The sequence below is a fragment of the Aegilops tauschii genome, chromosome 1 (assembly GCF_002575655.3).
Source record: "Aegilops tauschii subsp. strangulata cultivar AL8/78 chromosome 1, Aet v6.0, whole genome shotgun sequence".
NCBI classification, from domain to species: domain Eukaryota; kingdom Viridiplantae; phylum Streptophyta; class Magnoliopsida; order Poales; family Poaceae; genus Aegilops; species Aegilops tauschii.
The window spans coordinates 295,995,440-296,065,528 of record NC_053035.3 but is presented as its reverse complement, the minus strand read 5'-3'; the positions used below and the strand labels follow the sequence as shown (position 1 = coordinate 296,065,528).

Genomic DNA, 70,089 nt, shown 5'->3' with positions numbered 1-70,089 from the left:
AGCACGCGATTGAAGAGTTAGGAGGGGATTGAACACATCGGGGGTGGAGGATTGGATAAAACACAACCATCGATCAATTCTGCACCGACGACTTCTAGGGTTCATAGGTCATTTTCAGATTACATCGGGGTTGGGATACAAACTTTCTTGTCTAGCCGCGGCAATCCTGGAGTCATGTCGAGTGGCGAGGGGGCGTAGCCATCTTATTTTCTTCCTCATCGTCTTCGTCAAGAACGATGGGTCTTGCACGGTCGCCTGCCGCCGACGCCCTGACCACCATCTGCACCTCATCGTTCTCGTCCTCTGACGACCCGAACGTCCTACTCTAGTACGCCGCGGCACGCTGGTCTTGAGGCGCCTTTTACTGCCTGTACTTGGCCCATCTTGCCCTCTGTCCAGCATCGCCGGAGTCCACCTGCTTCATGGCCTAGCGCAGGATGTCGACTGACATTGCGCCCTTGGCTGGGTCCGGAATCAGTGTCTTTAGCTCGTCTGGCGTAGCCTTCTTCATCACAGCATGGGCCTTCTTGCGCATGTCATCGACGCTGCTGAAGTTCAAGCACACTTCCATGGTGTGCTTGAACTTCTTACGATCACCGAGCGAGCACCCAAGGAAGAAGGCCCTCCATCCAATGCCCCAGGGTAAGGGTTTGTCGGTGTTCTAGGAACGGGGGTACCTAGACTTGCCTGCCTGCGGCCCACGGCGTGGCTCCATCGACAGCCTGGTACGACCCAGCTTCGACATCAACAACTCAAGACCCTCGCGAGGGGCCAAGCCTCGCGAGGCGGACGACACCAAGACCTCCACAAGGGGCGGCCTCCTCAGGCTGGCTCCCGAGGAGCGGAGATCTCTATGCAAGGCTCACCTCATGAGGTCCAGATGATGTGAGCCATGACGACCAAGGCCAGGCGGGCGCCAGCGGGCGCAGTGTACTAGTTGTTGGAGATCGTTGCAGAAATTAAAAAATTTCTACGCATCACCAAGAACAATCTATGGAGTCTTCTAGCAACGAGAGGGAAAAGAGTGCATCTACATACCCTTGTAGATCGCGAGCGGAAGCGTTCAAGTGAACGGGGTTGATGGAGTCGTACTCGTCGTGATCCAAATCACCGATGACCGAGCGCCGAACGGACGGCACCTCCGCGTTCAACACACGTACGGTTGGGAAGACGTCTCCTCCTTCTTGATCCAGCAAGGGGGAGGGAGAGGTTGATGGAGATCCAGCAGCACGACGGCGTGATGGTGGAAGCAGCGGGGATCTCGGCAGGGCTTCGCCAAGCTCAGCGAGAGGGAGAGGGAGGCGCCAGGGGCTTGGGTGCGGCTGCCCTCCCTCCCCCCTCTTTATATAGGGGTCCAGGGGGCGCCGGCCCCCAGAGATCCCATCTCAAAGGGGGGGCGGCGGCCAAGGGGGGGGACTTGCCCCCCAAGTCAAGTGGAGCGCCCCCCCCCCACCCCTAGGGTTTCCAACCCTAGGCGCAGGGGAGCCCCAAGGGGGGCGCACCAGGGGCTGGTTCCCTTACCCACTTCAGCCCATGGGGCCCTCCGGGATAGGTGGCCCCACCCGGTGGACCCCCGGGACCCTTCCGGTGGTCCCGGTATAATACCGGTGACCCCCGAAACTTTCCCGGTGGCCGAAACTGGACTTCCTACATATAATTCTTCACCTCCGGACCATTCCGGAACTCATCGTGACGTCCGCGATCTCATCCGGGACTCCGAACAATTTTCGGGTTACCGCATACTAGTATCTCTATAACCCTAGCGTCACCGAACCTTAAGTGTGTAGACCCTACGGGTTCGGGAGACATGCAGACATGACCGAGACGACTCTCCGGTCAATAACCAACAGCGGGATCTGGATACCCATGTTGGCTCCCACATGTTCCACGATGATCTCATCGGATGAACCACGATGTCGAGGATTCAATCAATCCCGTATACAATTCCCTTTGTCAATCGGTACGTTACTTGCCCGAGATTCGATCGTCGGTATCCCAATACCTTGTTCAATCTCGTTACTGGCAAGTCACTTTACTCGTACCGTAATGCATGATCCCGTGACCAAACACTTGGTCACATTGAGCTCATTATGATGATGCATTACCGAGTGGGCCCAGAGATACCTCTCCGTCATACGAAGTGACAAATCCCAGTCTCGATTCGTGCCAACCCAACAGACACTTTCGGAGATACCCGTAGTGCACCTTTATAGCCACCCAGTTACGTTGTGACGTTTGGCACACCCAAAGCACTCCTATGGTATCCGGGAGTTGCACAATCTCATGGTCTAAGGAAATGATACTTGACATTTGGAAAAGCTCTAGCAAACGAACTACACGATCTTGTGCTATGCTTAGGATTGGGTCTTGTCCATCACATCATTCTCCTAATGATGTGATCCCGTTATCAATGACATCCAATGTCCATAGTCAGGAAACCATGACTATCTGTTGATCAATGAGCTAGTCAACTAGAGGCTCACTAGGGACATGTTGTGGTCTATGTATTCACACATGTATTACAATTTTCGGATAACACAATTATAGCATGAACAATAGACAATTATCATGAACAAGGAAATATAATAATAACCATTTTATTATTGCCTCTAGGGCATATTTCCAACACTAGTTTCCTCTTTGGTACTAAGGAGGCAAGCGCAGACGCGGAGTCTCGAGGAATCAGCCAAAGGTTTCCATTCTGGTGCAACAAGACCAAGACCGCCAGGACGGCAGGATGGAGGTCATCACCGAGCCCACCACGGCGTCACGACCAGAGGCTTTTGCAGGCGAAGACTATTTTTGTCAGGATAGCATGTACTAGCCGCCCCCTTTGAATTTGGCCGTTGTGGGATCCCTTCCCGCCTACATTTGGGAAGAGGACCAAGGCCACTATAAATAGGACCTAGCCACCACCGACGGAGGGATCATTAAGACCATCCTTTCCCTCACCAGCTCATCCGAGCCCAAGAACTCCTCTCCTCCGGAGGTTGTTCTCCCACTGTACTAGTTCATCCTCAGCCCCTCGAGGCCAATCCATCACAAAGCAGGAGTAGGGTTTTACACCGCAAGGTGGCCCGAACCTGGGAAACTGCCGTGTCTCTTTTCCATTCGATTCGTCGAGCTAGGCCGTGAGGTTAGCGAGCAAGCAGACTGGGGAGGACAAGTTCTTTGCACGCACCCCAAAGTTCAAACCTCTCAAGGGTCTGCGAACCTGAAATCCGACATTTGACGCGCCAGGTAGGGGTGCGTCGGAGCCTCTCTTTCGCCGGTCGACTCGCCAGCGCTCCACTGCTTCCATGGCTGACGCTCGCCGAGCCCGTGCTGAGCGTCGGGCCGCCCTTCCGGTTCGCGTCGCCCAGACGGCGCCTGCTGGTGGGCCTCCCCGTCGGACTCCATCGCCTACCGCCAACGCTGCCACCGGCCCGGCGGGGCATGAGCAACAAGCTTCGTCGCTGCACCCCTCTGTGCGGTGTGATGGGTGCACCGCCACCCCGTCGCTGACTCCGGCTGGTTCGTCGTCCCACGCTCGTCACGGCCCGGCGAACGCGCAGGCTGCGTTGCTTATGGTGCGCGAGCTCCTGTGCTATCGCCCCGTCGACGACCTCTATGAAGACTGGCTGGACCGCATCGCCGAGCTCGTCAGCGCTGCCGGGGGCTCTCCTGCATCGTCTCTTTCGCTACCTCACCCACCGCCTGCGGCGGGTGATGTAGCCCATGGAGCACCTCCTCCACCGCCCCCTCGTCAAGACATCGCCCTCGGACCAAGGCGCGAGGCCCCGCGGCGCGACCCGTCGCGCAGGGTGCCGGCGCGCGAAGAAGAAAGCTGCCAGGTGGTCCAACGGGCGCAAGGAGAGGCGCGTGCGCTTCCAGCACCGCCGCGTCAAGACCGCGCGCCGCCTATGGCGGTGACGCGCGAGCTCCAAGATCAAGCTCCACCTCCACGACGGGCTCCTGTGACCACAGCAGGCTGCCGCGCCTTCACTCCCGAGCTACGCAGCATCGTCTGGCTGGAGAAGTTCAAGCCCGACCTGCCTCCACGCTACGACAGCACCCCCGACCCTGCTGAGTTCCTGCAGCTCTACGAGCTGAGCATCGAGGCGGCCAACAGCGACGAGAAGGTTATGGTGAACTGGTTTCCCATGGCCCTCAAGGATGGTGCGCGCTCGTGGCTCCTGAACCTGCCCGCGGGATCGATCTCCTCCTGGGACGAAATGCAAGAGCGTTTCGTCGCCAACTTCCAGGGCACTCGCGACTGCCCGCCGGCTGCGGGTGACCTGCGGCGCATCAAGCCGCAGCCAGAAGAGACCCTGCATAAGTACATCCAGCGCTTCAACAGCGTTCGTCTCAAGATCCCCAAGGTGTCGGACGAGGCCATCATCTCCGCATTCACTGATGGCGTCTGTGACGTCAAGATGAAGGAAGAGCTCGCCATACACGAGGACCTGTGCACGGCCATGGAGATGTTCAACATGGCGACCAAGTGCGCAAGAGCTGAGGAAGGACGCCTCTCCCTCCTCGAGCTCCCGGAGGCCGACCCAGAGGACAAGAAGGCCAAGGACGTGAAGCGCAAGGGGGAAGCCGTGCTTGCGGCTGAACCAGAGATGAAGCGCGACTGCGATCACCCGGAGTCATCCAAGAGCAGCCGCCCGTTCTATGTCTTCCACAATGTGCACAACCACAACACCAACGACTGTCAGGAGCTCAGGGCCATCCGTGACGGGCGCCTCGATCGTCGCCCCGAGCACAATGATCGAGGCTACGACCGCGGAGGAGGCCGAAGTGGAGGACGCTGGGACGACCGCGGCCCCCGCCAGGAGTGGTGCGACCAGCCTCGTGAGGATCGCTGGCAGGGCCAGCCTCGCGAGGGCCCCTGGAGGGATCAGCCTCGCGAGGACCGCCCTCAGGGCAACGCTGGGCTCCCTCCGCTGCCACCACCACCAAGAAGGAACGACAACCACCACCAGGACGAGGGGGCTGGGGGCTTCCAGGAGCCTCGAGCCGTCGGTTGCATCCTAGGCGGCGCCCAGGCCCCAGCCTCGCATTGCATCTTCAAGCAGTTTGCTCATGACGTGAACGTGGCCCTCCCCAAGATCGAGGCTACGCGTCCGCTTAGGTGGTCCAAGTGCACCATCACCTTCAGCTCGTCCGACCAACTCAAGTGCGCTGAAACTGCCGATGCTCTCCCAATGCTCTGCTCGCCTACCATCAGCAACGTCCTCATCACCAAGACTCTCATCGATGGTGGCGCGGGGCTCAATGTTCTTTCCATCGAGACGTTTGACCGCCTCCAAGTGCCCTATGACCAACTGCAGCCCACCAAGCCTTTCCCAGGGGTGACCGACGGCTCCACCACCCCGATAGGGCAGATCCGCCTCCCTGTCACCTTCGGCAAGCGCGACAACTACCGCACAGAGCTCATCGACTTCGACGTCGCCCACATCTGTCTCCCATACAACGCCATCCTTGGGTATCCGGCCCTAGCCAAATTCATGGCAATGACTCATCATGGTTACAATGTCCTCAAAATGCCCGGGAGCCGCGACATCATCACGGTGGCCTGCGAAGAGAAGGATGCGGTGTGCTCTCTCGAGCGCGCCTACCAGGCTGCGGCAGTCAAGAACCCAGACGACGAGGGCACCATCTACCCTCCTGAGGCCGTCCCCAAGAAGAAGAAGAAGCAGCTGCTTCGCCAAGAACCTCAGGAGAGCGGTGTGTCCAGCGGCACCACCTCAGGACCTGCGCCCACTGCCGGGGCGCCTCCCTCCCTCACATAGGAAGGCACGCCCGGCGCCCCCTTAGGCTGGGCTCGGGGGCTCTCCTCTGGAGGGCCTTTGACCTAGCCAGCGTCACGAGGGAGGCGATCGGGCACCACGTGGAGGCGTGCTTCAGCGCGTGCTTTCACCAGGAGGGCACAAGGCGCGGGGTGCCAGGTGCTCAAGAATTCATCGCTAAGGCAACCGAGGAGCTTCAAGAGGCGAGAGCCATGCGCGGCGACCTCCGCCCACCACCCGGTTCGGCTCCTTGTCCTGGCGAGGACAGCGAGCTACGCGCCTGCGTCAACATCCTTGGGCTCAACAGGGCCGCATCTCAGGAGCGCTTTTGGCCATCGCGAGCTGGCCGGTGCGAGGGTCCCCCTCACAGCTATGTTCGCATGCCTTTTGGCTTGCCGAACGCGGCTGTTACGTTCCAGTGCCACATGCGGAGCGTCCTGGCGGCTCAGGAGGCCAGGCACCAGGTGGTCCTGATGGAAATGGCGACAGTTCTTCACGAGCCTCCCGGGCCTCTGGAGCCTCCCGAGGTTCAGGACCTAGGTGGCTCATGAGGAGCGACTTCTTCAGCACGTGTCTCCAGCTACTTCAACATCCCTTCAGCAATGGTGCCAGGTGATGTTGGGATCTACGGTAGGGTGCGTCGACTATAAATTAAAATTTTCCTACGCACAGAACAACCAAGAACATGCTATGGGAGATGGACCACAGTTCGTTACCACTAGACGCGCAGTGCCGTGCAGCGGAAGAAGAGTTGGGGCAGCGCGTCCGCGTGGATCGTCTCCTCCTCGTGCGATCTCCCTCGAACAGCCGGTCGTCGGTTCCCACATACAGGTTCGCTGGAGTGGCGCAAGTGCACCGCCTCTAACGGTATCCGCGCATGCAGGAGGAACGTCGTGCGGCGGACTGCTAGGTCCGATCACACAACCAGCGGCGAGCGGATGTGTATATTCACAACACATGCTAACCCTCGTGACAGCGCCGAAGCGATCAACCGCATGAGTGTGCCGCACCTCCACTTTATATAGGCGTCCGTCACGGGCTCAACACTTGGGCCTCGCACGGACCCTAAAGCCCACAAGTCTACTCGGCCACAATCCGAATACAGCTCGGATCACATCCGACCAGTGCCTTCGGATCCGACCTCGTAGGTTCCTTCCCTTAAGCGCGCAACCCCTTAGGTTCAAGCCGGCTTGGTTGCAGTTCGGATCACCTCCGAACTGCACGGTTGGTAGCGGCCTCTAGCAAGGCATGCCGAACACCAAGCAGACTATGAAGCTAGTTAGGCGAACTTGTACAACATGTCACACTTCTGTTCCCTTTGTCACACGATATATGTTGTCTGGCTCAAGGCGAGATTGTCATCCTTGTGCTAGCCCAACCTCTTTCTCGTTCCAGTGATGCCGACCATAAACCGGATTATCTCTTAATCCTAATCGCATGGCCATGCTTATCTTGGTCGGATCACACGAGGGGCCCAGAGTATATCTCTCCTGATCGGAGGGGCAAATCCCATCTTGCTCGACCACGTCTCGCAGCATGGGTCTGGATAAACCCGAAACCTACCTTTGTAACTACCCAGTTACGGAGTAGCGTTTGGTCGGCCCAAAGCAAGTCTGTCACCATCCCGAGTACATGCGTCAGCTCAGGTCTTAGGACATAGAATGTATGTTGTACTAGAGACTCGCAGATGACATATCGCTGCGTCTCATAGTTGGGTCTGTCCGACTCGGATCCGGCTACGTCGAATCCGACCAGGCCTTTCCGAGTCCATATTATCCGGTTAGCACCCAATGCTCCATGGCTAGTGAGACCGAGCCATCGACCGTGTCATATGCTAGTCTAGTCGATCGGCTGCGCGTCCACACAGCCCTTTCGACTAGGGACCTTTTAGGACAGTCATCATACAATGGATAGTCCCACAAACAAGTCGCGTACTTGCTGATACACATCATTGATAATGTCCAAGGACTATATTTATTCATAAACACATAGGAAATATCATCGTACATGATTGCCTCTAGGGCATATCTCCAACAGGTGACATCTTCTGGTTTGTTCAGTTGGGGGCGCCCCTCGGGCTACATTATCCCCAGACCGCATGTGCCTGTCCCTGCGGCATGTATCCTTTTGCATCTACGATTTGCTCAGTTGGGGGCGCCCCTTGGGCTGCATCATCCCCAAGCCGCATGGGTCTGTCCCTGTGGCATGTATCGTTTTGCATCTATTAGAACTAGCTCTACTCTACCCATGAGATGATTTAGGTTATCAACCACCTGCCTGTTGTTTGTTGCCCTTCGCGGCCTCCCGCGTTGCTGACCGGCCTCTTGCTCATCCCGCACCGGGGGCTACACATGCTGGCATGGCGCTTGTGCTCGGGTCCGTCCCTGCAATGCTGACAAATCTAAGAGATCGAGCCCTGGCTCGCGGCCTGCCCCGCGCACGTCACCTCACCAGATCCTCAGTGCCTTCATCTTCTTGTGGAAAGATCAGCGACAGGACAGCAAGCGCGCTTACGAGTTATGCTCTCCTCTCGGACTAACCCGCAGGCATCCCTGGAGTTAGGCTGCAGGCGGCACCGCCGGCCGTCCTTTTTTCACGCAACTCACTCGCACGTTAAAGGAGGGCTGCTGAGCACCGTGCCTTAGGAGCTCCTACAGACTCTCCAGCCCTCACCCCCTGGCCTTGACCACGGCATCGCGACCTGGCATACCAGCGGCGGCTGAGCCTCGCTCAAGGGTCAGGACTCGAGGACGTAGAGCACTCAGATGAGCGGGGAAAGGGGAAGCCGGCGTGAGCCCTACCTGGAAGCGTCACCGCTAAAGCACAATTAAGCGCCGCGCAAGGGAATCACCACAGGCTCATTAAGATAAGTCGCCTATACATATCAGCGTGAACCTGCTGCCCGGAATTTCGGCTCTTGCAATCTCGCTCGGCAATGCTGCTTTCCTTTTCGGCCTCCAGGGAGCTGCTTGCACGCCAAGGGGGACCTCTCGAGCATCGCGCCTCAGGAGCTCTTACCGGACCTCGGGCCACTCACCTCCTGGCCTTGACCATGGCATCGCGACCTGGCATACCAGTGACGGCCGAAGCCTTCCTGGAGACTAGGACCTTCCGGCGTAGGGCGCTAAACTACCGCAAGAACGAAAAGGGGAACAATGCCGAAGCGAGACACACAACTGCAACCTTATACTAGGAGTAGCAAACATCAGAGCAAAAGCATTACAATTTTTTACATACCCCTACGGGGTTTGTCTCGATTCCTCGCAGGGAAACAAAAGAAGGAAGCTTCAAGGAACCCCGGCTGCTGGGCATCACCGACGACGCCGAGCGGATGCCGCTGCCGTGCTCCGGGCACAGCGAGAGCTCGGTAGCACATAGTTGTCGTCACTCGACTCCGGAGAATCGCTAGGATCGGGAGAGTCACTGGACTCCCAGGAGTCGTCGCTGCTGCTGGAGGATCTGTCAGCGAGTCCGGAGGCGGCCTCAGCACCCGCAGCCGTGTCGCACAGGCTGCTTCCCCGGGGCAGCACTCCTCGTCGAAGACCTTGAAGAACAGCGTGCAGGCGCTGTCATACTCGAAATGGATGGCGAGGGCTCCCTCCGGGCGGCAGGCGCGGGCGACCTTGCCCCATCCTCGGGTCATGAAGATTTTGCCCGCGGGGACGACCTCGACCTCCGCCCCCGTGGCTAGACTGCAGCACTCGGCGTGCTGCAGCCACAGCTCAAGCGGCCCCCTCGGCGGCATCTCCTCGGCGAAGAACTGCGGGAACCGAATCCACGTGCGTGGTGGCATTGCCGCCCACACCACGAACACGCGCGAGGTGCCCTCGGCGTGGGTTCGCCGGCCGGTTGGCCACGCAGCCTCAGTTTGGCCACCATGGCCATGGCCCATGCTGCGTTGGGCGCTGTCGCCCTCTCCGGAGCCTTGCGCACGGGCATACAAAGGGAGTGGGAAGCCAGGCGGCGGCTGCTCGTACCAGGGCCGCGTCACCTCCCGCCTTTCACCAGCGTCGCAAGGGCGACCAAACCTTTTCTTTGGCGGAAGTGGCTCGGGCCCCTCCCGAGGGGCTTTTCCCTTCTCCGCCGCAGAGAATATCCGGATCGACGTCATGGGAACTACGACAAGACGGTAAGGCAAGGAGGAAGAAGAAGGTGCGGGTGTCGAGAAGATGGAGATGAGCGAAGGGGGTTCTGCCCCTCCCCTCATTTATAGCCAGAGGGAGGCCAACCGCCGGCCTCCATGATCGCACGCAATGATGGTTTTCTATGCATGCAGCAGGGTCTCGTCAAGTCGAACAGTTGCCGAGGCAGCGTGGGGAAGCGGAGACACCCACGTCCCATCAATCGCCATGCGTCGACCGAGGCTGCAGGCAGTTAGGGCCCGCAGCGCTCCGCACTTGCCCTTTGGCTTCGCCCCGAAGCCAAGTTCGAGCGCGCCTTGGGCCCGGGGGCTACTGTCGGTGTTCTGGGAACGGGGATACCCAGACTTGCCTGCCTGCGGCCCACGACGTGGCTCCATCGACGGCCTAGTACGGCCCAGCTTCGACATCAACAACTCAAGACCCTCGCGAGGGGCCAAGCCTCGCGAGGCAGACGACACCAAGACCTCCACAAGGGGTGGCCTCCTCAAGCTGGCTCCCGAGGAACGAAGATCTCTATGCAAGGCTCACCTCGTGAGGTCCAGATGACGTGAGCCATGATGACCAAGGCCAAGCGGGCGCCAGCGGGCGCAGTGTACCAGTTTCCTCCTTGGTACTAAGGAGGTAAGCGCAGACACGGAGTCCCGAGGAATCAGCCAAATGTTTTCATTCCGGTGCAACAAGACCAAGACCGCTAGGACGGCAGGACGGAGGTCATCGCCAAGCCCACCACGGCGTCACGACCAGAGGCTTTTGCAGGCGAAGACTACTTTTGTCAGGATACCATGTACTAGCTGTCCCCCTTCGAATTTGGCCGTTGTGGGATCCCTTCCCGCCTACATTTTGGAAGAGGACCAAGGACACTATAAATAGGACCTAGTCACCACCGACGGAGGGGACGGATCATACAGACCATCCTTTCCCTCACCAGCTCATCCGAGCCCAAGAACTCCTCTCCTCCGGAGGTTGTTCTCCCACTGTACTAGTTCATCCTCAGCCCCTCGAGGCCAATCCACCACAAAGCAGGAGTAGGGTTTTACACTGCACACTACTAGGGAAAAGCCTATACACAGAATCTTATCAGCAGCGTGTTTTAAAATAAGGCACTGCTGCTATATAGCAGCAGCGTTGTCGGATCTCGGGTTCTGGCAAAACCCTCAAGGTTCGAACACTGGGGTGCGCGCGGAGATTTCCTCCCTACCGATCTACGCCCTAGCTCGCTAAGATCTCGTGGACGAACTCGAAGAACTCACAACATAAAGACACAAGATTTATACTGGTTCGGGCCACCGTTGTGGTGTAATACCCTACTCCAGTGTGGTGGTGGATGGATTGCCTCTTGGGCTGATGATGAACAGTACAAGGGGAAGAATAGCCTCCTGAGGTTGAGGTGTTCTTGTGCTTGGGTATGACTAGGGTTAGCTCAGGGTCCGATTGGTTACCCCTACTGTGGTGGCTAGTTCTACTTATATAGAGGCCCTGGTCCTCTCCCCAAATATTGAGCGGGAAGGGAGCCAACAACGGCCAATTTGAAAGGGGACAACTAGTACAGCTTATCCTGACAAAAGCGGTCTTCGCCTGCAAAAGGCTTTGGTGGTGACGCCGTCTTGGGCTCCACGGTGACCTCCGTCCTGCCGTCCTGCTGGTCTTGGTCTCGTTGCACCGATATGGAAACCTTTGCCTGATGCCTCGGTACTCCGCGCCTGCGCTTGCCTCCTTAGCACCGAAGAGGAAACAAGGACGCTGCACGCGCTGGCACCCGCCTGGTCTTGATCGTCATGGCTCACGTCATGAGAGCCTCGCGAGGTTCGCCCTGCCTTGATATCTCCGCTCCTCGTGAGTCTGCCTGATGAAGCCGGTCCTGAGGAGGTCTTGGGTCGTCTGCCTCGTGAGGCTTGGCCCCTCGCGAGGGTCTTGAGTGTCTCGCTGATGAAGATGGGCCGTACAGGCCTGCCATCATAGCCACGCCGTGGGCCGCAGGCAGGCAAGTCTAGGGACCCCCTTTCCCAGAACGCCGACAGTAGCCCCCAGGCCCAAGGCGCGCTCGGGCTTGGCTTCGAGGCGAACCAAAGGTCAAGCGCGGAGCGCCGCAGGCCCCAAAAGCCTGCGGCCTCGGTCGACGTGTGGCGGTTGATTGGACGTGGGCGTCTCCGCTTCCCCACGCTGCCTCGGCAACTGCTCGACTTGACAAGTCCCTGCGACATGCAAGGAAAATCATCATTACCTGTGATCGTGGGAGGCGCCGGTTGGCCTTCTTCTGCTATAAATGGGGAGGGGGCAGAGCCCCTGTCGCCCATTCCTTCGCGGTTCGCTTGCTTCTCCCTCCTTGCTCCTATGCTAGCAACAATGGCGCCCATCCGAAGGTTTTCCGCTGAAGAGAAAGGAAAAGTTCCCCGCGATGATCCAGGGCCGCTCCCGCCGAAGAAGAGGCCGGTTCACCGTGGTGACGAAGCAGCGATGCAGGTGGTAACGAGGCCCTGGTGTGAGCGGCCTCCTCCAGGGTACCTGCTACCCTTGTACGCCCGAGCCGAGGGCTCAGGAGGAAGGAGCGACGAGTGGCGTCGCCCGCGCCGCGTCCGCGGTCGCCGTGCGATGGCGGCTCGCGCTGTTGCTCCCGGAGTCCACGCCGCGGATTCTTCGCGCGAGCTTGTGCTATGGGCGCCGATGCCCCCAAGCTCTTGGATCCACTTCCCGCGGTTCTTCTCTGACGTGATGCCGCCGAGGGGGGCCCTCGAGCTCTGGCTGCAGCATTCTAACTACAACGCTCCGGCGACCGGAGCAGAGATCGAAGCGGTCCTCACCGGCAAGATCTTCATGACCCGCGGCTGGGGTGAGGTCGCGCGGGTTTGCCGTGCGAGAGGCACCCTCGCGATCCACTCCGAGTATGACGGCGCCTCCACGCTTTTCTTCAAGGTCTTTGACGCGGAGGGCCGCCGCCTAGAGTGTTGCCCTGGAGGGGAGCGCCGGGATGACGCGCGCTCCGCTCGTGGCTACTCCAGCAGCAGCCCTTGGGAGTCCAGCGGTTCTCCCGAGCTCTACGAGACTCCGGAGACGAGCGACGACAGCTACGTCCCCCCGAGCTCTCGTCGCGCCCGGAGCCGGGCTGCGGCGTCCAGCCGCCGCCACCGCTGATCTGGATGGGGTTGGCGCCGGCCTCCCGTGGCCCACTGTTGATGATGGCGTCCACCACGGGAGGGTGTAGATAGGATTCCTCTAAGTTTTCGTCTTTTGTTCCCTGCGAAGAATCATGGAGTACCCCGTGGGGCGTGTAAAGGGTCTGTAATGTCTTTTGTGTACGTCTTCCTTGTTATGAAAATTTACGAACGCATGTCCTGTTAAGGCTCGGTCTCCCCTTTCCATCCTCGCGATAGCTTGTTGCTCTACGCTGACAGGTCCCGGTCCCCAGGCAGGCTACAGCCGTCGCTGGTATGCTAGGTCGCGTGCCGTGGTCAAGGCCAGGAGGTGTGCTGCCCGAGGTCCAGTAAGAGCCCCTAAGGCGCGATGCTCAGGAGGTCCCCTTTAGCGCTCAAGCAGCCATAGTAAGGCAAGAAAGGGAGGCGACATGGCCGCAACGGGGCTGCGGCGTGCGTGACCCTTAGGCTCCATCAATCAGTCAATCTGAGCGCGAGATTTATCTTGGCGGTTTGGGGTCGATTCCTTGCGATGCGCCAGGCTGGCGCGCAAGCTTCCGCAGCATTGCTAGGTCGGGCCCATACGAGTCTCCCTCCTCCCGTGCTCTCCTTAGTGCTCTACGTCCTCAGGTCCCGGCCCTCGAGCGAGCTCAGCCGCTGCTGGTATGCCAGGTCGCGATGACGTGGTCAAGGTCAGGGGGTGAGGGCTGGAGAGCCAGTAAGAGCTCCTGAGTCGCGATGCTCAGGAGCCCCCCTTTTAACGCACAAGCGAATTGCACGGGAGAAGAGGAAGCTCGCGGTGCCGCCTGCTATCCTCCTCACGAGATCCCTGCGAACCAGCATAAGGAGAAACACGGTTTGCCGTTATGGTTGCCAGCCTGCCACTGGTTGCTCTGCGAAGAAATGGAGGCACTGAGGGCCTGGTGAGGTGACATGCGCGGAGCGTGCCGCGAGCCAGAGCTCGACCACTCAGGTTTATCGACGTGGCAGGGACGGACCCATGCACCAGCGTCGTGCCTGTGTGAGTAGCCCCCGGGGGAGGTGATAGTCGAGCAGGCGACAGTCATGGATAGGTTAAGCATGAAAGGCAGATCAGCTTGGGTAAATGCGAAAAGATACATGCCACTCGGGTCAGGCCCGAGCGGCTTGGGGATGATGCAGCCCGAGGGGCGCCCCCAGCAAGGTAAGCTAAAGACATAAGCAGAAGGGATACATGCCACAGGGACGGACCCACGCGGCCTGGGAATGATGCAGCCCGAGGGGCGCTCCCAGCTGAATGAACTTGGAAAATGTCACCTGGTTTTGTTGACGAAGAGATGTCGAAGTAGCCGAAGGTACGCGGGGACGAGGTCGCCCCTCACGAGCCACCAGGGTCCTGAGCCTCGGGAGGCTCTGGGGGCTCAGGTGGTTCCTTGAGGACCGTCTACGTCTCTGCCAGGACGGCGCGGTGCCTGGCCTCCTGAGTCACCAAGGTGCGCCGCAAGTTGCGCTGGTAGATGAACGACATGCTCGGCAAGCCAAAAGGCATGCGAACATAGCTGTGCGGCGGACCCTCGCACCAGCCCATGTGCGAAGGCCAAAAAAGCTCCCGAGAAGCGGCCCTGTTGAGCCCTGGGACGTCGATCCAGACGCATAGCCCAGCATCCTCGCCTGGATGGGGAGCTGCGCCTCGCGAGCAGCGGTCGCCGTGCATGGCCCTTGCGTCTTGTAGTTCCTGAGTGGTCTTGGTGATGAACTCCTGAGCTGTGGGCGCTCCTGGCGCTGTGTTCTCCTGAGGGAAACGTGCCATGAAGCACGCCTCCAAGTGGTGCCCGAGCGCCTCCCTCATGATGCGGGCAAGGTCTGAGGCCCTCAAAGAGAGAGCTCCCGAGCCCTGCCCGAGGAGGGCGCCGGGCGCGCCTTCCTATGCGATGGAGGGAGGCGCCCCTGGAGCGGGCGCTGATCCTGACGAGGCTCCAGCTGCGTTGCCGCCCTCCTGAGGCCCGACACGACGCAGCTGCTTCTTCTTCTTGGGGATGGCCTCTGGAGGGCACTCGCCTTTGCTGTCGGGGTCATCAATTGCTGCAGCTTGAAAGGCGCGCTCGAGGGAGCACACCACGTCTCTTTCTTCGCATGGGACTGTGATGATTCCGCTGCTTCCCGACATCTTGAGGACGTTGTAGACGTGGTGGGTCACTGCCATGAACTTGGCCAGGGATGGATACCCTAGGATAGTGTTGTATGGCAGACGGATGTGCGCGACGTCGAAGTCGATGAGCTCGGTGCGGTAGTTCTTGCGTTCTCCGAAGGTGACAGTGAGGCGGACCTGCCCTATCGGTGTGGTGGAGCCGTCGGTCACTCCTGAGAAGGGCTTGGTAGGCTAAAGCTGGTCATATGGCACTTGAAGGTTGTCGAACGTGTCGACGGACAGGACGTTGAGCCCCACGCCACCGTCGATGAGCGTCTTGGTGACTTGCACGTTGCTGATAACTGGTGAGCAAAGCATCGGGAGGGCGCCAGCGGTGGCTGCACACTTGAGCTGATCTGCCAAGTTGAAGGTGATGGCGCACTGGGACCACCTGAGCGGGCGCATGGCTTCAAGCTTGGGGAGGACTGCATTCACTTCACGAGCAAACTGTTTGAAGATACGCTGCGAGGCTGGGGCCTGGCTCCTCCCAAGATGTAGGCGATAGCGCGCGGCTCCTGCAAGCCCCCAGCCCCCTCGTCTTGATGGTGGTCGTCATTCCTTCTTGGTGGTGGCGGCAGCGGGGGAAGACCGGCGTTGTGATGACCCACAAGTATAGGGGATCTATCGTAGTCCTTTCGATAAGTAAGAGTGTCGAACCCAACGAGGAGCAGAAGGAAATGATAAGCGGTTTTCAGCAAGGTATTCTCTGCAAGCACTGAAATTATAGGTAACAGATAGTTTTGTGATAAGATAATTTGTAACGAGCAACAAGTAACAAAAGTAAATAAAGTGTAGCAAGGTGTCATCCTTTTTGTAGCAAAGGACAAGCCTGGACAAACTCTTATATAGATAAAAGCACTCCCGAGGACACATGGGAATTATCGTCAAGCTAGTTTTCATCACGTTCATATGATTCGCGTTCGGTACTTTGATAATTTGATATGTGGGTGGACCGGTGCTTGGGTGCTGTCCTTACTTGGACAAGCATCCCACTTATGATTAACTCCTATTGCAAGCATGCGCAACTACAAAAGAAGTATTAAGGTAAACCTAACCATAGCATGAAACATATGGATCCAAATCAGCCCCTTACGAAGCAACGCATAAACTAGGGTTTAAGCTTCTGTCACTCTAGCAACCCATCATCTACTTATTACTTCCCAATGCCTTTCTCTAGGCCCAAATAATGGTGAAGTGTCATGTAGTCGACGTTCACATAACACCACTAGAGGAGAGACAACATACATCTCATCAAAATATCGAACGAATACCAAATTCACATGACTACTAATAGCAAGACTTCTCCCATGTCCTCAGGAACAAACGTAAGTACTCACAAAGCATATTCATGTTCATAATCAGAGGAGTATTAATATGCATAAAGGATCTGAACATATGATCTTCCACCAAATAAACCAACTAGCATCAACTACAAGGAGTAATCAACACTACTAGCAACCTACAAGTACCAATCCCAGACTTTGAGACACGAATTGGATACAAGAGATGAACTAGGGTTTGAGAGGAGATGGTGCTGGTGAAGATGTTGATGGAGATTGGACCTCTCTCGATGAGAGGAGCATTGGTGATGACGATGGCGATGATTTCCCCCTCCCGGAGGGAAGTGTCCCCGGCAGAACAGCTCCGCCGGAGCCCTAGATTGGTTCCGCCAAGGTTCCGCCTCGTGGCGGCAGAGTCTCGTCCCGAAAGCTTTCTTATGATTTTTCTTCGGACGAAAGACTTCATATAGCAGAAGATGGGCACCGGAGGGCCAACAGGGGGCCCACGAGGCAGGGGGCGCGCCCAGGGGGGTAGGGCGCGCCCCCACCCTCGTGGCCAAGGTGCGGGCCCCCTCTGGTATTTCTTCCGCTCAGTATTTTTTATTATTTCCAAAAACAACTTTCATGGATTTTCATGACTGTTGGAGTTGTGCAGAATAGGTCTCTAATATTTGCTCCTTTTCCAGCCCAGAATTCCAGTTGTCGGCATTCTCCCTCCTTATGTAAACCTTGTAAAATAAGAGAGAATAGGCAAAAGTATTGTGACATAATGTGTAATAACAGCCCATAATGCAATAAATATCGATATAAAAGCATGATGCAAAATGGACGTATCAACTCCCCCAAGCTTAGACCTCGCTTGTCCTCAAGCGAAAGCCGATAACGATAAATATGTCCACATGTTTAGAGGTGGAGGTGTCGATAAAATAAAATACGGACATGAGGGCATCATGATCATTCTTATAACAGCAACATATATGGATATTGTCATATGATTTATTATGCTCAAGTAATAATCTATTCACAATGTCAAGTATGAATCAGAAACTTCATTGAGAACCAACAAACTATAATCTCAGTCATTGGAGCAATTGCAATTTATCATAACATCGGAAAGAGTCTATGTCAGAGCTTTTCAGCAAGTCCACATACTCAACTATCATTTAGTCTTTCACAATTGCTAACACTCACGCAATAATTGTGGTTACGGAGTTTTAGTCGAACACAGAGAAAGATAGGGGCTTATAGTTTCGCCTCCCAACCTTTTACCTCAAGGGTAATGTCAACAATAATAGTTCATGCTAACTTACATCCAATTAGATATATATATATATATATATATATATATATATATATATATATATCAGGATCTTTCCAACACACTGTGCTTGCCAAAGGATAAAATGTAAAAAGGAAAGGTGAAGATCACCATGACTCTTGCATAAGGTAGAAGATAAAAGTAAAAGATAGGCCCTTCGCAGAGGGAAGCAGAGGTTGCCATGCGCTTTCAGAGTTGGATGCACAAAATCTTAATGCGAAAGAACGTCACTTTATATTGCCACTTGTGATATGGACCTTTATTATGCAGTCCGTCGCTTTTATTTCTTCCACATCACAAGATCGTATAAGGCTTATTTCCTCCACACCAATCAATCATACATATTTAGAGAGCATTTTTTATTGCTTGCACCGATGACAACTTACTTGAAGGATCTTACTCAATCCATAGGTAGATATGGTGGACTCTCATGGCAAAACTGGTTTAAGGGTATTTGGAAGCACGAGTAGTATCTCTACTTGGTGCAAAGAATTTGGCTAGCATGAGGGGGAAAGGCAAGCTCAACATGTTGGATGATCCATGACAATATACTTTATCTCAGATATAAGAAAACATAACCCATTACGTTGTCTTCCTTGTCCAACATCAACTCTTTAGCATGTCATATTTTAATGAGTGCTCCCAATCATAAAAGATGTCCAAGATAGTATATTTATATGAAACCTCTCTTTCTTTATTACTTCCTATTAATTGCAACGATGACTAAAACTATGTTTGTCAACTCTCAACAACTTTTAATCATCATACTCTTTCTATGTGAAGTCATTACTCTCCATAAGATCAATATGATATCTTTGTTTCTTTTTATTCTTTTTTCTCTTTTCTTTTATTCCCTCAAGATCATAGCAAGATAATCAAGCCCTTGACTCAACACTAATCTTTATTATATAACTCACGAACTCGATTACATAGAGGGATCATAAGGCAAAACTCAAAACTAGATCATACCAAAACTTTATTCTACTAGATCAAGATACTACTAAAAGGATCGAACTAAGAAAAACGGTAAAGATAGAGATGTGATGGTGATACGATACCGGAGCACCTCCCCCAAGCTTGGCAGTTGCCAAGGGGAGTGCCCATACCCATATGGTTTTGTCTCCTTTGTTGGTGAGGAAGGTGGCGGAGTTGTTGATGACGTGGGTTTGTCGTCCATCTTCCAAGGCATAGGCTCACCATCATAGAAGGATGATCGAGTCTCCGGGATCCTCAAATCTGCAGCCAAACTCATCCTTTTGAATCTATATTCATACTCACAGTTTTGGTTTTGCAGTTCATAGATTTGGGCTTGAAGGTGCTCGATCTTCTCGTGAAGCTTGAAGATGGTCTCCCCAATGTTCTTGGCATCCAGCTTGTGGTTGTTGGTGAACTCCGCGATCATCATGTGGTTGGAGTTGAGTCCACGTTCCACCATCCCCTGGCACTTGAAAACTTGTTGCTCCATTGCTTCGAGCCTCGTCTCCACGCTTCCGGTCCCCTTCGGTCCCTCAACATCGCGGATGTGCAGCAACCCATCACGCATCTCAATTGTCTGAGGGTGTCGCAGCACCTCCGCAAGGTAAGGGTTGATGACCTTCTCGAAGAACTTGTCCTTGGGGGCGCTTGGAGACGTCATGATGATCTAGATCTGTCCGAAAAACAGCTCGAAACGAAAACAGAGGATATTTGCGTGATACAGGAGTCAAAACCTTCGGGATATTATATAATGAATTTTTACCGACCAAAATACGTATCGTGCAAGAAAACGGAGTCCGGAGAGCGCACGAGGTGCCCACGAGGCAGGGGGCACGCCCTGGGGGGGTAGGGCGCGCCCTCCACCCTCGTGGAGCCCTCGTGTCCTTCCCGGACTGCTTCTTATTTTTCTATTTTTCTAAATATTCCAAAACGGAGAAAAATTGCCATTAGAACTGTTTTGGAGTCGGTTTACTTACCATACCACATACCTATTCCTTTTCGGAGTCTGAAACATTCCGGAAAGTGTCCCTTATGTATTCCTCCGTGGTTACGGTTTCGATAACATTGGTTTCAACATTTATGGGATTACCTGAGATATAATGTTTGATTCTTTGACTGTTCACCACCCTCGAATTTGTGCCTTCGAAGTTGTTGATTTTTATGGCACCGAAACGATAGACCTCCTCGATAACGTAAGGACCTTCCCATTTAGAGAAAAGTTTTCCTGCAAAAAATCTTAAACGAGAGTTGTATAATAATACATAATCACCCCCATTAAACTCACGCTTTTGTATCCTTTTGTCATGCCATCTTTTAACTTTTTCTTTAAACAATTTGGCGTTTTCATAGGCTTGGGTTCTCCATTCATCAAGTGAGCTAATGTCAAATAACCTCTTCTCACCGGCAAGTTTGAAATCATAGTTGGGCTCTTTAATGGCCCAATATGCCTTATGTTCTAGTTCGAGAGATAAGTGACATGCTTTTCCATAAACCATTTTATACGGAGACATACCCATAGGATTTTTATATGCAGTTCTATAGGCCCATAATGCATCATCAAGTTTCTTGGACCAATTCTTTCTAGATCTATTAATAGTCTTTTGCAAAATTAATTTGAGTTCTCTATTACTCAATTCTACTTGACCACTAGACTGTGGATGATATGGGGATGCAATTCTATGATTAACATCATACTTAGCAAGCATTTTACGAAAAGCACCATGAATAAAATGTGAACCACCATCAGTCATTAAATATCTAGGGACTCCAAACCTCGGAAAAATAACTTCTTTATGCATCTTAATAGAGGTGTTATGATCGGCACTACTAGTTGGAATAGCTTCTACCCACTTAGTAACGTAATCAACAGCAACTAAAATATGTGTATATCCATTAGAGGCATGAAACGGTCCCATATAATCAAAGCCCCAAACATCAAATGGTTCAATAACAAGTGAATAATTCATAGGCATTTCTTGACGTCTACTAATATTACCAATTCTTTGACATTCATCACAAGATAGGACAAACTTACGGGCATCCTTGAAGAGAGTAGGCCAATAAAAACCGGATTGCAATACCTTATGTGCAGTTCTATCTCCAGCGTGGTGTCCTCCATAAGCTTCGGAGTGACACCTACGTAGGATCTGTTCCTGTTCATGCTCAGGTACACAACGTCTAATGACACCATCTACTCCTTCTTTATAAAGATGTGGGTCATCCCAAAAGTAATGTCTCAAATCATAGAAAAACTTTTTCTTTTGTTGGTATGTGAAACTAGGTGGTATAAATTTAGCAACAATGTAATTAGCATAATAATCATACCATGGAGCAGTACGAGAAGCACTTAGGACTTTTAATTGTTCATCAGGAAAGATATCATCAATAGGTAGTGGGTCATCAAGAACATTTTCTAACCTAGACAAGTTGTCTGCAACGGGGTTCTCGGCTCCCTTTCTATCAATAATATGCAAATCAAATTCTTGTAGCAAGAGAACCCATCTAATAAGTCTAGGTTTAGCATCTTTCTTTTCCATAAGATATTTAATAGCAGCATGATCGGTGTGAATAGTTACTTTAGAATCAACAATATAAGGTCTGAACTTATCACAAGCAAATACAACTACTAAGAATTCTTTTTCAGTAGTAGCATAATTTCTCTGGGCATTGTCTAGAGTTTTACTAGCATATTGAATAACATTTAATTTCTTATCAACTCTTTGCCCTAGAACAGCACCTACAGCATAATCACTAGCATCACACATAATTTCAAAGGGTAAATTCCAATCAGGTGGCTGAACAATAGGTGCAGAAATCAATGCTTTCTTAAGTATTTCAAATGCTTCTACACAATCATCATCAAAGACAAATGGTATATCTTTTTGTAATAGATTAGTCAGAGGCCGAGAAATTTTTGAGAAGTCCTTAATGAACCTCCTATAAAATCTGGCGTGACCAAGGAAGCTTCTTATACCTTTGATGTCCTTAGGACAGGGCATCTTTTCAATGGCATCACTTTAGCTTTATCAACTTCAATACCTCTTTCAGAAATTGTATGCCCCAAGACAATGCCTTCATTAACCATAAAGTGGCACTTCTCCCAATTCAAGACAAGATTAGTTTCTTCACATCTCTGCAAAACTCAATCAAGGTTGCTCAAGCAATCATCAAAAGAGGATCCATAAACGGAGAAATCGTCCATGAAAAGCTCACAAATCTTTTCACAAAAGTTAGAGAATATAGCCATCATGCATCTTTGAAAGGTAGCAGGTGCATTACATAAACCAAAAGGCATACGTCTATAAGCAAAAGTACCGAAAGGGCAAGTAAATGTGGTCTTAGCTTGATCATCAGCTGACACAGGTATTTGAGAGAAACCAGAATAACCATCTAGAAAGCAAAAGTGTGTATGTTTGGATAATCTTTCTAGCATTTGATCAATAAAAGGTAAGGGGTAATGATCTTTTTTAGTAGCTTTATTTAATTTGCGAAAATCAATTACCATCCTATAACCTGTAATATTTCTTTGGAGAATTAATTCATCTTTATCATTAGGAACGACAGTAATACCTCCTTTCTTAGGGACACAATGGACAGGACTTACCCACTGACTATCAACAACGGGATAAATTATACCTGCCTCAAGGAGCTTTAATATTTCCTTCCTTACCACTTCTTTCATCTTAGGATTCAGCCGTCGTTGATGATCAATAACTGGTTTGGCATATTTCTCCAAATTTATTTTGTGTTGACATAGAGTGGGACTAATGCCCTTAAGATCATCAAGAGTATATCCAATAGCAGCACGGTGCTTCTTCAGAGTTTTCAATAATTTTTCTTCCTCCTTCTCTGAAAGGTTAGCACTAATAATAACAGGATATATCTTCTTTTCATCAAGATAAGCATATTTAAGAGTATCAGGCAATGGTTTAAGCTCAAACATGGGATCACCCTTGGGTGGAGGAGGATCCCCTAAAATTTCAACAGGCAAGTTGTGTTTCAGAATAGGTCCCTGTTTAAAGAACACTTCATCTATTACCCTTCTTTCGTTCATAAACATATCATTTTCATGGTCTAGCAAATATTGTTCTAAAGGATCACTAGGAGGCACAGTAATAGAAGAAAGACCAATAATTTCATCTTTACTAGGCAATTCCTCTTCACGGTGTTGTCTACGAAATTTAGAGAAATTAAACTCATGAGACATATCACCTAGACCAATAGTAACAACATCATTTTCGCAGTCTATCTTAGCATTAACAGTGTTTAAGAAGGGTCTACCAAATATAATGGGACAAAAGCTATCTTGTGGGGAACCAAGAACAAGAAAATCAGTAGGATATTTAGTTTTCCCACACAAGACTTCAACATATCTAACAATTCCAATTGGTTATATGGTATCTCTATTGACAAGCTTAATAGTGACATCAATATCTTCTAACTCAGCAGGTGCAATATCATGCATAATTTCTTTGTATAAGTCAATAGGTATTGCACTAGCACTAGCACCCATATCACATAAGCCATGATAACAATGATCTCCTATTTTAACAGAAATAACAGGCATGCCTACCATAGGTCTATGTTTATCTTTAGCACAAGGTTTAGCAATTCTAGCAGTCTCATTACAGAAATAAATAACATGCCCATCAATATTATCAGCCAAGAGATCTTTAACCAGGGCAATATTAGGTTCAACTTTAACTTGCTCAGGAGGTGTATAAGTTCTAATATTGCTTTTATGAACCACAGCTGAAGCTTTAGCATGATCCTTTATTCTAACAGGGAAAGGTGGTTTTTCAACATAAGCAGTAGGAACAATAGGATCATTATAAGTGATAGTCTTTTCTTCAACTTTAATAGGTGCAACTACTTTTACTTCTATGGGAGGATGATATTTAAACCACTTCTCCTTAGGGAGATCAACATAAGTAGCAAAAGATTCACAAAAGGAAGCTACTATCTCAGAGTCAAGTCCATATTTAGTGCTAAATGTACGGAAAACATCGGTATCCATAAAAGATTTAACACAATCAAACTTAGGTGTCATACCTGACTCCTTACCTTCGTCGAGATCCCAATCTTCAGAGTTGCGTTTAATTCTTTCCAATAAACCCCATTTGAATTCAATAGTCTTCATCGTAAAAGAGCCAGCACAAGAAGTATCGAGCATGGTGCGATTGTTATCAGAAAGCCGAGCATAAAATTTTTAATAATCATTTCTCTTGAGAGATCATGATTGGGGCATGAATATAACATTGATTTAAGCCTCCCCCAAGCTTGAGCGATGCTTTCTCCTTCGCGAGGCCAAAAACTATATATATAATTGTGATCACGATGAACAAGATGCATAGGATAAAACTTCTGATGAAATTCCAATTTCAATCGTTTGTAGTTCCATGATCCCATATCATCACATAGCCTATACCATGTCAATGCATCTCCCCTCAAAGATAAAGGGAAGACCTTCTTCTTGATAACATCATCGGGCATACCTGCAAGCTTAAATAATCCACAAACTTCATCCACATATATTAGGTGCTCATCAGGATGTAATGTTCCATCTCCTGCAAAAGGATTAGCTAGCAGTTTTTCTACCATACCCGAAGGAATTTCAAAGTAGACATTTTCATTTTCAGTAGGTTCAGTAGGTTGAGGAGCAACTCTTTGCTCTACTGGTCGGGGTGAAGATACCCCGAACAAGCCCCTCAGAGGATTACTTTCCATAGTAACAAGTGACAGTAAATTTCAGCACACTATATAAATTTTTCCTTACCAAATTCCACCTACCAAAGGCGCTTCACTCCCCGGCAACGGCGCCAGAAAAGAGTCTTGATGACCCACAAGTATAGGGGATCTATCGTAGTCCTTTAGATAAGTAGGAGTGTCGAACCCAACGAGGAGCAGAAGGAAATGATAAGCGGTTTTCAGCAAGGTATTCTCTGCAAACACTGAAATTATAGGTAACAGATAGTTTCGTGATAAGATAATTTATAACGAGCAACAAGTAACAAAAGTAAATAAAGTGCAGCAAGGTGGCCCAATCCTTTTTGTAGCAAAGGACAAGCCTGGACAAACTCTTATATAGAGAAAAGCGCTCCCAAGGACACATGGGAATTATCGTCAAGCTAGTTTTCATCACGTTCATATGATTCGCGTTCGGTACTTTGATAATTTGATATGTGGGTGGACCGGTGCTTGGGTGCTGTCCTTACTTGGACAAGCATCCCACTTATGATTAACTCCTATTGCAAGCATCCGCAACTACAAAAGAAGTATTAAGGTAAACCTAACCGTAGCATGAAACATATGGATCCAAATCAGCCCCTTACGAAGCAACGCATAAACTAGGGTTTAATCTTCTGTCACTCTAGCAACCCATCATCTACTTATTACTTCCCAATGCCTTCCTCTAGGCCCAAATAATGGTGAAGTGTCATGTAGTCAACGTTCACATAACACCACTAGAGGAGAGACAACATACATCTCATCAAAATATCGAACGAATACCAAATTCACATGACTACTAATAGCAAGACTTCTCCCATGTCCTCGGGAACAAGCGTAACTACTCACAAAGCATATTCATGTTCATAATCAGAGGAGTATTAATATGCATAAAGGGTCTGAACATATGATCTTCCACCAAATAAACCAACTAGCATCAACTACAAGGAGTAATCAACACTACTAGCAACCTACAGGTACCAATCCCAGACTTTGAGACACGAATTGGATACAAGAGATGAACTAGGGTTTCAGAGGAGATGGTGCTGGTGAAGATGTTGATGGAGATTGGCCCTCTCCCGATGAGAGGAGCATTGGTGATGACGATGGCGATGATTTCCCCCTCCCGGAGGGAAGTGTCCCCGGCAGAACAGCTCCGCCGGAGCCCTAGATTGGTTCCGCCAAGGTTCCGCCTCGTGGCGGCGGAGTCTCGTCCCGAAAGCTTTCTTATGATTTTTCTTCGGACGAAAGACTTCATATAGCAGAAGATGGGCACCGGAGGGCCAACAGGGGGCCCACGAGGCAGGGGCGTGCCCAGGGGGTAGGGCGCCCCCCACCCTCGTGGCCAGGGTGTGGGCCCCCTCTGGTATTTCTTCCGCTCAGTATTTTTTATTATTTCCAAAAACAACTTTTGTGGAGTTTCAGGACTTTTGGAGTTGTGCAGAATAGGTCCCTAATATTTGCTCCTTTTCCAGCCCAGAATTCCAGCTGCCGGCATTCTCCCTCCTTATGTAAACTTTGTAAAATAAGAGAGAATAGGCATAAGTATTGTGACATAATGTGTAATAACAGCCCATAATGCAATAAATATCGATATAAAAGCATGATGCAAAATGGACGTATCACGTTGCCCTGAGGACGATCCTCACGAGGCTGGTCCCTCCAGGCGCCCTCGCGAGGATGAACCTGCCAGCGGTCCTCATGAGGCCTGTCATGCCACTCCTGGCGCGGGCCACGGTCGTCCCAGCGCCCGCCACCACGTCCTCCCCCTCGACCGTAGCCCCGGTCGCCGCGCTCGGGGCGTCGACCGAAGCGTCCTTCACGAATGGCTCTGAGCTCATGACAGTCGCTGGTGTTGTGGGTATTCAGGTTGTGGAAGGCGCAGAATGGTCGGCTGCTCTTGGATGACTCGTGCTGATCTCTGCCTCGCTTGGTGTCCGGCTCCGCCGCGAGCACTGCTGCTCCCTTGCGCTTCACGTCCTTGGCCTTGGTTTCTTCTCCTCCGGGCCTGCAGCTGGCAGCTCGAGGAGGGAGAGGCGCCCTTCCTCAGCTCTTGCGCACTTGGTCGCCAGATTGAACAGCTCCTGAGATGTGCACAACTCCTCGTGGATAGCTAGCTCTTCATTCATCTTGATGTCGTGAACGCCGTCAGAGAACGCGGAGATGATGGCCTCGTCCGTGACCTTAGGGATCTTGAGGCGAGTGTTGTTGAAGCGCTGGATGTACTTCTGGAGGGTCTCTCCTGGTTGTTGCTTGATACGGCGCAGGTCACCCGCGGCCGGCCGGCGGTCGCGAGTGCCCTGGAAGTTGGCGACGAAGCGGTCGCGCATCTCGTCCCAGGAGGAGATCGAGCCCTGAGGCAGGTTCAGGAGCCACGAACGGGCGCCGTCTTTGAGTGCCATAGGGCACCAGTTCACCATGACTTTCTCGTCGCCGTTGGCCGCCTCGATGCTCAGCTCGTAGAGCTACAAGAACTCCACGGGGTCGAGGGTGCCGTCGTAGCGAGGAGGCAGATCTGGCTTGAACTTGCCCGGCCAGGCGACGCTACGCAACTCGGGGGTGAAGGCGCGGCAACCGGCCGTGGTCGCCGGGGCCCGTCTTTGAGGTGGAGCTTGGTCTTGACGCCCACGCGCCGCTACAGCAAGAGGCGTGGGGGCCTGCCGCGGCAGACGATCCTGGCGCGGTGGTGCGAGGAGTGGCGGAGCGTTCTCTTGCGGTCGAGGAACTTCTTGGCAGCTTCTTTCTTCACGCGCGGGTGCCGGACGCGACGGATCGCGTCGCGGTGGCGCATGCCTTGGTGCCAAGGCGCCATCTTGGGGCAGAGGCGGTGGAGGCACTCCGTGAGCTGCGTCGCCCGAAGCCGGCGGAGGGCCAGGCGGGGAGAGGGACGGCGCAGGGGAGCCCCCTGCGGCGCGGACAAGCTCGGCGATACGGTCGAGCCAGTCCTTGTAGAGGTCGTCGACCGGGCGGTAGCGCAGGAGTTCATGCGCCATGAGGAGCGCGGCCCGTGCGTCCATGGGGGCGCAACGAGCGTGGGATGAGGAACCGGCCGGGGTCAGCGATGGAGTGGCGGTGCGGCCGTCCTGCCGCACCGAGGGGTGCAACGAGGACGCCTGCTGCTCGTTCCCCGCCGGGCCGGTGGCGGCATTGGCGGCGGGAGATGGAGAACGACGAGGTGGCCCACCGACGGGAGCCGTTCGAGCGACGCGGGTGGCTAGGGCAGCCCGGCGCTCAGCACGAGCACGGCGAGCGTCCGCCATGGAGATGACGGAGCAGCTGGACGCGAACGATGGAAAGGAAGCTCCGGCGCGCCCCTACCTGGCGCGCCAAATGTCGGATCTCGGGTTCCGGCAAAATCCTCAAGATTCAAACACTGGGGTGCGCGCAGAGATTTCCTCCCTACCAATCTACGCCCTAGCTCTCTAAGATCTCGCGGACGAACTCAAAGAACTCACAACACAAAGACACAAGATTTATACTGGTTCGGGCCACCGTTATGGTGTAATACCCTACTCCAGTGTGGTGGTGGATGGATTGCCTCTTGGGTTGATGATGAACAGTACAAGGGGAAGAACAACCTCCTGAGGTTGAGGTGTTCTTGTGCTTGGGTATGACTAGGATTAGCTCAGGGTCCGATTGGTTGCCCCTACTGTGGTGGCTAGTTCTACTTATATAGAGGCCCTGGTCCTCTCCCCAAATATTGAGCGGGAAGGGAGCCAACAACGGCCAATTTGAAAGGGGACAGCTAGTACAGCTTATCCTGACAAAAGCGGTTTTTGCCTGCAAAAGGCTCTGGTGGTGACGCCGTCTTGGGCTCCACGGTGACCTCCGTCCTGCCGTCCTGCTGGTCTTGGTCTCGTTGCACCGATATGGAAACCTTTGCCTGATGCCTCGGTACTCCGCGCCTGCGCTTGCCTCCTTAGCACCGAAGAGGAAACAAGGACACTGCGCGCGCTGGCACCCGCCTGGCGCCCGCCTGGTCTTGATCGTCATGGCTCACGTCATGAGAGCCTCGCGAGGTTCGCCCTGCCTTGTATCTCCGCTCCTCGCGAGGCTGCCTGATGAAGCCGCTCCTGAGGAGGTCTTGGGCCGTCCGCCTCGCGAGGCTTGGCCCCTCGCGAGGGTCTTGAGTGTCTCGCTGATGAAGATGGGCCGTACAGGCCTGCCATCATAGCCACGCCGTGGGCCGCAGGCAGGCAAGTCTGGGGACCCCCGTTCCCAGAACGCCGACAAGCGCGCTCCAGGAGAACACGCTGCTGAAATAAAAGTAGCAGTAGCGCGCCTCCTCTAAGCCGCGCTACTGGTATAATTGCCACGACCCCACTGCGAAGCTAGTTTTAGCATCAATGCGTTAATACGAAGAGCGCTACTGCTACAGATCATAGCAGTAGCGCATTCCCGTAATACCCGCTACTGCTAAGTTTACTAAAAAAAATAGTCCCACCTCGCTCCGCGAAGAGGGTTTCTACCACCTTAAATATGTTACTTCTCAAACTATCACAAGCACTTGGTCTTCATTGAACTCTATGTGTAAAATTTGTGGCCGCAATATGAGTCTTCCCCGGTTCCTAAACCGGTGAGGACTCATGTTGACAAATCAGATTGTACACAAAAAGATCATTGATGATTAATGTATTTTTGATGTCTATTTTTACATGCTGACACATAGCAGTAGCGCATTCTGTGTGAAAGGCGCTACTGCTAGGTCGTTTAGCAGTAGCGCCTTTTTCTATAGCGCGCTACTGCTAAGCCATTCTATCTCCCACCCCCCACTCTCCTCTATCCGATCCACTCACACTCACACTCACTCTATCTCCCCCTCAACCCACCCCCCCACGCCGGTCCTCCCCCGCAGGCCGCCCTCGCCTACCCCTCCTCCCTCTGCGCCATCGTCACCTCCTCCTCGCTGGACTCGGTACCGCCCTCCTCCTCCGTCCTCCCTCCACTCGCCGTCGGCCGGCCCCTCATAGCTCCGCCTTCCTCCTCCGTCCTACTCTCTCCTCCCTCCTCCAGTTGCCCCTCCTTCTCCCTCCTCCCTCCTCCATCCACAACCCCTCCTCCCTGCTACATTTTGATTTAGTAGGCTAGTTCATATGCAACATTTTGATTTAGTTGATTTAGTAGGCTAGTTGATTTAGTTGATTTAGAACATTTTGATTTAGCTGATTTAGTAGGCTAGTTGATTTAGTAGGCTAGTTGATTTAGTTGATTTATAGAAAATTTTGATTTAGTTGATTTAGTACGCTAGTTGATAGCTCTGAAGATATTTGTGAAAAGTTTTTACATTTCATAGGTGCCACTGAAATGCTTTGGTAGGTGGTACCTTGTCATCTTATATGTTACTACATCTTAGGATTATAATTGTCCATCAAATTGCTTCTCGCGGAAGAAGAATCAAATTGCTTCTCGCGGAAGAAGAACCAAATCTTATTAGGCAATATTTGGCATTTGCCTGCTAGCTATTGGTTCTATTCTAGAAGGTGTTAGTAAGCTATGAAAATATAACTGAAGAAGAACCAAAAATATCACATGCTATTGTTTTTCTTTCCTGTGAAGTGGATCGTTAATCCTTTACTCATATTGCTTTAGGGAAATGGCGCCACCACCACCACCATGTCGACTGTGCAAGTCAAGGTGCGCCAGCAGCCTTGCAACTGGCAAGCTGTTCGGCATCTACTTCCAGCCGAGTTTTCGTCATGCGACGGTAGGAAATTATATGAAATGTAAAAACTATTTTATTTTTAGTGTTGGCATTACTGCATTGTGTCATTTTGCTTTTTTTACACAGATCGTCCCATGCAATGTGAGGTTGAAATTCAACAAGCTGACAGGAGACACTGTGACATTTGAGGCTCCTGGGGGGCCGTACACTATGGAGGTCGAGAAAGGACGCAATATGTCGCAGATTGGAGGAGATGGATGGGCCCGTTTCCTCGCTCGCATGCGTCTTACTGGTGGTGAGTTGATCAGCTTCTCCTTCAGAGCAGAAAGACCCAAGGTGGCTGTCATTTATATCAACCAGGTGGAAGATGACGAAGATGATGAAGATAATGAGGACCCACTCGATGAAGATGACGAGGACCCACTTCATGAAGCCATCGTAGCTCAAAGAATGAGGTTGAGCAAGGAGGAGGCGTGCAACCTATGGGACATAATTCTGCCATGTGATGACTTTGTCGGGGTGCCATTTGTGATGGTATGTTATACTTACAAATGCAAATTATCCGATGATATGCTTAGTGTAGAGTCCAATGATATGCTGTGTGAAATCTAGTCGATGATATGCTTTAGCGTAGAATCCGATCACATGCTTATTAGTGTAGAATCCAAGGAACTATTAATAGTGTAGATAATCCATATATACTTATTAGTAGAATTCATGCTTAGTACAAATGTGTAGTACTGTGTCTTTTGATAGTGCAGAAATCTATGCTTAATAGAAATATATTTGCAAGAGTATGTGCGAGGCTATTTATTAATTGATAATTTTCTTATTCAGAAATTGCCAAAGAGCCTATCTGTGAGTTGTGGTATCGAGCCTGATGAAGAAGGCTCAGCTGGGCTACGCCTTACCGCAAGGGGCTCCGTCACCACCTGTACTTACCGCATGGACACGGACGGTCGCACACACTTAAACTCGGTTGGGTGGAAGAGATTCCTCGTTGGCAAGAATCTTCGTGTTGGACAGGCCATCCTAATTACTATCAGGAACACCCACCGCCCAGGCTTGAGGATGATGATCATCGTCGATATCATCTAGAACTACATATGTGTGTGTGGCTATATCATCTAGAACTACATATGATGATCGTCGTCGATATCATCTAGAACTACATATGATGATCGTCGTCGATATCATCTAGAACTACATATGATGATCATCGTCGATATCATCTAGAACTACATATGATGATCGCCGTCGATATCATCTAGAACTACATATGATGATCGTCGTCGATATCACCTAGTACTGCTTGAGGATGCATGTTGACTATATATGAAATTGTTATCTAGTACTCTCTCCGTTCCAAATTACTCGTCGTGGTTTTAGTTCAAACTAAAACCACGACGAGTAATTTGGAACGGAGGGAGTACTACCTAGTATCTATAATGCTTTATGAAATTGATATCTAGTAGTACCTAATATCTAGAAATTGCAGTTTATTGAAACTGAAATGGGTAGGAAGCGGGGGGGGGGGGGGGGGGGGATGATGAAAGATATAGCAGTAGCGCGGGGCTAGGAAACCGCTACAGCTAATTAATAGTAGCGCGTTCCGGAAAAGCGCTGCTGCTATAGTCAATAGTAGCAGCGCGGGTATAGACCGCGCTACTACTAACAATTAGCTGTAGCGCCGTATTAGTAGCGCGGCTGCCCGCGCTGCTGATAGCCTCAAAACTCGCGCTACTACTAGGGTTTTCCCTAGTAGTGGCAAGGTGGCCCGAACCTGGGTAAACTGCCATGCCTCTTTTCCATTCGGTTCGTCGAGCTAGGCCGTGAGGTTAGCAAGCAGGCAGACTGGGGAGGACGAGTTCTTCGCACGCACCCTAGAGTTCGAACCTCTCAAGGGTCTGCGGAACCCGAAATCGGACAGGGTTGGGGTCGGAGTTGGAGTTCATGGCGAGGGAGAGGTGGTGAAACAGAGAGGTGGAAGAGGAGAGGTGGTGAAACAGAGGGGGTTTGTGTGTGGTGCTGGTTAGTAGGGTGGGTTAATATAGGAGCGTTAGGCCGATATGAATGAATGCCGACCATTAAACTGCGTGTTGTTCATAACGCAGATGGACAAGGGTAAGGAGGTCATGCCACCATTGAAGAAGGGCAAAGAGGTCGTGCCTCCATTGGTCGAATTGCCGGTGCAGGATCACCCAAGCGCCAAGCGGAGGAACTATGACCACTACCATGAGGAGTCAGGACCAAGCCACTTCTGCAAGGTTATCCTTGCTCCAATGTCTGCCAATGTCTCTGGAGTTCACGAAGCACTTCCCCGCCGTCCCTGCAGAGTTCAAGCTCAAGACAAACATCGTCTACGCATGAAGGGTGACGGTGAGGGTGGTCAACGGTAGGATCACCCTTGATCAAGGTTGGGCCACCTTCGTCGCCGTTCACCAGATCATGATCGGGTACATGCTGACGTTCAAGCTGTTGACCACGATTGTCTTCAATGACGAGGCCGTGGAGGTGGTCACCAAGTGCAAGGAGCACGACAACGCCTTCGTCGTGACCGCCTAGGCTCCTGTTGCCCATTCCTTGTTGGTTGTTGGTTTAAGACTTGGGTTTCATTTAAATTTTATTGTACTATGTTGGTTTTAAACTTGTGATGCGTGGTTAAGACTTGTGTTTGTGTCTAAGTTTGTTTTGTTGCTCTAGTTTAATTCTTTCCATGTGTGGCTCTGGTAAATTCACCACATCAAGGAGGAGGTTACCACACAACTGTCCTGAATGTAACCAAACAACCGGACTTGCGTTTCCTTTCGTTTCGGCATATGCAGACCAGAGGGGGTGCAGGCAACCAATCAACACGCAGATGTTGATTTTTTTGTCTGCATATGCTCAACCAGACCCAACCGAGACAACTATGTAAAATGCTTAAAACTGATGCAAGTAACCAGACACGTCCTAAGAAGGTAATAAGAAATGGCGGGCGAACCATGGATCGAGCCAAGCGAGTGCATGGACTGTTACACACACTTTCTTGGCCGAGAAAAGAGGCGATACATGATGCGTATCACCGATTTGCCCCTAACTATCCATGACCGACGAAAGCTACACCTCAAAATCCACCACCTAATTTGCAATAGTAGCAGTAGTATACAATTAATTTGTTGATGATTTCATCCGGCAAAGTAGGTAATGATTCGATTGGTTTGCAAGGAGTCATGTCAACGCCCGATTGGTGAACAAGCTAAGTTCACTAGATAGCTGGTTAGTCAACCATCAAGTCGTCAATACGCATCGATCCTATCCTACATTATCTATCAAGTTCCAACATAGTATGTCCATCACTGTCCACTACATTGATCGTAGTAATATAGCTGGTCTGGTCGTGTTACTGGGAGATTAACAGGGTCACATTCAGACTGACAGCTACACGCACCATGAGAACAGAAGCGGGGCGGATGATTTGAGGCGGACTTGATCGGCGACGGGGCTCGAAGTTGCGCCATGCATGATTGGTTGACGACGATGCGTATGCTTGTGGCGAAATGGATTCGACGAGACGCTTCGAGGGACAGAAAAGATTGGATGGCATGGCATAGGCCGGCCGGCCGCCCGCCTTTTACCACTTGGAATTGGATGGAGCTGCGCAGGCCCCATCAACCCGTCGCCTCGCCCTAGCCCATCCGTCCATGGACGATCGGGTTCGTGCGCACACTCATTCACTCGATTGATCGACGCTCTAGTAGCTAGCTAGCTCTAGCTACAAGCTGTACAGAAGAATCTGAACTAGTAGCAGCTAATGATTGCTCCCCCATATATTTCCTCTTTTCCGGCCGGGTGGATCGATGATCGTTTGACGGATGGGTGGCTAGCTTGCTGCATGTGGCCGATGGAATGACACCGCTGAATTAAGCTTAGCTAAGGTTAAAAAGGTAGGGTGGCAGAGCTATTTTTTTTAGGAGAACGGCGTGACTTTATTCATAGTTCAATGTTTTGGGGAATACATAAATGATCCGGTGGATCAATCAACCATACATGTCCGACCTACACTAAGAGAAGTTGCCATCTTAGCCAACCTATGGGGTTCCCCATTGTGCTCACGCCCCTCATGACTGAACTTGCACACTCGCATCCCTGCAGCTTTCTCATGTATCTCCTTGAGTATCATGCGGTAAGATCCCAGGCGGTCCACTGAACGCAGCTCATTCATGACTCTCAGACAGTCTGATGCCACATTTAGTGTATTGACATGCAAGTCTTTAGCTAGGCACATGGCCTCCCTACACGCATGAGCTGTTGGAAATATGCCCTAAAGGCAATAATAAAATAGTTATTATTATATTTCCTTGTTTATGATAATTGTCTATTGTTCATGCTATAATTGTATTAACCGGAAACGTAATACATGTGTGAATACATTGACCACAATATGTCCCTAGTGAGCCTCTAGTTGACTAGCTCGTTGATCAGTAGATGGTTGTGGTTTCCTGACCATGGACATTGGATGTTGTTGATAACGGGATCACATCATTAGGAGAATGATGTGATGGACAAGGCCCAATCCTAAGCATAGCACAAGATCACGTAGTTCGTTTGCTAGAGCTTTTCTAATGTCAAATATCATTTCCTTAGACCATGAGATTGTGCAACTCCCGGATACCGTAGGAATGCTTTGGGTGTATCAAACGTCACAACGTAACTGGGTGGCTATAAAGGTGCACTACAAGTATCTCCGAAAGTGTCTGTTGGATTGGCACGAATCGAGACTGAGATTTGTCACTCCGTATGACGGAGAGGTATCTCTGGGCCCACTCGGTAATGCATCATCATAATGAGCTCAGTGTGACTAAGGAGTTAGCCACGAGATCATGCGTTACGGAACGAGTAAAGAGACTTGCCGGTAACGAGATTGAACAAGGTATAGGGATACCGACTATCGAATCTCGGGCAAGTAACATACCGATGGACAAAGAGAATTGTATACGGGATTGATTGAATCCCCGACATCGTGGTTCATCCGATGAGATCATCATGGAACATGTGGGAGCCAATATGGGTATCCAGCTCCCACTATTGGTTATTGGCCGGAGAGGCATCTCGATCATGTCTGCATGGTTCCCAAACCTGTAGGGTCTACACACTTAAGGTTCGGTGACGCTAGAGTTGTAATGGGAATTGTACGTGGTTACCGAAAATTGTTCGGAATCTCGGATGAGATCCCGGACGTCACGAGGAGTTCCGGAATGGTCCGGAGGTAAAGATTGATATATGGGAAGTGCTATTTTTGCCACCGGAAAATGTTTGGGATTTTTCGGTATTGTACCGGTAAGGTTCTAGAAGGTTCCAGAGTGGGGCCCACCTGCATGGGGGACCCACATGAACGTGGGTAGTGGGGGCAAGGCCCCACACCCCTGGTCAAGGCGCACCAAGATCCACCTTAGAAGGAATAAGATCATATCCCGAAGGGATAAGATCAAGATCCCTAAATAGGGGGGATAACAATCGGTGGGGAAGGAAAAGGATGGGATTTCTTTTCTCCCACCTTTGCCAACACCCCAATGGATGGCAAGAAACCAGCCCCCTCCACCGTTATATATAGTAGGGAGGTGCATGGGAGCTGACCCCCTTGCCCTTGGCGCAGCCCTTCCCCTCCAACTCTCCTCCTCCGTTGAGCGTAATGAAGCTCTGCCAGAGAACTACGAGCTCCACCACCACGCTGTCGTGCTGCCGGAGTTCTCCCTCAACTTATCCTCTCCCCTTACTGGATCAAGAAGGAGGAGACGTCCTCGGGCTGTACGTGTGTTGAACGCGGAGCGCCGTCCGTTCGGCGCTTGGATCAAATCTTCCGCGATTTAAATCGCCGCGAGTACGACTCCATCAACTGCGTTCTTGTAACGCTTCCGCTTAGCAATCTTCGAAGATGCATTCCCTCTCTCTCGTTGCTAACATCTTCTAGATTGATCTTGGTGACACGTAGGAAATTTTTGAACTAGCGTTGCCGGGTCCGTGACACCGTCCAGCACCACCACCAAAGCACCCAAGAACCGTCCCTCATCTCAACAGACCACTGCAGCTGCTCCCCTATTTGTGTTCTTTGCAACGGCACCATCAACATTCAGTTTAACACAGCCGGCGTCCGACCGGATACACATGTCACCAGATCGTGTGGGAGCCAAGCGAGCGGATGGTGCTGGCTTTGCACATATCTCCAGGTCTTGCAGATAATGTCTTATAAACAGATGCGTGGAGAGTGGGCTTGCGTTCCTCCTCATGAATGGCTTTTCATCGCGCCCACCAGATCACCCAAAGCGTGACCAACTGACCATAACCTCCATGAACTGAACATTAGCAAGTGTGTTACTTAGACTAAATAACCACAATTTAGCATTAGTAGTCTCATCGCCGACCAGCGGGATCAACACATCATCATCCCGGAGAGCCAACACACTTTTTGCCATATTGAAATCAAGTAATGCGTGTCTCCACGAGTCGGCCGCTTGCAACTCTACAGATAGGGTGGCAGAGCTGGAGTTCATTCTAGGTGAAGGAGGCTGCCATCGAAAGCTAGCTGTTTTATTTATTTTTGAGCATGCATAACGATATGGCTCGGCCCAGTTGCAAAATGTTGGCTCACTATTTTTGTCATATGAAGTGAGTGAGAAGAGAATGGGCCGGCCCAGACCGTCTTGGTCCGCTTCGCCTATCTCCTCCTACCATTCCAGAGAGAGAGACGGAGGCATCGCATCGGCCATTGAGAGGAAACGAAGGGAGAGCGGCGGAGGAGGCGAAGGCATCATCCATGGCCGCGGTGGTCCGGAGCGTGTGGCAGGGGATCAGGGAGAAGGGCCTCACCAACTTCCTCCGCTACGCCCGCGAAGAGGGATACCTGTAAGACTCCCCCCTTCCCCCACCCCCTCGCCCCCTCCCGGATCTGAGATTCGTCCATGCTCCTTCTCCTGTGGCTGTTCGGTCAAGATCCCATGCGATTATCATCTAGGGTTTCTTCAATTTCGAACGCCTCGCGTATCGGTTTACCGATTATTGGGATCGCTAGTTTCGTTCGCATCCATATTAATGAACCCAAATGAGTAGGCAACAGCACATGTCCACCTACTGCCTCAAATTACATAGTAGCTTTACATGCCTTCGAAATTATTCTGCTGGGATTGCAAGGCCTGAAAACAAAGAACACAAATGTTCCTTCCTCTTGGTCTATGCAGTTTAAGACAAAATCATCCTGTACACAAATGCATCTGCCGATGTTACGATTTTCCTCAATAGTGAATCACAACACAACATACCTTCAAGAGAATAACAATTACTCCCTCTGTAAAAAATACAAGACCGTTTAGATTACTAGAGTAGTGATCTAAACAATCTTATATTTGTTTACAGATGAAGTACAACGCAACGAGAAAGTGCGGGGTTTGAAAAATTAATACCATCGGTTGGCCACTGTACTCATTGGCTTTAAAAGACTTTCACATGTTTTCACCTTCCACATAATGCTTTTCGATTAGTAGCAGGACTTTAGCATCCCATAATAATATAATAGTAGATTGAACAGTTGAGAATTCTCACATCAAGGTATCTTCTTTGTGAAAGCGCGTGCACAACTTTGCTGCTGCTTCCAGTGATTACTTGATAGGTATATTGTTCCATCAGAGAACACATTTTTATTGTGATGAATACTGGTTACACCCTGCAGCTTCAAGCTTTCAAGTTGGAGTCCCCACTTCGTAAAAGGAATCACTTTCACTCTTTTCAATTTTCTAAATGCGATAGTTGTGTTGCTTTTTTGGTGGAGCATCACCATGTACACTATCCTATTCTTGTCGGTACTCACTGGACTGTTTTTAAATTTCTAAAATGATATAGCCCTCATAGAATTCCATAGTAGGGGCAAAAAAGAGAGCTAAATTCTACATGTCTTTCTTTGTTTATGCTTCTAATCTAATGTTGTAACATGGTTTTATTTACAGAAAATGCCTTGGGGACGGAAACCTATTGTAAGTCCTCCCTCCCATCTCTCCAGTTTTGTAGGAAGGGATGTGTGGTTGCATGTCTCAGTGTGCAAACTTCTCTTCTTTTCAGGCAAACCAAAATTCACAACATTGGTGCAACCCTTGTAGGAGTTGACACTTTTGGAAACAAGTACTATGAGAAACTACATGACACTCAGTATGGTTAGTGCATCACCCCTTAGTTGAGCTACTGCAATTTTTTATTGTCGAGTTCTACTGCATGCCCACATTTGAATGTTGACCATCAAACTTATAGACATTGCCACTTTAGAAAGAACAGTATCGGACTCTATACTCATCATCTCCTGTTGTCTGAGATTTTGTCTCTCATCTCTTCTTTTCTCTATCGCCTGAGATTGGAACTTTGCTAACGAACATTCCAAGCTTGACGATTTGTATTTCTATGTGTGAGCATACTTCTTGTGCTTCAGTGTTCCCCCCTGATGATCTAGTAGAAACTAAACATTGTTCAATCTTCAGGAAGGCATAGGTGGGTAGAGTATGCGGACAAGGGTCGCTACAATGCATCCCAAGTGCCTGCTGAATGGCATGGATGGCTGCACCACATTACAGACAGCACTGGGGACAAGGCAAGCTTTCTCTAATATTCCTTGTGCTATTTTCCTGCGCATATAAAATTTCTGAGATGCTTTATCCATTTAGGCAGGGCTTCCTGAACAACATGTATTACCTAAGTTGTACTACCTCCGTTCAGAAATAAGTAACACTGTTTTAGTTCAAATTTGAACTAAAAAAGTCACTTATTTCCGAACGGAGGGAGTATAAAATAAATGAGCACTTAGGTGTGTGTATAAGGCCATGGAATCAATGAGACTATGGAAGTTTCTTATTTTCCCTCGATGTTTTTAAAAGTTTGATTATTATTTGAACGGTGCAATAGGCTGCTGAGAAACATTATCACTTTTTAAGCTATTGTTAGCCGAAATGTCCTTCGATGTGTGCAAGTAGATTCAGTGCACTGGTTTTACTATTGGTAATTCGAAACCAAGTAGCTCATAAATATGACTTTCTTTTGGAGGGGACAGCTGCTGGAGGAGAAGACTAAAAAGTTCATTAGGGAGCACAGACAGAACTACACCGGACAGGGTGACGACTTGATCTACCACTCCAAGGGGCATGCTCTGAACCCAGGGCAAAGGGACTGGACAAGGTACCAGCCTTGGGAACCAAAGAAAGAAGAGGCCTCCTGATCTGATCTGAATGGTACCTGATAATCCTTTCTATGTTTCGCATTTGGTTTGGTGTCGCCGATCTAAAACCGCCAGTCAGCTTGGTTTCGTGGACTGGATCTGAATAATGTACTCTATCTGATACTGAATACCTGCCAGTGAACAATTTTAATCTGTGTGTGGATGTGGCAATGGAAAAACTGGCGATTCGGTCGTCGGTGTTTGCATTGAAGAGTTTCTTTTTTTGTACTGATGGCAATGGTGCGTGGATGTTGAGATGCCGAAAGGAGATAATATTGTTTGGTAAATTCCGTGGTGTTGCAACATGCCCGTGTTCTTTTCTTATCATTTTCTCTTGAGAAAAGGCCACCATCACCATTCATGTCAAGAAGCTACATGTACACACGGGGAAGACACTCAACCACATGGAACAGGAAACCTGGGCATGGGCAGCCTGGCCTGACAGCCTAGACTCGGATCCTGACGGTTGAGCTGGACAAGGGCTCCAATTTTGGCCCGAACAATTTAGTAGGGATGGGACATGAGTCCAAGACCGTTCCATTCCATCCCACTGTATTTCTAAACCAAACACACCCTAAAACAGGTTGCCGCCATGATGGAAAAGAAGATGTGCAATGAAGACCCGGGTGAAGTTGGGCCACTGACATGTGGGCCCACCTATCAGTGACCCAGCTGCACCCTGCAGTACGCCAGGGGAGCTTGAGTCCGTCTCGAACAACTATTCTATAGACGTGGGCATTTCTTGGGTCTGGCTTTTTTGACCGGACATTAAAAAGCTCAACCTCTAAGTCAGAGCCTACCCCAACCAAATCAAATAAAAATGCATCTTTTCTAGTTTGGTTGGAATTCAGTGGTTCATCTTAAGGGAATATTCCTCTTAGATGCAGAACACGCTTGATCCTCAACCAATTTCTTAGTACATCAACACAAGAAGTGGCGAATTGGGGATGGTACTACCTCAGTGAAATTGCGGGAAGATGGGTAGGTGGGGCCTCTCAACCAAGACATCGCGGTTGGCGAGTGGGGACTCTACTGAATTCTAGCATGGGTGTGGTAGATTACTGACGTGAAGCCGGACCTCTATGAGTGCTCTACATGGCCGGATCAAAACTATTCTAAAAACTAGATCCATTGGAGTGGGAAGTACTCAAGATGTAGAAGAGGACTCAAGCAGGTTTGGTCCTCTTTCTCTGTTGTGTTCTTAGAACCCACTACCCTCCCTCCTAAAAGACCATGTGACCATCGGACCCGAAAAGCTAATTATAGGTTCTTCTCCCCATCGAAACAATAGAGCCGTTATGCTTATTACTAAACTTGTTGAAGAGATGAAATAGAACCGAGGTCTATCTTTTTTATCAGAGGTTAAATCGATCATCAGATACCTCTGAATTGGTGGAATCACCTAGTTCTTCTCTTTAGCGACTATAAAGAGAGAGAAGGCTCTCATCTCATCGCCGACACTACCACAACAGGAGGGAAGCCGAGGGCCAAAATCACGCGCTGCTGATGGAGCCATCGTAGCCACCTTATTGACTCTGTGACGCGCTTGAAACAAGGCGGAGAGAAGGAGAGCACGCTTAAAGCAAGGTGGAGAGAAGGAGCGCACAACTAGGCAAGAACCGACATATGCCAAAAGGCCGCAAGCAGTAGGTTGAAATGAAAAGATGGCGTTGGTCCTAGCTAGCTATCTGAGGCAGTAGTCGGGCATGTTTCGTTGACCTTTGGCCTACATACAAATATACATGGATGGGCCCCTCATCCACCTCATCGTTGCCGGCTAGCCGGAGAGGAGAGGGGAGGGGCCAGCAATGGAGAAATTGGAAGAGGAGTGTGCGGGACCGGAGCAAACAAGTCTCGGAGGAAGGGTTTGGTATCATTGTTTGTGTGTGAATATGGCTAAGATGCTCTTTTTGATTGCAATGTCTATCCTTCTCTCTGCAAAAAAAGAATAACTTAAGAAGCAACGTGTAGCCGGTCGCGTGCATTATTGTTAGTGAAGGCGATGACTTCTTCACAAATCACAAGAAACAAACTGAGATATAAAATCGAGCCAAAACACCATGGAGATAAATTAATAAAACTGAGACAGAGAGAGAGAGAGGGAGAGAGAGAGAGTCGTGGAAGCGTGGACGACGACGTGACTCCTCCAGGGCCTCCCACCTGGTTATGGTTAAATCCTCGGGTACGTAACACAACCTCGCCTTCCTCGTGCTACGCGATTGTGGTTAGGTACCAACCATCTTCCTCCGCGGGTCTTACTTCAGCATAGCGCACTACTCCTAGCACGGAGCAGAACAGGACGGCACATTAATGGCGTCCAAGGTTAGTACTACTACTGTTCTTCTTCCTCACCCGCCAATTTCCCTTTGTAGCTGCTCCCCCGCCTGCCCCTGGTACGTCGTTGGCTCTCCACCAGCATCTTTCGTCGTCTGATCGATTTCATCGGCTCGGCCGGTTCGAATTTCTGGTGCAGGGCGAGAGGGATGTGGAGATCCACGTCTCTTCCCCGCCGCCCGACGACCGCGACGCCGCCAGGCCCTTGCTGCCCGCCGCCTGCGAGGCCTACTCCGTCTCCGCCGCAATCCTCCCGTACGCCCCTCCCCCTCTCCTCCTCTCTACCGCTCGCTTAACTGATCGTTCATTGCTAGATTCAGTTTTTTTTTCAACTTACTGCTGTACTGCCACCACCCATGCTGCTGCCGCTGCTTCTGCTTCTGCTTCATTCATCCGGGGTCTCCTTTGGAGCACCCAAATCACGCTTCAGGCTTTTCATTCATTCAACACTGAAAACCATCAACTCATTCTGCAACCAAAAGACTTGTAGAGTTGTACTAGTACAGAGTACAAAACATATCGCGTATCTGAATGCTTCGTTGTACCGTCTGCAGCTTCTTCTTCCCAGCTCTGGGTGGGCTTCTCTATGGCTATGACATCGGGGCAACATCTGGTGCCACCATATCGCTCAAGGTACCGCCTCTTCACCAATCTCTCCAACACCACAACTGTGTACAGTTGGTCATAATTATTTTCTGTCCGTCGGTTGCAGTCCCCCACATCCAGTGGTACAGCATGGTACGACCTGTCATCAGTGCAAACCGGCCTCGTGGTAATGCTCCACTCTTAACATCAGACAAATCTTCTCTAATTATGCCATCGCCTCGTCTGGCCTCATTTTAATCTGCCGTGTGCCTTGTCGTTCCATTGTTTGCGATGCAGGTCAGCGGCTCACTCTATGGTGCTTTGATCGGATCTGCCACGGCATTCACCATTGCGGATTTTCTAGGTACGCATGTTCTGCTGTCCTCGTGCTCTACCCCATGCTATGCTGTGCAATCTATCTGTTGTTCTGATATGATTTGTGCCTAATTGCTTACCACAGGAAGGCGCAGAGAGCTTGTTGTTTCTTCTATCATGTATTTGATTGGAGCTCTTCTCACAGCAGTGACCCCTAACTTCCTTATCATGGTGGTTGGTCGCTTTTTATATGGCATAGGAATTGGATTGGTAACAACAATACTTAATGTCATACTTGAATTGGATATGGACACATACATACATTTCTATATGAGGCTTATGTGAGTCGCTTTCATTAGGCTATGCACGCTGCTCCAATGTATATTGCTGAGACTGCTCCAAGTCAGATTAGAGGCATGCTCATTTCTCTCAAGGAGTTCTTTATTGTTCTTGGGATGCTTGTAAGTTCACAGTAGATACTTCTTTTCCCCTTCTCCGCCCACTTATCTTCCAGCCTACTTATTTCCATTTCCTTCTGCAGCTTGGTTATATAGTAGGCAATCTCTTTGTTGAAGTGATTTCTGGTTGGCGCTACATGTATGCCGCCAGTGCTCCGATATGTGTCATTATGGGCATCGGAATGTGCTGGTTACCTTGTTCACCTAGGTGGCTTCTGTTATGTGCCACACAAGGAAAAGGAGATCTGCGGGAGACAAAAGAAAATGCTACACGTTGCTTATGTCGATTGAGGGGTCAAGCGTCACCTGATTTGGTTTCGGAGCAGGTTAATTTGATTCTGGAAGAACTGTCATACGTTGGTGAAGAGAAAAAAGCAGGCTTCAGTGAGATCTTTCAAGGAAAGTGTCTCAAAGCAATGATAATTGGATGTGGCTTGGTGTTCTTTCAGCAGGTACTCTCTTTAATCTTTTTTTTTGACCTGTCCTAGAGTTCTGTTCGTACATTCTCCATGATATCAGGTTGATCTTTTCAGTTCAAATAATATGAGGTTGATCTTTATGTGGTGTTTATTCTTCTCCTTCTCTATGTATTTGCCAGGTCACTGGTCAACCAAGTGTGCTATATTATGCTGCGACAATTTTTCAGGTACTAATACTTCTGCATATGAAATTATTCAACTCAAGTATGCCATTATCTGGTGTTAAGGTTGCCATTTCCAGTATACGGGTAGGGGTAAATCTTGCAGGGCTAGTTGGATTGGCATGTCCTTGCCTTCAAGCACCACCAATTCTTTGCTTTTCTTGCTGTGTCATTGATAGCTATCATTATTTGCACACAGAGTGCTGGATTCTCTGGAGCATCTGATGCCACTCGTGTATCAATTCTTCTTGGCTTGCTGAAGGTAGGTGCCAATTTTTGCACAAGTTTAGTTTAAACTTATAATAACCAGCAGTGATATCTGCCCACTCTAAGATGGTTCAGAGGTTTCACACGTACAAATTATGAATGCCTTGAGAAAAATTCAACATACACACGGTGATTCCATATTATTTTTAGTTGAATCCAGCCCAATATATGCCTAGTTAAGATTTGATGCAATGCTGATAAATGCATAAGAACAATAGTATGATTTTCCGTTAAATTGCATGTCTGTGTTTGTGTTAAAAAAATATGAAAGTATTACTAATGCCGTGGTTTCATCTCTGTAGCTGATTATGACTGGAGTTGCCGTTCTTGTGGTTGACAAACTTGGCAGAAGACCATTACTAATTGGTGGTGTTAGTGGAATTGTAAGTCTGGCTTCAACATGTAGATTTCTTATTTTAATATGACCAGCTGCAAAAATATAACCAAGTTGAAGTTAGTATTCAAATGATTTCTGTGTAACGAAATGATATATTCATATAACTGAATAATATCTTTTCATGCATAACTATGTGTCTCTGTGGAACAAGGTATTGTTAACTTTCAAATATACCCCGATGTCGAAGGCTATCAGGGGCTAGGAAGCATGATCATTTTTTTATCATGGTACTTTGATGGAGATGTATCCACACTTATTCACACTTTCCTGTTGTTGGTTGTTATGTGCAGGCTGTCTCCCTATTCTTGTTGTCTTCATACTATACCTTGTTTACGGGTGCTCCTTATGTGGCTGTAATAGCACTACTACTGTATGTTGGCTGCTACCAGGTACTTGCAGAGTTGGCTTACCCTTATTTGCCATAAAATAGTACAAGAGGATTCCATGGAGTAATCTAGTAGGCCTTGCCTTTCTGAAATACTAGTTCGCTTGCATTTCCACCAAACTTTGAGCAGTTAAACTTTACCTGTGAGTTAAATTTGGCTCTTTGGCTATCTGATGAGAAGTGATTACTTTGCAGTTATCATTTGGTCCGATTGGCTGGCTTATGATTTCGGAGGTTTTCCCGCTGAAACTGCGTGGCCGTGGATTGAGTGTTGCTGTTCTTGTGAACTTCGCCTCCAACGCGCTTGTCACTTTTGCTTTCTCCCCACTAGAGGTACAAGCCTGCTGCTCTTTCCTTCTGAGTTTTTCCTTGGTCCTTGGAGTGTATTATCAAGTTAATCCTTTCTTAAGGTTAGTATTATCAAGTAGTCATCTTTTCCTTTTTCTGAATTGTGCTGTAGGACTTGATTGGCACTGGGGTTCTCTTTGCTTCGTTCGGGGTGATTGCGGTGGCGTCTCTCGCATTCATATTCTGCATTGTGCCCGAAACAAAAGGGCTCACCCTGGAAGAAATCGAAGCCAAACTGTAGATCCAACTATCTATGTCTCATCTTAGTTAGAATCTTCTTTACTGCTCTTATTACTCAGCTACTCCCTCCGCCCCATAATTTAAGGCGTTTTTACATTATGGGACAGAGGGAGTATTTTGTAAGTGTAGTATTACGTTGAGAAAACTACTTATTTTCCTCTGAATAAGATATATCTAAATAGAAGGTGTCCAAGTGGAAGAGTCTTCATGAGCGAAAAACCATCGAAGGACAGAATCTGTGAAATCTAGAAAGTGACGTCTCAATGGGAAAAACTGAAATCAAAACGTGTGCAAACACACACAGAATTGATGAAATTTAGATAATGACATCCAGCAAAAAGCTGTTTAAGCACATAAAAAATATGTTCTAAAACCTACCAAGTATAAATAGGGGAGGGAAACTATGCTGGGTAGATTCCAGTTTTGGTCAGTTTTCATTTCTTGTATGCAGATTGATTGATGATTCAGTCCATATCTGAATTAGCTGAGACTTTGATGTTCTGTTGGTTTTAATTCATCTCAACTCTGAAAAGAAATTTCTGAGGGTTTGCCCTGCTTGCACCAAGTTAGCGTACTGCATGCATACATGTCAATAAAATATCACAAAGACCAGCAGCACTTCATTGTCCCTTTCTTTTATTTGACTTTATTTGAAATTATCAGCTAGCTAGGCTTGATCTTGGCTCATCCAAAAAAAGGAATCAAGAATTTGTTTCATCTGTTGGAGTATGTAACAACTAAGGAAAATCACATAGCTTCATAATTGGATGCATATCCTGACAGATTTACTAGATGTGCATCAGTCATCAGTGCATCTTGTCCTTGCGTATCGGCGTGAGCCGAATTGGGCAGCCATTCTTCAGCCTTGGAAACATTGCCCATTTCTCGAGGCTTGTATCGTGGTCTGCCATCTCCCATCTGAAAACATCAGACATTTTAGTTTTACTCTCCAGCTCTACTTGTTTGCGCCTTGCATCAAAATAAAGAAACTTGACTTTAGAGCTGAGACCTGAAATTTGTGATGAGGCGATGAAGGAATATTAGCATCATAATCTTGGCAAGATTCATCCCCAGGCATGTTCTGCTGCCTGCTCCAAAGACCAAGAAGCTGTATGGCTTCATATCGTCCTGTCCATAGCAACAACATCAATCTGTCTACATCACAACACAATATATATCTACTATAATTTCTTCAGGCTTACAACAATACATACATTGAACCTGGAAGGATCAAACAGCGTTGGATTGTCATAGACGGCCGGATCATAGTGTATGGATCTCGCGTCGACATTTATGATCCAGTCCTTCTTAATGTGGAATCCTATTGTTACTTGTCTCTGTTAATAGAACTGTAGCTTCCAGCAAGGAGAAAGCATAAAATCAGCGAGGTTTAGTTACCTGCAACCTGGCAGTCCTTGAGTGCCACCCTTGGAAACCAAGAAACTATGGTGGCCATCCTCAAGGATTCTTTGACTGTCTTGTATGCGTAGTCCATGGTGTTCAGATGTTGTAGGGTAAGAGGTGCGTCATGGTGCTTGGATGCCAGATCCAGCTGAATTGACTGCATACATGTAGATAGAGAATTGCAATCAAGAAATGAAGTAACTTGTTCTTCATACATGGGCTATGTATGGGTAAGATGGTTAGATCAGATGAGATGGAATGACTCCTCAGTCCTCACTCACTCTTAATTTCTCTTGGAGGTCTGTGTTGTCGCCCAGGTACTTGACCATCCATGTAATTGCCGTTGCTGTTGTCACTTGCCCTGCACTCAGTTACAAACAAGACTTACCCCATGCACCTGGATTGAAATTTCAATTAAGTCTTTGCAAGTTAACAACTGAATTATGACTGACATATATCTATACCTGCAATTATGAGTGTCAAAATGTTGTCCAGAATCTGTTCATCCGTGAGCGCTTCTTCAGGTGAATCCATATGGCTCTTGAGAAGAAGGGTCTGCAGAAAGTCGTCGCGGCGATCTAGTTTCAGGCCATTTTCTCGCCTCATGCATATTTCTTGCCTCAGTGCATCCATGATCCTCTTCCTTGCCTGACATCAAAGCAATTCCACACCAAGAATCTAGCTAGGAATCATTCCCTTCTTGTGAATTTGTAGTAACTAAAAACATGCATACTTGCGCGAATCTTGGTATCTAGTGATCTAGTCAATCTAGATCGGACAGTGATGGTTTCGAGTGGCGAAAAAAGTAAAAAGAAATAAGCAAAACTGTAAAAACATTAGAAGAAAAAAAAAGGTACCTGTAGGCCTCTGTAGAACCTTGTTCCAGGCAGCCTGATTGGCAGCGCGAGCATGGCTTGCGTTACGTCCATGACGTCGCTCTGCAGCTGTCCCAGCTTATGTGCATCCTCCTGTGGTCCGATGAGCATCTCGCAGATGGCCCTGAAGGTGACGTCGAGCGCGGCGTCCAGCACGACGGCCCGGCCCGTGCAGCCGTCGGCCAGCAGCCGGGCGGTGATCAGGCGGTCGAAGGCGGCGGCGAAGGCGGCCGTGGGCGCGGCGGCGAAGAGGCCCGCGACGGCGCGGCGCATGCGGCGGTGCGCGCCGTGGGAGGTGCAGAGGAGGCTGTGCTCGCCGAGCAGGTCGGCGACGGTGCGCACGTAGCGCTTGGCGAGGTGGGGCGGGTCGGCGGCCAGGAGGCTGGCGGCGGCGGCGCGCGCGCGGGACGAGAGGAGGAAGACGTGGGTGCGGCCGAAGAGCACGGTGCGGAAGCAGGCGCCGTGCCGGAGCGCGCGCGCGTGGACGAAGTGGTAGAAGCCCCTGCCGCTGCTGTTGTCCGCCAGGAAGGACAGCGTCTCCGCCCCGACCGCGCCCCGGCACCAGCCGCCGATGCCCCCCGGCGGCGGGCTGTTGCCTTCCTGCCGGAGTTGGGAGGCACGTAGGGCGCGGAGGAGGAGGTAGGCGACGCCGCCAACGGCCGCGGGCAACAGCAGGACGTGTGCGGCCGCGAAGCGCCATGCCAGCTCCGCCATCGTCGACATCGACATCATCTCCGGCCGGCGAGCTAGTGACTAATGTGGTTTCACTGGCGCTGGCACAGGCACGCACGCATATCTAAGCAAGCATGCACGCGCGCGATATATGAGCGAGTCGGTCGGGTGCAACCATTCTCCAGATCAATCATGGCGATGGATCCTGGAAGGATACCTGATCTGATGGATTCCAACCGCACTTGCGCTAGTTGCATTGCATCTTTCTTTTCCCGCCGTCCTCTGCCTCCCTCGCTTGCGTTTCAAGATGAGCATCATCGTCTCGCTGTTCATGCAAGCAGGTACGTTGACGAGATGCCGGATTTCATTCCATTTGCATGGCGAGTGCTGTGTGTCGTCATGATCTTAGCTTCCAGCTCCAGGGCAGGCACGCAGATATGACCAACCCGCACGAACCAAAATTCAGTCTGCTTTATTAGTTGAGTGTTTTCCCATTGACTGAACGGCCGCATATTCTGGTCTTGTCGAGGAGTATCTCGAGGAAGAGGAACCCAGCCAATTTCCCACTCACTTAACCAGTGATGACTTGTCGCCCGCATATCTATGGGCCCCATATGGCCTTCGATCATGCATCATCATATCATTCGTGTTCATCATCGCATTCGTGTGATTAACCTACCTTTGCTAGAGTAGCTACTCGTGAAAGTAACCACTTGGTTTGATTAATGAAAGTTCCTTTCCCGCAAAGAGAGAGAGATATATATATATAGAGAGAGTAGCTACTAGTGTACTGGAGCTGACGAAGAAAAGTAGACACGGAGGAGACTACTGCTCTCTTTTCTACTCCCTCCGTTCCTGAATATAAGACACTGAAATCTCTAAAAGGTCTTATATTTAGGAACAGAGGGAGTATATTTGATTGATGATGATCAGATTCAAGGTTCATCTGATTAATGAGCTATCATGCATAGTAATTTCAATAGATTTTTTGATTATATTTTGGTGGATATACTTTAAACCCCAGAATTTCGAGCCAGATAAAAACGAATTCAAAACAAAATTATATTTAATCAAAATTAGTTAAAATTAAGTGAACTTTGAAAAATCTGAAAGGATATCTGAAATTCCCGATTTTTTGCATATTGGCCACGCTCCTCCGTTCGAGCCCATGTTATTCAGCGCATGGAGAATTATTCTTATTCGAGAAAAGAATCCGAGCATGGAATTTCTTCTAGGGTGGAGAAAAGGATGGGATCAAAGTCACCATAGATCCGGGTGGTACGATTGTCGCCATAGCTTTCTCTTTTTCGCTTCCACTACGAATGCACGCATGATATGTGGCGTTGCCCCTTGCCCTTGGGATCGCGAGTGTTAAATGTGCGTGGAATATTTTCAGAACAAAGACAGATGCCGGCGAGTTCAGTGCGTAATCCAGGCCTTGAGTGCCCAGGGTATCCGCACGTGTGAGGCCTGTTCGGGAACGTGCAGGCGCTGCTGCGCAATGTCTAATGCTCATTGGTTATCCAAGTTAGACATTTTCCTGAACAAATAACATCTCAAGTTCATCCCTATGGCGGTGTGCATCACATGATGCAGAGGCCGGGGGTTTAAGCCTCTTTTTCAAAAAGGGACAAAAGGAAAATAAATTCTCCTTTTATGTTTGTGACGGCGTGTAAGCAATACAGGCAGGGATGCAAATTTGTGGCCTTCATGGTACCCTGACTTTAATTTTTTTAGTTCATTTGGTTGGACAATGTGGCCACCCACTATACAGATGGAACACTAGTAGTAATCACCTTATTGCGTGCCTTAACGAGCCTCCTCTCTCTCCTGATCATCACAAGTAGTTCCGTCACCTCGGTCATATCTGGTCGTTCCTTACTGTCTTCTTTCAGGCACTCAATTACAACCTTGCCAATTTCCTCCAGGGCGAAGATATTGTCTTCAGTTGCAATCTCCTTGTCAAACATCGCTCTTCCACTCTTTTCTCTCTCATAAACTTTGCGGTACTCATCAACGAGGATGCGGTTTGCATCAAATATGTTCTTCCTCCTGGTAATTAGTTCCAAGAGAATAGCTCCAAAGCTGTAGACCTCGCTCTTTAGTGTTACATGTCCATCTTGCATGAACTTTCGGTCCATGTAACCCATATTAAGCAGCATCAATTGGTTGCGTGTATCACTTGATTCAGAGGCCTGTAGCCTCATCTCATCTTGTAAACTATAAAGCCTCAAAAGCCCAAAGTTTCCAATTTTTGGTGTCAACTTGTCATCGAGAAATATGTTGTTCGGTCTGACATCACCATGTCGCATGGGGTAATTTGCGTAGGAGTGCATGTATCTTAACCCTTCTGCAGACCCAATTGCGATGTCAATACGCAAGTCTAAAGGCAGTTTTTGTTTACTGCCATGGACAATGCTCTCGAGGCTCCCATTAGCAGCAAATTCAAATACCAACGTTGGAACATCCATCTCCGGGCAGCAACCATAGAGCTTGAGGATGTTCTTGTGGATCAGTTCTTTATGGAATTCTATTATCATCTCAAACTCCCGCCTCAGACTATTGCTTAGCGTGATAAAGGTTTTAACTGCCACCATGGTATTGTCAGGAAGAGTTCCTTTGTAGGCTTTGCAAAATCTTCCGGTACCAAGAAACTCTGAATTGTTTTTTGTGATTTTCTTTATTTCTGCCTTTGTGAAAATCGTTAGGCCCCTGACATTCTGTAGGTGTGGGCCACCATTCCTCACGAAATTCCTGCGTGCTTTCCTGCTAAAGATATTCAAGTTTTTTAGCTTCTCCAAGAAGCTAGATTTAGAGCCGAAAATGCTTGTTCCTGGTCGGTTAACCTGTTGCTCCGTATCTTGTGCTTCCCGTAATGACCACTGATCTGCATTTTCTTGACCCTGCTGGCAGTGATCTTCCGTTTCTGGGTGTTCATTGATGTCCTTTATAAGGCTCTCATCTGCAAGCTTTCCAATATTTTCCCCAGACTGTTCCTTGAGTAAACTTGGCTGCAGCTCGACTAGTGAACTGCAAATGCCATTTTGGCCTGAATAGTCAGCACTTGCTGTTTTATCAAGCCTATCAATTATGTGCTGTGTAACTGGTCTCTTCTTTGGGTCCAAGTCCATGCACTCTATCCCGATCTTAGTGCATACTCTTACTTGTACTAACTCTGTGTGCCTCTCTGGTGCCTGTTCCAGTCGATTCATCCAACTTTCAACTACCTACGAAGTTGCAATCATGAGTTACTATCTACCTGTTTTACATACTTCAAGCACAAGGCGGTCAACCAAAAAAGCAAAATATGCTTAAAATAACGTCACAAAAAGCAAAACATATGGTTGTTAATATGGTGGATTTTTTTATATAAATGGATTTGAGCGGATAGATCTTCATCATTATACATAAATAAGAATGATAGATAATCTTCAAGAATGTATATAAACACACAAGAATGATAGAACATCAATTCATCATAACTATACCTAATTACATTGCATATGTATATAAATAGGTCAAATACCTCAACAGATAAATTAAGATGCCTGCAATTTGCTGACCAAAATCCAGAGATTGTTTTACCGCATGATTTAGATATTTCCACACATGCTGCTGAGAGTGTTGAACTTGGAGGAGTAGCGTACCAGGAGCAGCAGCTGCTGTGTCTTTCTTGGTGTGTGGCGGCTCACACAGAACAGAGGAGGAGGAGCTCCCCTTCTAGGTCAACATTTCTCATGGGCTTGGGCCTAAGAGATAGGTACAGATGGGCTGGGGCCCATACCGGTTCAACACTCCCCCTCAAGATGGGTGGTAGATATCTATCATTCCCATCTTGTCGCAAGCTAGGTTGCATTCCTTTGCTGCCAAACCTTTTGTCAAGCCTGCTATCTGTTGGCCTGTGTGCACATACTCAATCTTTATAATCCCAGCATCAAGCTTCTCTTTGATGAAGAATCGATCAATCTCTATATGCTTAGTTCTGTCATGTTGCACTGGGTTGTTAGCTATGCATATAGCAGACCTATTGTCACACCAGACATTCAGAGGTCCTTCTCTTAGCAATTTCAATTCACTTAGAAGGTTTCTCACCCACAACATCTCACTTAACCCCTGAGACATGGCTCTATATTCTGCTTCTGCTGTTGATTTTGATACAACTGGCTGCTTCTTGCTTCTCCATGAAACTAAGTTACCTCCCACAAACACACAATACCCAGATGTTGATCGACGATCATCCAGGCAACTTGCCCAGTCTGCATCACTATACCCATCAACTACCAAGTGGCCATTCCCTTCAAACCACAGTCCTCTTCCTGGTGTTCCCTTCAAATACTTCAGAATTCTGTGTGCTGCCTCCACATGTCCACTTCTGGGCTCATGCATATACCTACTCACTATGCTCACAGCATAGGCAATGTCTGGCCTTGTGTGACACAAGTATAGTAAACGCCCTACCAGTCTTTGGTATTTCTCCTTATCCACTAGATCTCCAGATTGTGCTGTTACCTTATGGTTTTGGTCAATTGGGGTAGTAGCAGCTCGACACTCTAACATTCCCATATCACTGAGGAGATCCAAGGTGTACTTGCGCTGGGACAAGGCTATCCCTTTGGCAGATCTTGCAATCTCAATACCCAGAAAATACTTCATCTGACCAAGATCCTTCACTTCAAATGCCTTTCCAAGACACTCCTTTAACCTTGCTATCTCCGTCCCATCATCTCCAGTTATGATTATATCATCTACATAGACTGCAAGGATGACAATCTTCCTATTCTGATGCCGGTAGAAGACAGTGTGATCCTTATTGCATTGTTTGTATCCCATCTCACACATAGCCCTTCGGAATCTATCGAACCAAGCTCTCGGTGATTGTTTCAGACCATACAAAGACTTTTTCAATCTACACACCTTGCCTTCAGTTTTAGATGAGTCCAATCCAGGGGGGACTTCCATATACACTTCTTCTTTTAGTTCTCCATGCAAGAAAGCATTTTTCACATCTAATTGATGCAAAGGCCATTCAAAGTTTGCTGCACATGATACTAATATCCTCAGTGTTCATTTTTGCTACTGGAGCAAATGTTTCGTCATAGTCTATCCCATAGGTTTGACTATATCCTCTTGCAACTAGTCTGGCTTTGTATCTCTCAATCTTACCTTCAGGATTCTGTTTGACAGAATAAACCCATTTGCAGCCCACTGTTTTCTTTCCTGCTGGCAACTCAGCTAACTCCCAAGTCCTCTGTTTTCTCAATGCTTCTAGTTCTTCTCGCATAGCAGCACACCACCTAGGGTCCTTCTTTGCATTTCTCCAATCTGAAGGAATAACCACCGCTTGAAGAGAAGCAATGAACACTTTATATGATGCCGGCAGAGCATCATAATTCACATAATTCCCAATATTATGTTCAAACCCATATCTCTCGACAGGTTTGGCAGCCGCAGCCCTAGTTCCCTTCCTCAACGCAATTGGCATCTCCGTGGATGAGTCCTCCTGTTCTATGTGTGACTCCCCCTGCATCACATTCTCATTTCCTGCTTGCTCCCCCTGGGGTTCATTTGCCTTGGCTCGCCGGGTGTAGACATTAAGTGGCTTCTGTGCTATGCCCTGCTGCTGCTCAGGTTGCTCTTGAACCTGATGCGTTTCTGTTTCACCTTCTCCACTAGACAGCGGCAACATGGGTATAGTGCCCACCATTGGCGGTCTTGCTTGCTGCATCACCTCTTCCTGACCTCTTCCTTGTTCTCTCCCTCTTGCTTCAGATACTTGAGGTTGCAACACCACCTCCCCCTCTGGACCAACCACAGGCTGGTCCAGACATTCAAACAACGAGCTCAAGTCAGTTTTTTCCCCATAGTAAGGATTAGATTCCCAGAATGTCACATCCATGCTCACGAAAGTGCGCCTATCAGAAGGACTCCAGCACTTATACCCTCTCTGTCCAGAAGGATAGCCAATAAAGATACACTTCACCGCCCGAGGATCCAGCTTGTTCACAGCAGGTCTATGATCCCTGACAAAACAAGTACATCCAAACACCTTTGGTGGCACACTAAATTTATTCTCTCCTAATAAGAGTTCACAAGGAGATTTCATACCCAGTATCATAGATGGTGTGCGATTGATCAGATAGGTTGCAGTCAGAACGGCTTCACCCCATAGACACTTTGGCACATTCATAGTGTACATGATTGAGCGCGCCACCTCAAGGATATGCCGTTTTTTCCGCTCTGCCACGCCATTTTGGGGAGGAGTGTCCGGGCAAGATGTCTGATGCAGAATACCTTGGTCTGATAGGAACTCTCCCAGCCTTCTGTTGACATATTCTGTCCCATTGTCGGTCCTTATCATTTGAACCTGCACCTTGAATTGAGTTTTAACATACGCACAGAAGTCCTTGAAACACTCAAACACCTCATCTTTATGTCGCATTAGATACATCCATGTCATGCGAGTATTGCAATCAATGAAGGTGACAAAATATTTCATTCCATTTATCGAGGTTGATGGACACGTCCAAACATCTGAATGAACAAGCACAAATGGGACTATACTCCTGAGCCCCTTACTCACATACGATATCCGAGTGTGTTTAGCATACTCACATGCCTCACACCTTAACTTGGTTTTATCTAAACCATTCATTACATCAGGGAAGGCTTTCTTCATTTTCTCAAAAGAAACATGTCCAAACCTACAATGGTGGATCATAGCTAATGCTTCCTTCTCTGTCGCAGTCGCAGCAAGAGCCATGCCAGCAGTCTTCACATCCCCCTGGCGATCCATGTACCATAGTCCTCTATGCCTGGTTCCTGCCCCAAGCCTCCTCCCAGTTCCCATCTCCTGAATCAAACAGCGGTACTTGTTAAGAGTTACGTCACAATCCATCTGATCAATCAAAGCACTCAATGACACTAGACTAACTGGGAAAGCTGGAACATGCAAAACTGATTCCAACTTAATACTTGGAGTACATTGCACTGCCCCAACCCCCTTAATAGGTTGTGCAGTACCATCTGCAGTTTGAATAGTTCCATTGTACGATTGGGGGTACTGTTGATAGCATTCAAACTCTCTAACGTTGCCGGTTACATGTTTCGATGCCCCTGAGTCTAAAACCCAATCTACACCAGCCCTATGAACAGCAACAGATGCAGTTTCATTACCTTCATCAGAGTACACAAAATGAGCAAAGTCACCAAACACTGTCTCTGCTTGCTGTCCGTTCCTCTTGTCTTGACCCTGCTGCTCATTTCTCATGTCTTGACTATGAGAAGAACTGGACTGACCCTCACTCATGACAGATACATTCGCTCTGGCCTCCCCTTGGTAGCGATTGTAGTTGTTATAGTTACTTGGAGCACCTCTGCCCCTGTTGTTGCTTCCACGATAGTATCCCCTGCCATCTCCTCTGTAGCTGCCTCTGTAACCTCCTCTGCCTTTGTTGTCTCTCTTCGGTGGGGCTATGCACTGGTAACTGAGATGCCCTTTCAGCCCACAATTGTGGCAGTCTCTTGTCTCAGGCCTATTCATTATGTGATAAGCAGGTCTGGAAGCCACCTTTGACCGCTCCACAGCTTTCAGTCTAGTCTCTTCCTGTGCTATAGCAGCAATGGCATCTCTTAGTGACGGCAACTCAGCTTGTTGCATTAAGATAGCCCTTCTATTCTCAAACATGGAGTCCAGCCCCTTCAGAAACTTGAGGACACGCCTATCCTCAACCCACTTTCTAGCTATCACTGCACACTCAGCATGTGGCAACACAAGAGGTGCAAGATAGTCTAAATCAGCCCAAAGATGTTTCAGCTCTTCAACATACATCATTACAGTCCTATCACCTTGAGTGAGATCATGCACAGTGTCTTCAATTTTGGAGACCAACATGACATTTCCCTTCCCTGAGTACATACTAGCTAACGCTGCCCATACCTCAGCAGCAGTAGGGAGGTCCTCCACCGAAGCAGCAACAGAAGGGGATAGAGAACTCAGCAGCCAATTCAACACCAAACTGTCCGTGGCATTCCATTTCTTCCATGAAGCTCCCCTCTTGTCTTCTGGTTCCTTCACCTCACCAAGAGCATAGTCTTCCAGTGACTTAGTTCTGAGGATGAGTTTACCTCTCCTCGACCACCTCAGGTAGTTCTCTACACCTTCTAACTTCACCTCGTTTGGAGCCAGCTCAATCTTCTGCACCATCTCTGCCTGCACAGCGCTCGAGCCCACATCAGCAGGTGCCTTCTCACCGGCAGCCACCATCTTTGCGGCCATGATGTCCGCAAGCTTGTCCATTGCAGCCGCCAGTGCTTCCTCCGCCATTTTCCCTTTCAGTCAGCAGCAGACCAAAAACAGCAGGACTTTCAGCACCTGCAAGTAGCAGTAGCACTCCTCTTCTCCTCTTCTCACCAGCAGCAGTTCGTCACCTCTCCTTCCTTTACCAACCCGCAGCAATCAACAGCCGAGAGCAGAAGGGGACTTGGAGACAAACTGCAGCTTCTCGCGGTGGACCTGACAGCGTTGCTGCCGTGTCAGGTGAGATGCGTGACCTGCCCTTCCTTTTCTCTCTTCCCCTCAATCTCTCTCTCGCTGCCTCACGCAGCAGCAGCAGCACCTCCAGCACGCAGCAGCTCCAGCAGCACGCGCGCACAACAACCTCCTCTCCCGAGCCGGCCGCGCCGCCTCGCTGCACTCCGCCACCAGCCGCAGCCGCTGCGCCTAGCTCGCCGCCGCTCGCCCCCGCAGCTCCTCCTCGCCGGACTACACCACCGGCGCCACCGCTGCCGCTGCAGCCTGGTCTGATACCATGTTGAACTTGGAGGAGCAGCGTACCAGGAGCAGCAGCTGCTGTGTCTTTCTTGGTGTGTGGCTGCTCACACAGAACAGAGGAGGAGGAGCTCCCCTTCTAGGTCAACATTTCTCATGGGCTTGGGCCTAAGAGATAGGTACAGATGGGCTGGGGCCCATACCGGTTCAACAGTATATACCCCTTCTGGTCCTGTTTTCAACTCTAGATCAGGGGGCACTGCTGATCTGGGTGTAAACAGTCCAGCTGTTCTTTCTAAGAATGTGCCTTGTGGCCTATCTCACCCTTTTAAAGTCCAATGATAGGTTCCTTTTGGAATATTCGTGGTCTAGGACAACCAGGTAAAATTCAGTGCCTAGGGGATTTTATTAATAGCAATCATATTGATTTTGTTGGTTTCTTTGAAACCAAGAGGGAAAAAATTGATGATATTACCATTAGGAGAATTTCTGGTAGAAATGATTTTTCTTGGCAACAACTCCCTGCTATTAATACTGCTGGTGGGATCCTTGTGGGGATTAATAATGATCTGTTTGAGATAATTGGCTTTATTAATAAAACATACTGTGTTGTGACTACTGTTAAGAACAAAAAAGATGGTTTTGTTTGGCACTTTGTTGCTGTGTATGGTACTGCTTACAATGATCTGAAAATGAAATTTATTGCTGAACTACATGATGTAATGGCAAATCTCACATATCCTGTGATTTTGGGTGGAGACTTTAATTTGGTGAGATCTGCTACAGATAAGAGCAATGGCATCATTAATAATCAACTTGCCTTCCTTTTCAATGATTGGATTAATAGGTGGGGTCTTATGGAAATTAGCATTGCTAATCGAAGTTTTACTTGGAGTAATAATCAGGATGATCCTATTTTTGCTGCTATTGATAGAGTCTTTGTGTCCCCCTCTTGGGATGCTCGGTTTCCTTTATCCGTTTTAACTGCTTTACCCAGAATTGGTAGTGATCATACCCCCCTGATTTTAGACACACAAGCTAGGAGGGTTACCTCCCCCAAAAAATTTCGGTTTGAAAAATGGTGGCTTGACTACCCAGAATTTAAAACTATGTTTATAAAGGTGTGGAATACCCCGGTGGTGGGGAGGACTGCTATTGATGTTTGGTTAAAAAAAGCTAAATTGTTTCGGAAAAAGGCTAAAGGCTGGAGTATTAATATTGAAGCTGCTCTTAAGAAAAAGAAGAAAGACCTTATGCAAGAATTTGATATCCTAGATGTTTTTGCCGAGTCAAATCGTGTATCGGATGCGGATAGGCTTCGGATGAGGGAGATTAAAAAAGAGCTCGATGATATCTTGCGTAAGGAGGAGGTTGCCTTGTGGCAACGTTCGAGGGATCGTAGAATTAAAGATGGAGACAAAAACAATGCCTATTTTCATGCGCTTGCCAATCACAGGCATAGAAAAAATCATTTGACTGAGCTAAATGGGGATTCGGGCCCTGTTTTTACTACTAATGAAATGCTAGATGTAGCTACTACTTTTTATAAAAATCTGTTTGGGTATGAAGCAAAACATGATATTCATCTTGGCCCTTCCTTCTGGGAGGAAGATGAGCTGGTTACTATAGAAGAAAATGAAATGCTACAAAGAAAATTTTCTGAAGAGGAGATTAAGGAAGCCATTTTTGGCTCTTATGCACATGGTGCGCCTGGCCCTGATGGCTTGTCTTTCCTCTTTTATCAAACCTTCTGGGAGGTAATTAAAAAAGACTTTATGGCCATGGTTAGAGATTTTGAGGAGGGTAAATTAGATATTCATAGACTTAATTTTGCTCTGATTGTGTTGATCCCAAAGGAGGTGAATGCTAAAGACATGAAGAACTTCAGACCCATCAGTCTTAGTAATTGTGCTATTAAGATTTTTACAAAAGCTATGACTAATAGATTTTCCCCTATCAGTCATAGAATGATTTCTCCCAATCAAACTGCTTTTATCAAGGGCAGATATATTCTTGAAAGTGTGGTCCTGGCACATGAGGTTATTCATGAAGTTAAGAAATCTGGTTCGCAAGGGCTTGTGCTCAAACTAGATTATGAAAAAGCATATGATAGAGTAAGTTGGGACTTTCTTTTTGAAATGCTTAGTTCTAGAGGTTTTGGGCAAAAATGGATTTCTTGGATTAAAACAACTCTTTTGCAGAGTACATTTAGTGTGAGGATCAATGACACTACTGGGCCTTACTTTATGGGGGGGAAAGGTCTCAAACAAGGAGATCCCTTCTCCCCCTTGCTTTTTAACTTAGTTGCTGATGTTTTCTCCAAAATGCTAATCAAGGCTTCAAAGCATGGCCTGATCTCTGGTCTTCTGACCAACATTATCCCTGGGGGAGTGATCAGCTTGCAATATGCTGATGATACACTTCTTTTTCTTGAGAATTCATATGACAAAGCCAGGAATTTTAAGTGGATTTTATCCTGTTTTGAAAACCTATCTGGTATGAAAATCAATTTCCACAAGAGTGATTTACTCACCATAAATGTGGAGGAGGAGTCTAAAACCTTTGCTCAAATTTTCTGTTGTAAGTTGGGGTCTTTCCCTATCAAATACTTGGGAGTGCCTCTGCACTATGACAAATTGAGGAGAGAAGATCTACAACCAATTATTGATAGAATTATCAAGAATATTTCTGGTTGGCTGGGTAGATACTTGACCTACAGGGGGAAGTTGATCTTATTGTGTGCATGTATTGTTAGTATTCCTGCCTACCTTATGGCCATGATTAAATTCCCTAAATGGGCAATTAATGCCATTAATTCTCAGATGGCTCATTTTTTCTGGGGTAATATAGATGATCAACATAAACACCACCTGGCCAACTGGGGTCTGGTTACTAGAAAAAAGGAATTTGGGGGACTCGGTATCCCCAACTTGAAAGAATTCAACATGGCCCTTTTGGCCTCATGGGGAAAACGTTTCTTTGAATCTAATGACAGTGATTGGAAAAAGATTGTGGCTTTTAAATATAACACTCACTCGCCGAATATTCTGTGGGCCAAGCAAAAAATTGGGTCCCCTTCTGGAAAAGTGTGACCTGGGCTTTAAATGCTTCAAAAACTTTCTATGTTTGGAAGGTGGGAAGAGGTGATAAAATAAGTTTTTGGCATGATACGTGGGCTGGGGATTGTTCCCTAAGAACTATGTTTTGGGACCTGTTTGAAATTTGCAACCAGCCTGATTGTTCAGTGGCTCAAGTGTGGGATGGGACTACTCTGAAACTTACTTTTAGGCGATGTGTCGATCTGAGGGGGATGCTTAGGTGGAATCAATTACAAGACCAGATTAGGGATTTCCCCCTGTCTACCTCCCCAGATTTGCCCATCTGGTCTCTTGAACCTAAGGGGCTGTACTCAGTTAAATCTTTCTATGAAGCTATAAACTTTGGGGGAATTGTTTCTCCGATTGGAAAATCTCTTTGGAAAGTTTTGTGTCCTCAAAATATTCATGTTTTCATGTGGGTTTGTGTGTACAATAAAGTTCTGACAAGAGATAATTTGAACAAACGTAGACAGGTGGAAGACCTCTCCTGCCTGTTTTGTAGAGAAAATGAGTCCACTCAACATCTATTTTTTGATTGTGTTGTGGCCAAATGTATCTGGTCGCTGGTGTCTGAGTTTTTTAATGTGCAACCTTTTACTTGTTTTGAAGACATATGTGCTGTGTGGCGTTCTTACAAATGTAAACCTGTGCTCAATCTGGTCACGGCTGCATCCTTGTGGAGCATTTGGAGGCTAAGGAATGATTTCTGTTTTCAGGGCCGCTCGTGGAGAGGCTTGAATTGTGTCCTTGTCAAGTTGAAAAATGTGCTTCTGCACTGGGGGGTACTCTGCGACGACACCCAAGCGGAGCTGCTGCGAAGATGTATTCTGTTGCTCGACAAACACCGGGGGGAGCTCCTGCGGATTGCCTGGACCTGATCTCCGGTCGTCGTCAGTAGACAATTAGCTTTCACTTTTGGCCCTCGCCTTTGGGTTTTGTAATAAAAAGAACTTCATGTAGGCTAAAGTGTTTGCTGGTTTGTGAGGCTGTTTAGACCTTCCAGTTAGTTCTGTTTCTAGTCTGCCTGGTGGTTGCCTGGTGTGGGCTGTGTGGGGATCCAGCTGTTAAGCTTGTATTCCGAATCTGGTTTTCTTTGCTGCTTCAATAAAATGGGGCAGGGGGGGAAACCCCTTTCATTCAAAAAAAATACCTCAACAGATGATAGCTAGCAGCAATTCTAGATAACTTCTGAAATAAATTACCATGGTTTTACTCCTAGGTTTGTTTACTGCTAATGGGGTTGCACATGAGCTTGAAGATTGTGCTAGGATCCATGGGGATATAACACTGGCTGCCGGTGTCCCAGCTATGGCTCAATAGGCCCACTTTAATGGTTCTATTTTGATTCAAGGAAATACATAAAGCTCTCTTTCTCAATTTTTTTACCATAACTTTAATTATGTAATATCACATAAGAGCAATAATCCTTTTAACATATAGATTGATGAACGATGAACTTTGATTCCACGTATTGATTTATTACCATGCACAACTAAAGTCCACCTGTTGTGCTTACTACACAATTGTTGAGTGTTGTTCTTCAGAACCTTAGTCTGAATGTTATCTTCCTCCGTTTTCCTACCTTGCCTAGTTTCTCCTTGTTTGCCTCCAGCTTGCAACATAGGTTCCTTTTTAGCTGTTGTTTGGTAGCTTAGGTGCCATTGCCTACCTTGATTGTTCTGTTGGTGGAGGAGCGTTTTGGCTGTAAAAACTACTCCCTCCGTTCCCAAATATTTGTCTTTCTAGAGATTTCAACAAGTGACTACATACGGAGCAAATCTACACTCTAAAATATGTCTACATGCATCCGTATGTTGTGTCCATTTTGAAATGCCTAGAAAGACAAATATTTGGGAACGGAGGGAGTACTTTGGTTTCTTTAATGAAATTGGGGGGGAGAAATCCCCTTTAATAAAAAAATGCTTAAATTGTTCTTACATGCTCCTCTTCAAAATATCCCTTCGCTCCTGTCAGCATCTCCATGATTATAACACCAAGACTATATATATCTGAGGCAAATGCGATTTGTCCTCTATAGAATTCTGGAGCCAAGTACCCCCTAAGGGAAGATTATATAAAGTTTGATCAATGAATGCCCAAATAAAACGTGAAGTTGCGCATAACAAAAAATAAGAGCTTTTAAGATGCTGGCTTACTGAGATCCACACAGATGTTGAGTAATAGCTCGGGTTTGCCCTTCATCAAAACACCGCGAGAGACCAAAATCAGCAATTTTGGGTACCATGCCAATGTCAAGCAAGACATTAGCAGGCTTAAGGTCCAAATGAAGAATGCGCTTCTCATGAAGGTAACATAAGCCTTCACATATTCCCCTGATTATTCGATAGCGCTCTCTCCATTCAAGTCCGCAAGATGCATCTATACACGAAAGAGACGGATTTTTATTAATTAGTTTAGACTGACGGCGAGTAAATAAATACGGAAGAAATAGATTATGATGGTACCAGACATATGCTTATCAAGACTCCCTTTGGGTACAAACTCAAAACAGAGTAACCAGTTTCGTACATCTGCCATGACAAGCTTCCCCTCATATTCTGCCATTTTTCCTTGTGTGTCAGCACAATACCCCAGAAAACGTACTATGTTCTTGTGCTTGGTCTTCATTAAGCATTTAACCTCTCCATGGAATTTACTCTCAGTAATATCAACTGTGTTGGACAGCTTCTTTACAGCAACCATCAGTTTTCCGATCATTCCCTGCGGTCGTGAACGATATTGTAGCGTGCATATATAGTTTAGTTTGTTGAATTCATTAAAAAGAAAAGAGTTTTCCTTTAACAAGACAAAAGACTATCCATTTTCATTAATCAAGAAAAGAGTTACTCCCTCCGTAACATAATATAAGACGTTTTTTAGCACTGCCATGGACTATAAAAACGTCTTATAAGATGTTACAGAGCTAGTAATTAACAGGTTGCCGAGATCGTAGCGATAAATCTGAAGCACAAATGAAAGTCTTATCTCCCACCAAATCCCAATTTGGCGCTTCCTCATAGGAAAAAGAAGAAGAGTTTTATACATATGTCAGAATTTCATGAACAGTCGTTCTGCTTCATGGAAAACAGGGCTTTACGTACTGATGCCAAAAGAAAAAAAAAGGAGTTTTATGCAGATGTTACAAGAATTTTATAAGCAGGCGTTCTGCCGAATTCATGAAGCAAAGATAGTGCAAAGTATTACATTGCTACACCGTACTCCAAACTCGGCCGATATCTGTCTTGTTCCAGAACAAAAGCTATGTATGTAGTATGGAGTATAGCTATTAGACTTTGAGAGGCAGTTTGAGAAACGAAGCTGATGAAAGGAGTGCTACCTTGTAAACCACGGCGAATCCACCGCTGCCAATTTGTAGATCAGAGTGGAAACAATTTGTGATGTCCTCCAAAAGTGATAACGGCAGGTCCGTAGGCTCTGCACTTTCATCGAGCAGCATCCTCTCCAGGATGCCGTGTCTATTACTGCTGGCTTCGCCGTCCATTTGCAATCACTGAAAGTATACAATGAAATAAGTACATCACCCCTGAATTAAGGGAAAATAATGCCCATTATTTGTGAGGCTAGCTACTACCCAATCACGCACAAACATCTGGAGGCTACCTAATCGTGCTAAGAACAAACATCTGTACAAGCAAGGTCATCAGGAGGCTACTGTATGTATATGCTATGTGGTACTGTTATTCATCTACTTCTGAAAACATGTAAAGTAAAAAGCGGCAAATCCAGCCCTGCCCCCGGTTGCAACCGCCTGCCGCCAGGCGCCAGCCACGCCGTCCGTTGATTCCTCGACCGAACGTGTGCGTCCGATCTAGCTAGGCTAAATCGAGCTAGTACAGCAGCTGGCAGCTGCATAGCCGCCAGATCCAGTTCTACTGCGCACGCTCTCAGCTCGCCCGAGTCGGAGGCTGCCGCACCCGCAAGCGAGCCAACAGCATCTACGGTCGCCACTCCACTGCCAACCGACGGCCGCGCAGCCGCATGGCAAGCGCGCTCCCCGGAATATCATCGAAAGTCGATTTGAGAATAGCAGGGAAACTGAAGGATGAACTTAGGCATGGTTCAAATTTCATCCCAGATTAAATACGCAAGAGACGATTAAGCTACCCAAAAAAAAAGATGCATGCGTACATACATACCTCCAGGGAGGACACTTTATCAATGGATCGGCGAAGTGATCCTCGGGCGACTAGCTATGAAATCGAGATGTGAGGAAGGACAAGGTGAGCGAGCTTCAACGTCTCCAGCCAATCACACGTCTTGTGTGTCTTTTTTTTTTTGACAACAAAAGTCCAACTATTGGGGCCATGACTTAAAAAAAATAACATGACTATTTTTCAACACAGTACAGACACAAGGGCTCATACATACGAGCATACACTTATCCCCATGAACGCACACACGCACATCTACCCTTATGAGCACCTTCGAGAGACTGAGCCGACATATCATCTTGAGATTTACGAAGTCACCGTAGGCGCCTCGTCATCGACGGGAACGTCTCCTCTCATTGAAAGCGCATCGTCGGGAATAATGCGGACACCAGGACTTGAACCCGATGGGCTTGGGAGTAGGGATACCACTGTCCCTCTAACCATCCAACCACAAAAAAATGATGCTGGAGCAGTGGCGGAGCTTAAGAGGAAAACCTAGGTGGGCCAGCCCAGAGGAGAGGACTGCAAATGATGGGCTGGATTGGGCTCCAAATCATAAGTAAAGAAAGAAGTGCAAAAAACCTAAGCGGGCCATGGCTAAGTTCGGCCCTAACTAAGCTCCGCCCCTGCTGGAGTATCCAACTAAGACCATCCACAAGCTCATGTGACGCTCGTCTAATCCATTCGCGACTCCACCCGCTGCGTGCCTAGCTGCTTCCTCGTTGTCTGATCTTGTTATCCTGTCCCTCACTGCCTTGACGGTTTTGGAGGTTCATGACGCATGGGCAGCGTAGAGCCCCCTCATCAAGCGTCTTTTATGCCGACCGTCTCGTTCGCTTGTGTATGTGTATGTGGGTAGGGGTCGGGCGATGGTTCCCCCGACACCTGACCCACTTAGTTGAGGTGGTGGCTTGCCTTGCTCAGATGGAGTGTCAAAGAACTCCTGATTTTCAAAGCGAATTGTAAATACAACAGAAAGCCAAATTCTCTGTTGAAATTCTAGACAAGTCCAATAAATACCAAGTTAAATTAGTGGATAAAGAATTTTTAAAAAATAATGCAAAAAGAATCAACTCATTTGAACTTATAGTTTAAAAGTTAGAGGTGGTCAAAGTTCAGTCAACATAATCATTTAAATTGATTTAAAACAGTTTAAACAGAAAGGCTAGAGACGGCCACATCAAAAGCGTATTTCTAAAATACGCCCTTCCTTGTGTGTCCCACCCGTTGGCTCTTATATGCTTTCCACTAACGTACCGCTTGCCGGTGGGTCCCACCCATTAGTTTTAAATCGTGTTAGAGTGGTCAGTGGAGACGGCGGCTCACCGACGGCCATTCGCCGGCGTAGAGGCCATGACGGTGCTCGGGGATAGGTCCGTTGGAATGGCATGACGACGACAACAACAGTTCTTCTCGTACCCGTGGCTTCTTCGGAGACGTCCTGGCGACATCGGTTTCTTTTTCTCTGGTGGCAGTGGTCTTCGTGGGTCGTCGGACTCTGGTGATTCATCGCATATGTGGGTGGCTAAGATAGGAGTCGAGGTTAGTGAGGTCTGGCGGTTCAACTTGTGGTGGTGGTGTGGCTTGGCACTAAAAAAGACACATTCGTGACATTATGGCCCGAACAAAAACTTTTTCGGTCATGGAAGTGACACTTTCATGACGATAATTATAACAAAAACATGTATCATCATAGATGTGATGGGCTCCTACTTCTATGTCAAAAAATTATGACATAAAATGGGGTTTTCATCCTGGACGGGCTGTAGGCGAACCTGCATGACATTCTTTGGGCCATCCATGACATAAAAATCGTGGTGGAAATGAGGGCGAGAATTTTCGAGGATTTCTCGGTATATGGTGGGTGGTCGGGACCAAACAATGTAGTGTGGCTTGCACGCTTCTCTCATATGCGCGCGTGTGCGAGCCCTTTGCTAACTGAACCCGAGCGAGGCGCTCGCTTAGTGAACCCGATCGATTGATCCCTCGCCTTAGTGAACCCGATCGATCTCTCACACACTACACTGAACCCGAGCGATCCCTCGCACTACTACTGAACCCAAGTGATCCCTTCGCTGCTTATTTAACCTGATCGATGCGAGCGAGACTCGTATGTGTATGTAGTTTGCTGGCCCGATTCATTGATGCGTTGCATCGAGCCCCCACGCGAGCCATGAGTTGACCTATACAGTTGGTTGCCTCTCGATGAACAGTCCTCGTTCCTGCCGCGCACGTGATACATAGATCGAGTTGAGACCAGCAACCGTTTGCATCGATCGAACCCCTTACACAAGATGTGTTGACCTAGACGGTTGGTTGGTTGGTTGTGGATGAATAGTCCCCGTGTTGTTGTGGCTGTCGCGCGCGTGCGTACGCCCCACCCCAGTCGGTTGGGGTTGGATGAACAGGTCTCCGGCCGTATAGTAGGCGGTTGGCACTGGATGAACATGACCTTGATCGACCGAGGAGGCCGTTTTGTGGTACGCCACACCCTCAACGGTTGGGGTGGATGAATAAGACCCCATGGGTGTTGTAGGCGGTGGATAAATAATATCCCATAAACATGAGTCATCATACCCATGTAATAGGCGGGAGCATTGGTCAGTCTGAATGACATGGATGTGAATTTGTAGGAACGATAACGGGTGGTGAGTGTCATCTTGGGGATATCTACTAGCTTGATTCAGCGGATGGTATCCGACTCAAAGGTCAATCTTGGAAAATACCAATGCACCTTAAGTTGATCAAACAAAGCGTCAATGTGAGGGAGCGGGTATTTGTTCTTGATGATGACCCCATTCAGTGGGCGGTAGTCCACACACATTCTCATGTTTGTCGTCCTTTTTCTTGATGAAGAGTACTCATGACCCCTAAGGTGATATACTTGGAAGGATGTATCATTTCTACTGTAGTTCATCCAACTGTTTTTTCAGCTCCACCAGCTCAGTGGACGATAGATGGTAGTACTTCTTGAAAATCGGTGCCGTCCCTGGGCACATGTTAATCTCTCCTTCCCTTCGCGAAGGGCCCTTATATTTTATTTTTCTTCTATTTTTTATTTTTACTTTAAGTCATCACTTTCTACAAGCACCATTATAGAGGGCGCAATTTTCATTCTTAGTATAATATGCATTTGGTCTAATTAATGTTAAGAGGAGCATGACTAGATGTTCTTTATGCTGAATTGCAATGTCTAGTCGTTGCTTGAACTTCAAAGGTGTTTTGTGTTTATGTTTTGTGGTATCAGAAAGATCAGATGATATTTTGCTCGTATGATCATGTTGATATTTAAAATTTCGTATTATTTTCTTCAAGTTTGTTATGATCTTGCCATGAGTAAGCACGGAGTGTTATCATTCATATGGTTGTTCTTATAATATTTGTTATAATTTGATCTTGGATTAAATTTCTATACATCTACAAAAGCAAACGAGTCTATAAAAGCTTCCTTTGGCATGCTCTATTTGTCAACTAAATTGCTTGAGGACAAGCAATAAGCTAAGTTTGGGGGAGTTGATATGCCTCCCACACGTATATAATTTTTCAAACACATTTGCTATTGTTTGGACTCTAATTTGCATTATTTGAATGAAACTAAACCAAACTAACGATGTTTTCAGTAAAATTGTCATGGTATTATTTTTGTGCAAAAATAAAAGTCCTCCAAATTGAGCGTGAATTTTTTAGGATTTTTTCTGAAAAATAAGAAGACCCAAGGGGCCACCAGGGGGCCTAGCTGCGCCACATGGGCCCCTGGCAGCTCCTTCATCAACCCCCTTTGACCTATAAATCCTATATATCGCATAAAAATCATAGAAAATCCCCAACATTTTTTATGATATGGAGCCGCAACCACCTTTGTTTTCCTCCGGAGATCAAATTTGGAGTCTGTTTTTGGCTCTGGGGAGGGGGATTCGTCGTCGTCGTTGTCATCACCAACCCTTCTCCAACAACAATCTCATGATGCTTCCACCCATGTGTTAGTAATTACCATGTAGGCACATGGAGGTATCTGGGAATTGGACAAGATTTCTTGTGAAATAGATGTCAGATTTTGTTAGGGCTTGATACCTAGTATATATCCACTATGTTCTGAGATTGTTGTTACTATGACTTTTCTATGATTAATGCTTGACACTAGGGCCCGAGTGACATGATTTCATATCTATACCTTTTATGTTTTCATGAATATATTTGTGTATTAGGTAATACTAAGTTGTATGCACCTGTTAATGTTCTGAACCCGAGACCCCAAGGTGACAATAATTGGGATATCAACGGAGATGACATTACCTTGAGGATTACACGTATTCATTGATTGTTAATGCTTTGATCGGGTTCTCCATTAAAAGGAGTGCCTTAATTACCCTTAATTTCCATTGTGATACCGCTGAAACGGGAGGATAGGATGAAAGATGTTGTGCAAGTTTTTATCGCAAGCACGTACAACTACATACAACATACATGCCTACATATGATTGATGAATTGGAGCAAGTTAATGTCGCTCTATTATAACTATTACATAATTGATCTTATCCATGCAACCCTCATTATGTACTTCCATGCCTACGCTTTCCATCATTATTTCTCTCTTTACAGTTACTACTGCTGCAATCAGTTTCTTTACTCTTTACTGCAATACTGCTACTATTTCACCGCCAACTAAATCGTTAAGGCTTATAAATATATTTTTCGCTCCCTTTGTGTCGAATAATTTGGGTTGAAATACTTCCCTCGAAGACTATTGCAATCTCCTACACTTGTGGGTCATCAACGGGCGTCGTTCATCTTGTAGTCATGATATTGCTCTGACATACAACTCACTTCCTGCATCGAGACCCCAAACATGGCCTCAAGCCCATCCCACATGTCCTTACCGACCGTGATGGTCATGAATGTATCGATAATCTTGTCGCCGAGAACACCTCAAAACAACACCTCTGAAGAGGGTGTCTGTAGCCTGGAAAGCTCGCTCCTGTTCAGGAGTAAGTTCTCCCTTTGGCTTGCCCTTAGAGGCGTGAAAACAATTCATGGTGGTAAGTTGGAGTACTGCCCTCAGATGCCACCTCTTATGATTCACACCCTCAAAAGCTGCAGACTCGAGAGTCGCAGCAAATGTAATTGGAGAAAATTGCCTACACATACCAGGTTTTTGGATTGTTGGATGTTTGAGCAATTTCTCATTAAGTTTAATATAGAAAAAGAGTAGATAAAGCATGATTAACATAGTAGCGATGATAGCCAAAACATGCAACAGATTGCCGAAGCTTGTCAAGCAATCAAGATCATAAGAAAGAAGCATCATATCCATATGATTGGGATGAATTCCATATATGCCACTCAAAACTTGCTCGTACCCTAATATGCCATTGAAAATTCTCCCAAATATGCCACTGAGAATTTGCACCGCGTACAGATATGCCACTATCATGAGTTGACTGTTAAGTGGTAGTTGAAAAGACGATTTTACCCCTGAACATACCATGTGAGCATTTAGTCGGATGATATACTGATTTCTATTGTATTATATTTCAATATTTTCCACGTGAATATGAGATGAACTTTTTAATTCATTTCATCATGCAAGTACAAAAACATGTAAAAAATGTTAGCACATAAAATAAACAAAATTTCAGCAGCATTTGCCATTAACTAGCATAGAATCGCAATTTGCATAATAAGTTTCAACACCGTGTATATCAAAACTCACAGCTATGACACAAAATGTA

At 48.1% G+C, this 70,089-nt stretch overlaps 4 protein-coding genes across 11 annotated transcripts; 2 read left to right on the top strand and 2 right to left on the bottom strand.

The window, feature by feature from the left end:
* The first annotated feature begins 36,786 nt into the window (after positions 1–36,786).
* Positions 36,787–39,613, top strand: LOC109744569 (probable NADH dehydrogenase [ubiquinone] 1 alpha subcomplex subunit 12). The gene is made up of 5 exons (XM_020303735.4): positions 36,787–37,055; positions 38,150–38,176; positions 38,262–38,353; positions 38,672–38,781; positions 39,238–39,613. The coding sequence occupies exons 1-5, from the start codon at positions 36,967–36,969 to the stop codon at positions 39,400–39,402; spliced, it is 483 nt and encodes a 160-aa protein (XP_020159324.1). The 5' UTR covers positions 36,787–36,966; the 3' UTR covers positions 39,403–39,613.
* A 1,871-nt stretch (positions 39,614–41,484) lies between these two features.
* Positions 41,485–45,590, top strand: LOC109744568 (D-xylose-proton symporter-like 2). Its single transcript, XM_020303734.4, has 14 exons — positions 41,485–41,724; positions 41,876–41,991; positions 42,291–42,369; positions 42,449–42,508; positions 42,619–42,685; positions 42,782–42,906; positions 42,996–43,097; positions 43,178–43,546; positions 43,693–43,740; positions 43,934–43,996; positions 44,304–44,384; positions 44,689–44,787; positions 44,979–45,116; positions 45,244–45,590. Exons 1-14 carry the CDS (start codon positions 41,713–41,715, stop codon positions 45,370–45,372), a joined length of 1,488 nt encoding a protein of 495 aa, XP_020159323.1. The 5' UTR covers positions 41,485–41,712; the 3' UTR covers positions 45,373–45,590.
* A 264-nt stretch (positions 45,591–45,854) lies between these two features.
* LOC109744574 (cytochrome P450 85A1) lies at positions 45,855–49,313 on the bottom strand. Of its 2 annotated transcripts, XM_020303740.4 has the most exons (7): positions 47,633–49,313; positions 47,240–47,423; positions 47,057–47,136; positions 46,770–46,932; positions 46,586–46,692; positions 46,381–46,499; positions 45,855–46,289 (listed from the first exon to the last, which is right to left on the bottom strand). In XM_020303740.4, exons 1-7 carry the CDS (start codon positions 48,380–48,382, stop codon positions 46,178–46,180), a joined length of 1,515 nt encoding a protein of 504 aa, XP_020159329.2. In that variant the 5' UTR covers positions 48,383–49,313; the 3' UTR covers positions 45,855–46,177. The 2 variants fall into 2 exon arrangements, with proteins under 2 accessions (XP_020159329.2, XP_073352555.1); XM_073496454.1 differs by lacking the exon at positions 46,586–46,692.
* A 528-nt stretch (positions 49,314–49,841) lies between these two features.
* LOC120976685 (wall-associated receptor kinase 5) lies at positions 49,842–64,491 on the bottom strand. Of its 7 annotated transcripts, none has more exons than XR_012181607.1 (7): positions 64,345–64,480; positions 63,525–63,698; positions 62,653–62,908; positions 62,344–62,566; positions 62,126–62,246; positions 51,849–55,172; positions 49,939–51,549 (listed from the first exon to the last, which is right to left on the bottom strand). XR_012181607.1 is itself a non-coding variant. In XM_040403903.3 (6 exons), exons 2-6 carry the CDS (start codon positions 63,687–63,689, stop codon positions 50,089–50,091), a joined length of 2,226 nt encoding a protein of 741 aa, XP_040259837.1. In that variant the 5' UTR covers positions 63,690–63,698; positions 64,345–64,491; the 3' UTR covers positions 49,842–50,088. The 7 variants fall into 7 exon arrangements, 2 of the variants coding, with proteins under 2 accessions (XP_040259837.1, XP_040259839.1); XR_012181646.1 differs by having other exon boundaries at positions 62,717–62,908; positions 64,345–64,415; XM_040403903.3 differs by lacking the exon at positions 51,849–55,172 and having other exon boundaries at positions 49,842–51,549; positions 64,345–64,491.
* Between the last annotated feature and the right edge of the window lie 5,598 nt (positions 64,492–70,089).

Coding starts and splice junctions, on each gene's coding strand:
- LOC109744569 (XM_020303735.4), top strand. CDS start 36,967: ATGGCCGCGGTGGTCCGGAGCGTGTGGCAGGGGATCAGGGAGAAGGGC. Junction 37,056..38,149: donor GCCCGCGAAGAGGGATACCT/GTAAGACTCCCC, acceptor TTTTATTTACAG/AAAATGCCTTGGGGACGGAA. Junction 38,354..38,671: donor ACTACATGACACTCAGTATG/GTTAGTGCATCA, acceptor TTCAATCTTCAG/GAAGGCATAGGTGGGTAGAG.
- LOC109744574 (XM_020303740.4), bottom strand. CDS start 48,382: ATGATGTCGATGTCGACGATGGCGGAGCTGGCATGGCGCTTCGCGGCC. Junction 46,693..46,769: donor CAAGGACTGCCAGGTTGCAG/GTAACTAAACCT, acceptor AAGTAACAATAG/GATTCCACATTAAGAAGGAC. Junction 46,290..46,380: donor CGCCTCATCACAAATTTCAG/GTCTCAGCTCTA, acceptor TGATGTTTTCAG/ATGGGAGATGGCAGACCACG.
- LOC109744568 (XM_020303734.4), top strand. Junction 43,547..43,692: donor GCTTGGTGTTCTTTCAGCAG/GTACTCTCTTTA, acceptor TGTATTTGCCAG/GTCACTGGTCAACCAAGTGT. Junction 43,741..43,933: donor ATGCTGCGACAATTTTTCAG/GTACTAATACTT, acceptor ATTTGCACACAG/AGTGCTGGATTCTCTGGAGC.
- LOC120976685 (XM_040403903.3), bottom strand. CDS start 63,689: ATGGACGGCGAAGCCAGCAGTAATAGACACGGCATCCTGGAGAGGATG. Junction 62,909..63,524: donor GATTCGCCGTGGTTTACAAG/GTAGCACTCCTT, acceptor TCACGACCGCAG/GGAATGATCGGAAAACTGAT. Junction 62,247..62,343: donor CAACATCTGTGTGGATCTCA/GTAAGCCAGCAT, acceptor ATCTTCCCTTAG/GGGGTACTTGGCTCCAGAAT.